The 72,089-nt window shown below is 33.0% G+C and overlaps 1 long non-coding RNA gene across 3 annotated transcripts; it reads right to left on the reverse strand.

Moving 5' to 3' along the window:
- Nucleotides 1–10,586: 10,586 nt before the first annotated feature.
- Nucleotides 10,587–47,203, reverse strand: LOC140694153 (uncharacterized). 3 transcript variants are annotated; one of them, XR_012069905.1, is made up of 4 exons: nucleotides 47,094–47,203; nucleotides 45,361–45,617; nucleotides 36,745–36,815; nucleotides 10,587–10,863 (listed from the first exon to the last, which is right to left on the reverse strand). It is a non-coding gene; the product is annotated as an uncharacterized lncRNA (long non-coding RNA). The 3 variants fall into 3 exon arrangements; XR_012069906.1 differs by lacking the exon at nucleotides 47,094–47,203 and adding an exon at nucleotides 46,807–47,079; XR_012069907.1 differs by lacking the exon at nucleotides 47,094–47,203 and adding an exon at nucleotides 46,556–46,814.
- Nucleotides 47,204–72,089: the final 24,886 nt, after the last annotated feature.

The raw sequence follows: 72,089 nt of genomic DNA on the forward strand, positions 1-72,089 counted from the left end.
GATCAGGGAATTATACACAATAACTTAGAATAATTTAATGTTAAAAATATTGTCATAATTTATAATGCAATATTATCCACAAAGAGGTTGGTATCCCTTAACTGTACATCTGAAACTGCACAATATACTACATCAACTGTACTTCAATTAAAAATAAAACATCTCATGTATAATTTAGCCCTTTTTCCGCTGATAGCAGCTTCCTTTAATATTGATTTATTTTTACTCTTTAACTTTTAATATTACTGTCTCAAATTAGTTCATTTATTCTTGTGAAGGTGTTACCAGATTGATGTATATATATTTATTGCCCCTGATTTCCTATTTTTCTTTCTTGAATACATATAGTAGAGAAGCTTTTAAAAACATACCCAAAGAAACAGTAGCAAATATCTCATGTTGTCTACTTAGCATTTTGTTCAATGTTTTGCATATTTTTGCTCTCTTATTTTTCTTAGTAGAGCTCTTTTCTGCACCCCGTATAAGGTGTCTCAGTTTTGTTTTTTCATCTCATTCAGGTTTTTTTTGTCTGGTAAAGACTTTATTTTCACTTTATACCTAAGTGATAACTGTGCAAGGTAGGGTATTCTTGGGTGAGAGGTTTATTATTTCAGGAGTTTGAAAATGTCATTTTATTTACCCTTGGCCAATGTTTTCTGCTGAGAAATCTGCTGAAAACCTAATGAGGTTCCTTTGTAGATTATTATAATATTTTTTGGCTGCGTTTAAAATTTTCCTCTGTCATTGAGTTGTCAATTTGCATCTGACGTATCTTGAAGGTCTCTTTGCCTTAAAGTTATTGGTGTTTTGTTGGCTCACGGACTTGTATATCAGTTCCTTACACAGGTTTGGGAAGTTATCAACTATTACTTCTTTAAATAAACCATCAGCTACATTCTAACTTTCTTCTCCCTCCAGGATTTCACACTAAAGTGCATTTCCTGAAGAAGTCTGATGGCTATTGTAGAATTTCCTCACTTTTTAATATCTTGTATCTCTGCCCTCTTCTATCATTTCTAGTTTTGTATTGGTCAGCTTGGTAAATTCTCTTCCACATAGGCAGTCTGCTTCCAGTGCTTTCTGTTGCATTCTTCGTCTCAGTTTTTGAGTTCATCTCGTCCTCCAATTATGTTTGGTTATTTTATAGTTTCAGTCTCTTTGGTAATGTATTGCTTATCAGCATTTAATTTATTCCTAAGCTCACTAAACTGCTATCTGAGTTTTGTTTTATGTATTGAGATTCTGTATGACACCTATTTGGAGTCTCTATTAATTATATGGCAATATACCATGACTTTAAGTTTGCTGCAGGGTTGACATTGTGTGTGTGTGCGTGTGTGTGCTCATGTGTGACTGTGTCTGTTTTGGTGTCTGTGTCTGTGTATCTGTATGTTACCATGCCGTATAATTTTACTGTGGTTGGTCATGGTCTTGGTAATTTACTGCTCTGATGACACTAAATAACAGATTGGGAGTTGAAGACCTTGCTTTTGTTTTCTGGTAGTTTGCAATATTGCACAATTTTTGGTTTTACTTACCTGAGCTACCTCTGATAATATTTCAAAATGGCACTTTCCAGTCGCTACTGTCTGGATAAAAGATGTGCTTTCATTGTCACTTCTTAGAATTCTCCAGTAGTTAATGCCACTCTTGTCACTGGTATGGTGAACACTTCCTTTTATCTGATATGCCTTAAGACTCAGTGTACACATTGAGGAAACATGCAAAGACAGGTGGGTAATTGGAATCAGGCAAGTGCCTTTCCCATGACCAGTTTTGCAAGGTAACTTGTCTCCACCAATATGAATTGGGAGTTAGGACAATGTCATGAATGTCTGAGTGTCTGAAGGATGGAATTTCTGTCTCCATTGTGGCTCCCTCCTAGTTACCTGTGACCATGAGTACTGGTGCAGTTTGAGGCTGAAGCTGTGTGAACCTCTGAGACCCTGTTTCTACTGGGTTCTCTGAACCTGTAGGCTCAGATACCCTAGTCAGTGGTCCTTGGTTGCTGGCACCAAATCTTCTCTTCCCTCAGTAGAGCCTCCTTTATGTGTTTTAGCCCACCAAACGTCAGCTGTACATATGCGTTCTGGAGTATTGTTTTGTGTTGTAGTTATTTTTGTTGAGATGTGAACGTTTTACTGACTGTAGATTTAAGGGGAGAGACAGAAATAATTTAAACTTATGTCACTTTTTTCAAAGCATATACTTTTTCATTTAAATGCTTAAATTATAATAAGGACATTATAAGAAGAATAAAGAAATTGAACAAATCACCCCCCTTAATGTCATAGTACTACAAAATATTTTATTTTCCTGGGTTCTTTTCTTCAATATTTTTCCCACATACATGCACATTTTACTAAAATATATGCCTATAATTTCTTTAAAATCATTTAAATTATTAAAATATTTCTGTGCTGTAAATATAGCACTGTTGCTCCTCTAATTTATAACTAGTAGCTTGCATATTTTTGTCTTCCCCATCCTTCTTGTCTGTCCCCAAAGGAAACCACTACTTGGAACAGTACACATATATATGTGATTATGTTACTGTTTCTTTATGATTATTACACTTATATCTTTAATTTTCTCATGTAAGTTATAACTTAAAGTGTTTTTGTCTGTATGATTTATTTTCATATATACAACACTCTCTGGGTCCAGTCACATTGTTCCAATTTGAAGAATTTTATTTTTTGATATGGCAATGACTATTTATTATGTTATCTATATCTCACATCTACTTCAGCCAATCATCTCTTGATGGGCAGTTGATTTGTGCATCTATCCTTGGCTTTTATAAATGATGATGTAAAGAACATTGGGGTAAAATATCCTTTAAAGTTAATGTTTTCATGTTTTTACAGATCTATACCAAAAACTGGAATTGCTGCAACATATAATGCTTCTATTTCTAGTTATTTGTGCACTGTTTATACTTTTATACAAGTGGATGCATCAATTTTTATTTCCACCAACAGTGTACCTGGGTTCCATTTTATCCTTTGATGGTTGTCATTTGAAGACTTTTCTAATAGCCATTTTGGTTGCTGTGAGATTATATTTCATTCTGGTTTTGATTTATGATTCCCTTATGAATAGCAAAATTATGTTTCTTTTTATGTGCATGAAAATCATCCACATGTCTGTTTTTGAAAAGTTTACATGAAGACCCTTAAACTGTTTTTAAGATGGGGCATGTGTTTTAAAATATTGGGTCTAATATGCTACATATATATTATGGCTATTAACACCATCTTGGTCTCATTGTCTGAAGTTTTTCCTTCTATTCTATGTGTTGTCATATTTCTTGTAGAAGGTTTCCTTTGCTCTGAAAACGGTTTTGCACTTCACACTTATACAAGAATTAGAATCCCTGTATCACGTAGAAAATCTAATTTTTCCTTAGTAAACTTAAAACTATTATTAATTTTCCTTTTTTTAATTAGGAGACATATCAAAAATAAATATTGCTATGATTTATCTCAAAGTCAGTTCTCCTCATGTTCTTGGTCAGAAATTGTATAGTTTCAGGTTTTACATTAAGGAAATTAATCCATTTTTTTTGTATTCTATGGAAGGAAATGCTCATACATCTTCTTTTTACATGTACTGTCCTGTTTTCCCAGAACTACTTGTTGAAGGGATTGCCAATTTTCCATTGTATACTCTTGCCTCCTTCATTGTGGACTAATTGACCATATGTGTGTGGGTTTATTTCTGGACTTTTTATATTGTTCCATTGATCTATGTGTGTCTTTTAGTGTTAAATTTTGATGTTTTGAATACTGTAGCTTTGTAATATGTTCTAAAGTCAGGGAGGGTAATACCCACAGCTTTGTTCATTTTTCAAAAATAATTTTAGGAAATTTGTGTCTTCTGATTTTGAATATTATTATTTTTCTCCTTGTTTTGTGAAGAAACATATGGATTCTGGGAGAATAGAAATTTTCTAAAGGAAAAAACAAAAGAAAAATACTAAAATTTAGATTATAAATCATACAATATTAAACAACCAATGGATTGCTGTATAAATCAAAGGAAATATATATAAAGAAAATGACAACAAAAACAAAGTCCATGGGGTATAGCAAAAGCAGTATTAATAGGGATGAATATAGCAAAATAATCCCACTTATTCAAATAAGAAATATCTCTCTCTTATAACATAATCGTACAAACAGATGATGTAGCAAAATATGAAACAAACTTGTTAGTAGAAGGAAAGACAGCTGAAAGATCATAAGATACACGAATAAAAAGATTAAAAATAGAAACATTCAATCATACTAAATAATGGCTATTGAAAGATAGATAAAATTGATAAAATTTAACCAGACTCATGAGTAAAACCAGAATACAGATAAATAAGCTCATAAATAAATGGAAGTTACAGTTTATATCAAAGAAATACAAAACATTATAAGAAGATACAACAAATTATATGTCAATAAAATGGAAACCCAAGAAGAAATGGACAATTTCTTAAAAAGACATAATCTCCAGGATGAAATGAGAAAGAGAAAATATGAACAGATTATCACTAATGAATTTGAATAAGTAATTAAACAAAATCTTCCAAGAAACAAAATTCCAGGCCTAGACAGCTTCACAGGTGAATTCTGACAAACAATTAGAGAAGAGCTATCACCTATACTTCTCAGAGAATTCCAAAAATTTGCAGAGGAAGGAAGGCTTCCTACCCCAACTTTCTGTATCACACTACTATTAAAACTGGAACAAATACCTCAAAAAATTACAGGTTAAATACTACTGATAAGCATAGGTGTAAAAATCATCACTAAAATGTTAGCAATGAAAAAAATACAGTAAAAGGATTATACAGTATGATTAGTCCATTTTATTCAAGGGATGCAAAAGCGATTCATTACCCACAAATTAATTAATATGATACACCACACTAACAAATTGAAGAAAAAAATAATATGCTCACTTCAAAAGAGTCATAAAATGTTTTGAAATATTCAGTATCTATTTATGAGTAAGTTTCTCCTCAAATTGGGCATGAGGAAACATACCTCAACACAGATAAGATCATATATTACAAGAACTCAGCTAACATGACACTCACTGATTAAAAGCTGAAATCATCTCCTTTATGGACAGGAAAAAGACAAGAATGCACACTCTTTCAACTTTTATTCTGAATAGTATTGGAAATTCTAGCCATAGTTATCCAAAATAAATGTAAATAAAATATGGCTAATTTAGAATAGGAATAAAAGTATCTGATTGCAGATGACATACTTTAAACAGAAATCCTTAAGATGGCACCTCAAAACTACTAGGGCTTATCAATGCATTTGATAAAATTTCATATTGTAAAATTAACATACAGAAATCTTGCATTTCTGCACACTAACAACAAGCTAACAGATAGAGAAAGTGAGGGAACTGTCTCACTTAGAGTTGCATTACAAAAGAAATAAACCTGGAAATATATCCAATCAAGGAGGTAAAAGAACTGTACACAGAAAACTATGAAATATTTATAAAAGAAATTGAAGATAATGCAAACAGATGAAAGTATATATTGTGTTCATTGATGAGGTAATAATATTGTTTCAATGACAGTATTAGCAAAGAAAATACACTAATTAAATTCAGTGCCTATCAAAATACCAAGGGCATTTTCATAATTTACAATAAATAATTCTAAAATTTACATGTAAACACAAAATTGTTGAAATCACTAAAACAAATAACAAAAGAAAAAAACAAACCATAAATACAAATTTATTTTATAAACAACAAAGAGGATGTATCACTTTCCCTGATTTAAAACTATAATACAAAGCTACAGTAATAAAAAGAATTTGGTAGTGGCACAGAACAAAGGGAATAATGGCACACAAAGAATGCCTAAAAATGAAATCAGACAGTTATGGTCATTTAGACCATTACAAAAAATGAATATACAGTGGGGAAAAGGTAACCAACAGGCATATGAAACCGGTCAACATCACTAATCATCAGAAGAATGCAAGTCCAAAACACAATGAGAGTTTATGTCAGCCCTGTCAGAAAGAATATAATCAAAAAGATAACAAATATAAGTGTTGGTGAGTATGTAAGAAAAACAAACCTGATGCACTGCTGGAGTGAATGTAAATTTGTGCTGCCACTGTGGAAAACAGTATGCATTTTTCTCGAAAAATTAAAAATGAAATATAATCCAACATTTCCATATCTGGATACTTATTCCAAGAAAATAAAAACACTAACCAGAAAAGATAAATTCAAACATATATTCCCTGCAGCATTATATACAATAGACAGGATATAGAAGCAAATTAATTGCTCATCAATAGATGATGGATAAAGATAATGTGTGTTTATAATATATATATCTACACAGCTATATTTTTATCTTTGATTTTATTGATTAATCTATATTTACATGTATATATAAATATATATGTATATATATATGCACACACACAGATAAAATTCCAATGGGTTATTACTCATCTATAAAAAGAATAATTTTTTCATTTGCAACAAATTTGTAGACCAAAAGGGTAATATGTTAAGTGAAATAATTCAGAAATAGAATGACATATGATATATGATTTTACTCATATTTGTAATTTAAAACAAATGAAAATAACACAGCAGAAAAGGAGATATAGATATACAAAGAAACAGGTTGTTCACAAGAATGGGGGAAATGGGGTGAGGAAAAAGAAATATTTCATGAAAATTAAGAGAGAAAATTTTCCAGTTGCAAATTAAATGAGTCAGGGTCAAGAAATGTGCTGTATGGGGAATAGTAAATAACTACTAAATATCTTTAAATAGCAACATATCATATCTAGATATATTCTGGTTATCAGTTTGAAGTGTACTAAAAGTTGCAAAGAGTTTGATGTTTAAGAGATACTAACACAGTTTATAAATTAATGTTCACTTCGTAAAGAAACATACTTTTAGAAAGAAATTAGATTTGTAGTTAACAGGGGCAGGGGTTGGGAAAGGAGAATTTGATTAATGCACTCAAATGCTATAATCCTCCAGCCATAAAATAAACGTGTTCAAGGGATGCCCCGTAGTAATATGAAAATTACAATAAATACTGCTTTATGTTATATATGAATGTTGTTAAGGAAGTAGACAATAAGGTTTTATATCACAACCAAAAGGCAAATCGTATTTCTTTAATATTGAATCTAAATGAGATAATGAATTCTCCCTAATGTTGCTATGATATTTGTTTCAAGATACTTGTTAATCAAACCAATATCCTGGACACCTAAACTTACACAATGTTCTATGCCATTTATATCTCAATAGATGCAGAAGGAAAAATGGAAAGACAATATTCATTTTTCCCATGATATTTCTCATGATTGTTTCTGCAGCAAGTAAAGTTGAGTTATGATATACTTATCCTAGGTAAAGATACTAATAAATATGTGATTCTAATAAATAATACATAAAGATACTAATATAATTAGTTTTACCATGCCTTAAACATTGTTCATGTTAACAGCCCACTGCTTCTGTAGGCATCAAAATTTCACTCTGTGTATTCATCTGAGATTAGGAAATGGATGCTCTTCTGCTGAGTGATAAAGTTCACTGTCTCTGACCGATGGTCTCATCTCCATGACAGCATCAGTAAGAAAGGAACATGCTAGGTTGCTAAAAATCTCAGCATGGGAAAATCTCAGAACCCCTACAATTCTTAACTGTTTTGCAATGGGAAGTCAATACTGACAAAGACTTGATTTTGGATAACAATGTGGTGTTTTCTCATGGTTGCATTAGAGAATGTGAGGATAATCATTGAGACCCACAACAAATATTCTCGCTCAAGAGCTGGGCAAAGAACTGTAAATGTTCTGCATTATTAGGACTGAGGACTGCTTTCAAAATGATGACAATGCAAACTCTACTCCATGTAGTCCAAGGAAAGAAAGATTATTGCAATTTCTAGGTGAACAGGAATAAGTCAGTGGTTCAGTCTCTATAAATTAGTCAACGGGTGTTCAAAGCCAAAATAAGTTGTGACAACAATGAGAATTAAAAGAAAAATAACTTAGATGTAAGCTTAAATTAAAAAGGAGACACAATCCTGTTCTGGGCTCTGTGGACTGAAGAATGTACCTGCCTCAGTCCAATTCAAGGGTTCAGAGGCTTGGCCCTAGCTTCAGCTCGGGATTCAATGAACAGTTAACAATTAGTATACTGGAAGAAATATAATCTACCTCTCCCTGATCGGTAGAAAATCTGGTGGCTCAATGAAACTCTTAATACACAGATATTCTGCCAAATGCAGAGGAATATTTCACTGATGACTCAGCTAAGACAAACTTAACAATCCATCTTCACACACACACAGTGGTAGACGGATTTGTAGTATTTACTGGGAAGAATTCAGTGGGCAGTGCACAGAGAATAGTTTTCAAAGCACCAGCCAACTTTTGTACTTTTGCCAATGGTCTAGATTTTACCAGGGAGAAAACTACAGATGGACAAACAAACAATATTCTTCTTTAGGATTTTAATTTTGAAAGTAAACTGTAGCTTTTGGCTTATAAGTATAGAACCTTGTTAAGATGATTACGGTAAGACCCACTGTCTGATAAGAGAGCTGGAAACTAGCTGCTGAACCAGCCCATCTGAACCCCAGACTGCTAATGTAAGCAAAAACATAGCCACCATCAGATTTGAGCTGACAAACTTAAAAGCGTGATGTTTCTGTTGTAGGAAAAACCACTGCTGTCAATACACAGATCTCCTACTGCAAGTGGTCTCTTTCTTCTCTTGATAAAGGTCATATTGGTGGGATGTTCCAAGAGCTTACCCTGGACCATTTGCCCATTCTCCAGATAATCAAATACTTTCTTCACAACTGGTGACACATTTTCAGGACTCAATTTTACCATTCCAGTCTTATCAGCTGACACTGGCTGCATGATTATGACCAGAAGCCTTAGACACCCTGACCTTGCCTACAATTTTTCCAGCCTTTCAGGGCATTTCACATTCTGAAAATGCTTCACCTTTTATTTTAAATAAATGGGAAATACTCAAAGTCTTCCGGGAATATATTATATTTCCTAATATCTGCAGAAATTTGGTAATCTTGCAGTTGGACAAATTTTAATTCCACCACCCTCACCTCCTACTATTCCACACATATTAGATTGCAATTTCGTTACTGAATACGACCACCACAACCAAGGGTCTAGTACCTCTTAGATACTTCCTGTGTTAAGGTTAGAAGGGGCACAAATTATGTGGGGTGTATAAATCTACATTAAAAGTTTGAAATGGCACTGTCTCTTCTGGACAAAGCTCTGATTCTAAGAAGTAAATTAATTAGAAGGCAGTATAGTTATTGGTATGGGGAAGAGAATCAGCTATTTTGGGTGGGTGTGTGATGAAGAGATAGGAAGAAATCCAGCAAATGAGAATGGAATACTTTATGCCTCTCGAGGCATGAATTAAGAAGAAAATAATACTTTGTCTACTTTACCTACTTCCACTTACTGTTTTGAGTGACTAGTCCTTGGGCTATGAAAAGAGCTAGTTTGTGGGGAAGAGTAAACACCATAACGAAATAGTTTGAAAAGCATGAGAGATTTGTTGTTTCAGGAAAGTAGATTTTCCTTAAAGTCAACATGTATCTTTCATTCACTAATTATTAAATTGCATCCTGTGGCATGTGCTGTGCTTACAGTGCTGGTATCCAAGTTAGACAATGAAAGGGGGATAGACAGAAAACATCTGGAGGAGGTGGTTTCATGCTGAGACTGGGAAAGTCTAAGAAGGTAAAAGGAGGATACCTAAAGTCCATGGATGAGCTGGAACAAAAGTGGTAAGGTTGGAGCTTACATTGTTGACAAGCATTTGCCTGGATATATCTCCAGATACTGTGAAACATAAAGATATTCCAAGGAAGTCAGATACCAGATTTATTAAGGAATGACTAAACTAAGTTGAGTTTCTGGGCTTAGAGATGGATAGGCATTAAGTGCCAACCTGAGGACATAAGCTTGTCTTTAGCTGGAACGTAAAAGCAACATAAATTATTGACTTGTTAATATACTGTAGACTCTTTAGTTCAGGAAATGAAACCACCAATTGGAATGTTTTGAGAACAGCACAAAGAAGACCATAGATAAAATTGCTTCTTAAATTCTACCACATGCTTAATATGCCATCTGAGACTACATTATGTGAACTTTATGGTTCCAGGAGTGACACAATAGAGACCATGATCCCTGGGCTTGTCCTACATTTACCTTCTGTTCCAACCTATCCTAACTTAACACTATTAATACTTTCAAGGATGAACCAGAAACCATTTAGTACATTTGTCTCTCTCCATGTGTTAGTTTTTTTCCAAATTCTTCCATTTTCTCTTCTTCCTTACAAGAAATTATTTAAATTTACTTACATATTGTTCCATCAAATGATCAAATCAATCAAATATTTTTTTTCTTAAATGGTTACTTAGTCTCACATTTAAATTTTAACTCCATTTAAAACAAATAAGGAAAATACAGGTACAAATCTATGTTTATTGTTCAAAAAAGAAATTTGCAGATATTTGTGGACATTTGACAACATCAATTTTAATCTTTGTTATCTTGCATAATCTGGTAGTCCTCTGGTAGATCAGTTTTAATTAGGATGACGTTGATAAACTGAAGATGGTTGATGAGTTGGCTTTGAAAGAGAGGTAGTTGATGTATCAGCTATCCCTGGCACTGGAAACCGTGGGTTGCTCCCTGGTTGAAGTTTAGAAAAACGACCTTCACTGGCAGATTTGTTGTGATATCTATTTGGAAAAGTAGAAGGCTCCAACATCAGTCCATAACAATTGCTCTGTATGGGAGACAAGATGCTGTATTGAGAATTAGAAGTTGTAGTTGTAATGAAGTTCACAACAGTGTCATTTGCTTCATTGAAGCTGCTTTGAGAGTGCCCGTGGACAGTGGTAAACTGACTTAAAATAGCACGTTGATCCACTGCAATTTGCACTCGTGGTCTAACTGATATTGATGATGGAGGAGAAAAATCACCTCTGATCGGGGTATTTGTATCACCAATAATGTGGCTAGTAGGGGGCTTACTTATTAGATTCATATTTAAATTTGCAGGAGATAAAAATGGACTTTCTCCACTAGTGTCAGCCACAAAACCAGAATTAAGATTATCCACATTACCACCTGATTTAAAGTGCTTCTTTTTGAAATCTTCATCCAATGAAGATACCAGAGAGGCATTTTTAATCCCAACTCTTCTTTTTATTCTCACTAAAAGCTGGGGACAGACTCGTTTAAAATTTGGATAATGATAGAATTGCAGCTACAACCAAAGGAGAAAAATTTTAGTAATATTTTAAACCAAAATACAAGACTACAATAAGCCTAACTAATAAAACCTCAGATTTCACGTTTACTGTGCATAGAAAATATCATCAAAATATGAACAATGCTGATGATATTTTGAAGTTCCTTATTTGGAAAATAGAAATTTAAATTTTATAGTCATCAAATTTAAGAAGTTAACATTTGCAGCAACGGTGAATTCCAATTTTTAAAGCAACTTTAATACCTTTATTTAGATTTCTGGTGTGATTCATAGTTGCAAGCAAAGTTTCTCATAATCTTGACTACTTAAGGCACTGTCCTCATTTTTTTGAAAAAATAAAGGATTTTAGTCTTAGTAGTTCTATACAATTTTCAAAATCTAGCTTTACATTTATATTACCATAGATTGATGTACAAAATAAACTTTTATATATAAGTTACCAAGTCGTAACTAATATTTCTGAATATCTTGCTTAAAACAGAGACTAATTTTTCTTCTGCCAGAATGTCAGCTAGACAAGCAGATCTTTGAAAATTCTGCCACTCTTTACTAAACCCATAAAGCTTAAGCTCTCTAACTAAACTTTTCATACTTCCAGTTTCAAATATAGTGAAAGGGGACTTTCTTTCCAAAACTTCCTTCTTAAAGACATCTTCATCAATCACTACAGAGGTTCCATTATCATCCCAACAGATGGATTTAAATTGGTCACTCCCAGTCATTTTCCAGAGTATTCTGGGAAATGTCAGAGAATGAAAATTATTATCTTCATCTGGTTCAGAGACACAATGTGTGTAACATGGTCTTTTTATCATGGATTCTTCAGAGAAAGTCTGGAAAATATTTTCCTCAATCATAGACCTCAAGTCCAAGTCCCCAGAGAATGTTTGATCACACAATAGAGATCTACCGGGGTTTCCTGAACCAGTTTGTTCATCTTTACGAGACACATCTTGAATTTCTGAAGAAACATGTACCATCTCAAATAAATTTTTCCACAGCTACTTTTCTAATCAGCATGATTTTGAGCACTGCAGCTACAAATGCAGCTTTGGCAGTCTTGCACAGATAAACTGCTAGGCCATCACAATGGTTCTCAATCTGAGTAGCTGTCACATCACAAAGCGACTGATCTCCTACCAACCCAAGAGTAACATTCAGCCACTGTTTACTTCTCATTCATCCAGTTAAAATGAAACATATAGGATGCTTATGTTTATAGTGTTATCTGCAAATCTTATTCCCACAAAATCTTTTTAAATAATTTAATTTTGGGGTCTATGAAATAAAACCTATCTCCATCCTTTTGTACACAAATTTATACCAGATTGGTGAACAGAGTATAAATAATGCACAAAATATCTATAGTAATTTTAAAGTTTTGGAATTTAAAGTGAAATTTGTGTAAAAACTGTAAAGAAATGGTATAATGATTTCATCATCATTTGTAATTAAAGTGAAACTTAGTTTGATTTGGAAATGGAAGTAGTTATTTATCTGTGTACTTTACAATATGTATCTCTATATTCAAAACGTGAAGAATAAATATGTTTATTTTTTATGTTTATAAATAAATGATAAATATTTATGAAATAAAATTAGATTAAAATAATCATTAAAATTTAAGAAATCCCAAAGGGTGGCATTTTTGTTTTAAATTGTAATTCAGTGCTATAAGTAAAACAAATGTAATTTAATATACTACTTTAAAATTACAAGAGAGACAATCTTATTGTATATTTACAAATGTTTGTTTTTGCCATTCTTTCACTCAGAGGTTTCTCAGTGCATAGAACTAATAAATTTTCTTGTCATCTATATAATACATACCCTTGGGGCTTCTGTTATGTGTTCCAAAATGATGTTGATTAATACTCTTATGCACAATATCCTGGGTTCAATAAATGTGCCTCCATTAAGGGGGAAACAAACAATCAAAAAACAAAGAAATAACAGTGTATGTGGGTTGGGTTGGAAAAGACCAGGTAATGCATTTTAGGAAGCAACATATTTCTCAGTCCTGAAACATTTGTCATTGTAAGTATAATACGGCATTTTAAGGCAAGTGTCTTGTGCACTAATTGTAACAATAGCTATGTTCTGTATCAGTAAACTGTAGTAAATCCAGTTCTACCAATACTTATATACTTATTTAGAAATAAATTCCGTTAAACATAAGCCAAATTCAAAATGGGAGATAAAATTTTTAAATAAATAAATGTACCCTCAAGCTACAATGTAAAATTTTCCTTCAGTATCTGTAAATTCCATTCTAAATAAATAATAGCAACCTGAATTTATTGCACGTTATAAGTATTAGAAATTATAGTTAAGTTGGGTTTAGTCCTCATTCATAAATATTACTTAACATATGTAAATGAATATATGTGATACCGTCCATTAGAAAACAAAGAATTCAAAAATAACAATCTGAAAATATGTAGGAAAATTATTCACAGATTGGATATTACCTTTTTTTATAAAAATATTCTTAACAAATTTGCTCTAGATTGAATGTAACTAAACATAATAAAAGCCATATATGGGAAACCCATGACTAACATCAAGTTCAATATTAACATACAGTAATGTTTTCATCTGGCCCAGTAATAAGAAGAAGTAGCTCATTTTCAGAAGTCCTAAATTACAGTACTAGATGTCCTAGCCAGAACAAGTAGTCAAGAAAAATTATAAAAGGCATCCAACTTGTAAAAATGCAGTAAAATTTTTACAGATGACATAATTATGCATAGATAGAAAACTCCATATACTCCTCCAGTGACTGTTAGAAATAATGAACAAACTTAGTAAACTTGCAGAATACAAAATCAATATACAAATATCCGTTGCATTTATGTATACTAAAAACACATTATCAGAAAGAGAAATTAGGGAAACAATTGTGTGTAAATTAATACCAAAAATATTAAAATACGAATAAATTTGATAAGTGAAATAAAAGATCTAAGCATAGATGTATAAATTACAGGTGCAAGAAATAAAAGCAAACAAAATAAATACAAAGATATTCTGTGCTCATGGATTGTATACATTGTGAGGAAATATTCTAATCTATCTTTTACATGTTCAATCTCCCAGCACTAATTATTGAGGAGAATGTCTTTTCTTCATTTTATACTCTTGCTTCCTTTATCATGGGTTAAAAGATCATAGGTGTGAGGGATTATATTTGGTTGCTCTATTCTCTTCAATTCATTGGTGTCTGTTTTTGAGCCAGTATCATGTTGTTTTAAATACTAAAGCTTTGTAGGACTATTTAACGTCAGAGAACTTTACACCATTATATTTAATACACTTTTTGAAGATTATTTTGGCAACTCATGTTCTTTGTGGTTACATATAAATTTTGAAATTATTTGTTCTATTAAATGGAAAAATATCATGGGTATTTTGACATGAATCACACTAAATGTAGATTGCTTTGGGTAGTAGGGTTGTTGCAACCACATTGTTTCACATTATTAACACAAGAGATTTTTTTCATTTCTTTGGACCAGTTTTAATTTCATTCATCAATATTTTCTGTTTTTTAATGTATAGGTTTTCTCCTTATTTGTTAACTTATTTGTAGGTTTTCTTTACATATATATAATTAAATACATTGTATTTGTAAATACATTTCCTGCACAAATACAACAGGCAGAAGGCAGTGGCAAGTCATATTCAAAGTCCTGAATGAAAATAGCTGTAATCTAAGATACTTTATCAAGCAAGGCTACCTTTTAGTGTAGAAGGCGAGATAAATAGCTTCCACACAAGCAAATACTAAAAGAATTAAGCAAGAGAAAAAGAAATAATGAAAGATATACTCTAAATAAAAAACAAGCAGGAAGCTATAGAAAAGAGAAAGGTATAATTAGAAAGGAAATAGCTACAATGACTTACAACAGAATAAATATGATGTTGTAAAACAGGACGTCAAAATTTTATGCGTCACCGACTGAAACATGAAAATACAGAGTGTTTTCTTCTTGTTTCTCTTCTCTGCAGGATGGGTTTGAGTTATATTCTTATCAGTTAAAATAAACAGAAATATCATAGGTCAATATAAATATAAAACAACGTAATAATAAGTCAAAAGCTTACAATGAATTCACAAAGCAAAAAAGAAACCAAGATTATAAAAGAATACTTATCAAGCCACAAAAAGAAAAAGAAATGAACAAAAAGGAAATACCAATCAACTGGAAAATGAAGTTAAAAATGGAAATAAACACTAGTCTATTAATAATTATCACAAATGTTAATGGATTTAGTACTTCAATCAAAAGATATATATTGTCAGATGGGATAATATAACAAGACCCTACATTATGACGAATACAAGAGAACCACTTTTGCGAGAGGAACACACATCAAATTTATGTCAGAAGATGGAAAAATATATTCCATTCAAATGTACATATGAAGAATGCAGGACTAGCAGTACTGACTTCACACAATAGAGACTTTACAAGAAAGGCCATAGAGAAAGATAAACAAGGACATGATATAATGATTAAAGGAACAATGCAAAATGGGGGTATTATACTCATTAATGTATATGCACTCAATATAGTAGCCCCTAAATATATAAAGCAAATACAAATAGATAAAAAGACAGAAATCCCTGGGAACACAATCAGAGTTGGAGACTATAACTCCCCATTACATCACTGGACTGGTCTTTCACACAGAAAATTAATAAGGGAACAAAGATACTAAAAGACATTATAAAATAATTGGAGATGGTTGATATTTTTAAAACAGTAATTCTCCCCAAAACAGAATATGCACTCTTTTCTGTGCACATGGAACATCTTCTAGGAAAGATTATGAACTCAGGCTCTGAAAAAGCCTCAACAAATTTAAGAAGATAAAAAATATTTCAAGCATCTTTTCTGAGTATAATACCATGAAACAGAAAAACAGGGAGAAAAAATGACACCATCCAGAATAAAAAACATGGTACTAAAACAAGGGGGAGAGTTGATGAAGTAAAAGAAGAAATTACAAAATATCTTGAGAAATATGACAAAACACAGCACAAATTCTATGGAAAACTTAAAGCAGTCTTAAGAGGGAAGTTCATAGTGAAACGGCCTTCGTCAAAGAAGAAGAACAATTTCAAATAAATAATCTAACATTCTATGTAAACTAATCAAGAAAAGAAGAGCAAACAAAACCAAAAGTCAACAGAATGATGTAAAAAATAAAGACCATGGAAGGAAGATTTGGAATAGAGATTAAAAAATAGAAAAAAATTAATCTAATTATTTTTTAAAATAGTAAACAAAATTGACAAATCTCTGTACAGGCTCACCAACAAGAAAAGAGAGAGAACACAAATAATATAAGAAATGAAAATGGAGAAAATACAAAGAGTACAACAAATTTGCAAAATATCATAAGGGATTACCATGAGCAACTGTATGTAAACAAACTGGGCAACCAGGAAGAAATGGAGAAGTTTTTGGAAACATTCAGCCCACCAATATTGCATCAAGAAGAAATTAACCATTTGAACAGACAGATCACCAGAAATCGAATAGAAATATCAATAAAATAAAATTCTCTGCAAACAAAATCCAGACCCAATTACCTTCACTGGGGAATTTGATCAAACATACAAAGAAAAATCCATACCAGTCCTCCTCAAACTCTTCCAAAAGATTGATATGGAGAGAGTACTCCCAAACTGACACCATAGGCCAATATCAAACTGATACCAAAAGCAGAAAAAGACACTACCCCAAAAAGAAAACTATAGGCCAATATCATTGATAAACATAGATGTAAATGTCCTTAAGAAATTATTAATAAACAGAATCCAACAGCATGTAAAAAAAGATCATGCACCATTTACACTTTAGGTTCATCCCAGGAACACAAGGATGGTTTACCATTTGCAAATCAATCAAACAATTGTGATACACCATATCAACAAAAGAGAAGACAAAAATGATATGATCATCTCAGTAGATGCAGAAAAAGCATTTGATAAAATTTAACACCTATTTGTGATAAAAGTTCTTATCACAGTGGGCATAGAAGGACCATATCTCAACATAATGAAAGCTATTTATGACAAATATTTAGCCAGCAAATACTCAATGGTGAAAAACTGGAACCCTTTCCACAAAAACCTGAGACAATACAAGGATGCACATTCTCACAATTTCAATATAGTCTTGGAATTCCTAGCCACAACTATCAAGCAAGAAAAATAAATAAAATGATTCAGACTGTAAAAGAAGAGTTAAAACTGTCATGATATGCAGATATGACACTATATATAGAAAACTGTAAAAGCTTCACAAAAAATACTTAGGGTAAAAAAGGAATTGGGCAAGGTAGCCAGTGTAATGTACAAAAACCAATTAGATTTCATTACACTACCATTGAATCAACAGGAAAAAAAAAGTATAGAAACAACCCCTTTTATAACTGCACCCAAAACTATAAAATGCTTAAAAAAACTCTGACCAAGTAGGTGAATGACTTATACATGGAGAACAGGAAATCATTGTTTCAGGAAATCAAAAAGGATTTTAAGAATTGAAAAGATAACCAATGGTCTTGTAATGGAAGAAATAATATTGTTAAAATGGCCATACTGCCCAAGGCAATCCCCAGGCTTAATGTGATTTCCTATCAAATTATTCAAAACATTTCTTTTTAGGACTGAAACAAATGATCATAAGAATTATATAGATACACTAAAGATCTATAATTTTCCAAACAATATTGAAGACAAAGAAAGAGGCTGGAGGAATAACCCTCCTGGTCTCCATACACTATTGCAGACCTACAATAATGAAAACGACATGATATTGGTACAGAAATAGACATATGGCCAATGCAACAGAATTGAGAGACTAGGAATAAATCTACAGGCCTATGTTCAATTAATCTTTGACAGAGTAGCCAAGAATATGACTGAGAAAAGACCATCTCTTCACCAACTGGTGTTGGGAAAACAGGATAGCAGCAAGCAGGGCAATGGAGTTAGAACACTCCTTCGCTCCATACACAAGAATAAACTCAAAATGGCTTGAATACTTAAATGTAAGGCAAGACAGAGTAAATCTCCAAGAAGAAAACATAGGCAAAACACTCTGAGATAAATCTCAGCAATGATCTCCTAGTACAGTCTACCCAAGTAATGGATGTAAGAGCAAAATTATTAAAATTGGACCTAATTAAACTTATAAGCTTTTGCACAGCAAAGGGAACCATAAACAAAGCAAAATGACTAACTACAGGATTAAGGAAAATATTTAGAAATGATGCAACTGACAAAGGCTAAATTTCCAAAATATAGAGTTCATACAACCTAATAATAATACAAAAAAAACGAAACCCAATCTGAAAATGCACAGAAGCCCTAAACAATACATTATCCATTAGAGACATACAAATGCCACATAGAAATATGAAAAAAAAATTGCTAACTCTCATTATCAGAGAAGGGCAATTCAAAACTATAATGAATTATCACCTCACATTAGTCACAATGGCCGTCAATAAAAAGTCCAAAAACAATAAATGCTGGGGAAGCTATGATGAAATGGAACCCTCTTACACTGTTGGTAGGAATGTAGTTTGTTGAAGTCATTGTGGAAACCAGGATGGGTATTCCTCAAAAGAATAAAAATATATTTAACTTATCCAGCAATCCAACTCCTGGGTATATATAAAAGAGGACCCTAATTCAAAATGTCACCTGCACACAAATGTTCTTAGCAGTGCTATATACAAAAGCCATGACATGGAAGCACCCTAAATGTCCATCAACAGATGACAGTATACAGAATTTATGCCTTATTTACAAAATGGAATAATATTCTGCCATAAAAATTGATAAAACAATGACATTTGCAGCAAAATATATCTCCCAAAATGTGTCATTCTAATTGAAGTAAGCCAGAAAGAGAAAGAAAAATTATACATGGCATGACACATGGAGAAACCTAAAAAAAAAAATTTGGATGAGAACACTATGATTTCATCTACAACTATGAAACACACTTGCAGATCTACATAATAATCTTATGGTAACTGCCGAAATGGTCAAGGATAGGATATATTTGGGAGCTGTAGATTTATAAATGTTATCCACTATATATAAAAATAAATATTTTCAAAATGTCTATTGTATGACACAGGGCAGTATGTTAAATATATTGAAGTTAAATTTAATAGGCATGCAAACATATGCATGAAGTGGGTCACTGTGTTATGCACCACAGATTGACACGTTGTAAATGGAAGTAGTTCAATGATAAATAAATGAATATATAAGTAAATAAGAAAATAAATAAGTAAATAAATAGACAAATTAAATAAATAAATAAATAAATAAATAATATTTAATAATGAATGTAATACAAAGATTCACGCTACTTAACTTTACACATCAAGAACCTAGGAGAAAACAGAAAGAATGAAGAAGAAAATTGAATGAATGAGAGTAAGGCAAATAACAAGAGAAACAATTGAAAAGATAACAAAAAATATACCTAAGTGTGATTCTTTTAAACATAAACTGGACAAAAGTTTAGGTTGGCTAAGAAAATAAAGACAAATAAAATTTGAAATAGAAGAGAAGATATTAACACTGATGTTGTAGAGATGCATAGCATCATAAAAAATGACCACTAGATAACAATTTGAATGACCTAGAACAAAAGACAAATTCCCAGAAATATGTCTTCCAATACTGAATCAAGAAGTAATTAGAAAGTTAAATATAGCAAAACTGTGTATGAGCAAATCAGTAATCCAAACCTCTGAAACCAGAAAATATTTACAAAAAGTGTTTACTGGTATATTCTGTCATATATTTGAAGACAATTTTTCACCAATTCTACCCCAAATCTTCCAAGAATTTGATGGGGTGAAAGTTTCCAAACTAGATTTATGATGCCAGCTATATTTGCATAAAATGCTAGAAAGGACATTATATGCAATATATATAATATAACCCTCATGAACATATAAGCCAAAATTCTCAAGAAAACACAAGCAAAATGGATTCAATAAAACTTTTAATGTATCATACACATACATGAGTAAAGGGATTTATCCCTGGGTTTAAGGAAACTTCAAAATATTCAAATCAATAAAGATGACATGCCACACTAATAGAATGAGAAATAAAACTCACATAATCATCTCAATAGGTGCAGAAAGAGTATTGTATATAATGCAACATCTTTTTAAGTTACTCCCAACAAATTAAATTAAACCTGTCAGAGGCACGATATAATATACACACAAACACTGTGTGGAGATAAGCGAAGCAGTTCTCTGTTTATTGATTCTTAGGAAAAGGGTTTATATACATCATGCACAATGCCTCACATATCATCTAAGTTATAACAATGTTAATAATCGTAAGCTATTTATGTCCCCATGCTCCTGCAGTAAGCATTGGATGTTAAATGATCAAGGATTGTTTAAAAGTTCATCACAGAACTTCATTAAGTAGGCCATCTCTTATCCAGCCGGCTCTGCCTGTCTTACGTTGTCCTCCTATGAGTATCTTATCCAGCATAGGCTATCCAGCCAACCATACAGGATACATTGAATAGGCCATTTCTTTTCCAGCCTGGATATGTAACACTCCTCACAGCTTGTTTATTAGTTCAGCCCATGGGCTTATTCTCTAGAGCCTTCAGACAGGGGCCTACGAACCAAACATCCCTTGACAGAAAACTGGATGAAGAAAATTTGATGTTTATATGTTATGGAATCAATACTTTGCATTCCTATCAACAGTTTCCATGGTGTTCCCTTTTCTCCACAATCTCACCAATATCTATTTCTTTTCCTTTTGTTGAGAGCCTTCTGACAAGTGTGAGGTGTTGTCTCATTTTTGGTTTATGACTTTCCTAATAATTTATAACTCTGAACATATTTTCATGTGTCATTTAGCAAACTGTATGTTTTCTACAGAAAATTGATTCAGATCTATCTATTCAGTACCAATGGACTTTTTTTAATTGAATTGTTTGGTCTTTATTTTGTTGTGGTGTATGAGTTTGCCATATATTTTGGATATTAACACTTGATAGGAAAATATCACTTGCATATATTTTCTCCCATTGTCTTGGTTGACTGTTCATTTTATTGATCATTTCTTCTGCAGTGTAAATCTGTTTAGACTGATACAATCATCTTTTGTTAATTTTGCTTCTGCTTCCCCTGCCAGAGGAGACATATGAAAAATCAAATTAAGTCAAGTGTACTTCTTTTGTTTTACCCTAGGATTCGTTGTTTTCAGGTTTTATGTTTTATATGCCCAGGAGTGGGATTACTGTGTCATAAGATAGGTCTATTTTTATTATTAAAAGGAACTTCCGTACTGTTTCCAAAGTGGTTGCACTAATTTTCATTCCCACCAACAGCGTTGGAGAGTCCCTTATTCTCTACAACCTCCACAGTCTTTATTATTTGTAGACATTTTGATGACAGCCCTTCTCACTAGTGTGAGGTAAAACATTATTATATTTTTGTCTTTCCTTTGTATAATGATTAGCAATATGAGCATGTTTTTATGTTCCTGTTGGTCATCTGTGTGTCTTCTTTGGAGAATTGTCTTCTGCTCATTTTCTGGCTGGGTTGTTTGTAGATTTTTGAAATGGAGTTTTATAAACGATGTGTGTATTTTAGAAATTAGCCTCTTGTTGATTGCATTTTTTCCAAATGTTTTCTCCCATTTGGAATTTCATGTTTTCATTCTGTTTATTTTGCTGTGTATAAGCTTTTAATTTTAATTCAGACTAATTTGATTATTTTGCTTTTATTGTTTTCAGCTTGGGAGAGTGAGATAAGAAAATCTCAGTACAATTTATCTATTGTTTTCCTTATGTTAGTTTCCAGGAGATTTATTGTGTCATGTGTTAGATTCAGATAATTAAATCATTTTGAGTTTATTTTTGTACTGTATGAGGGAGTGTTCAAATTTCATTGATTTACATGTAGCTGTCTAATTGCCTCAACATCACTTGCTGAAGACTGTCTTTTAGGCATTGTATATTTTTGTTTCCTTTGTCATTGTTTAGTTGACCATGGGTGTGATGTTTTATTTCTACCTCTGTGTTCCGTTCCAGTGATATAGATGTTTGTTTTCCAGTATTGTGCTGTTTTGATTACTGTATTTTTGTAATATTGTCTGAGATCTGGGAGGGTTATGGGTTATGCTTCCAACTTTGTTCTTTTCCCACATTGTTCCTTTTGCAGTTCTGGTTCTCTTGCAGTTCCTTACAAATCTTAGGACTGTTTTTATTTCTATGGAAAATATCATGTATTTCGATCTGAATCACTTTATATCTGTAGACATTTTTGTAGTATGTATATTATAGCAATATTATTTCCTCTAAGCTAGGACCTTGAGATTTCTTTCCATTTCTTGCATCATCTTCAATTTTCTTTATCAGTGTCCTAATGATTTTTTATCTTGATTTTTAATAGGTTTTTCATTTTTCATCTGATTTCATATGGTTTTTTAAATTATGGAATATTTCATTGTTAAAGAAATGTGACAGTATTTTATATTAATCATGAATCATGCAACATTGGTAAATGTCTTTATTAGTTTTAGTTGTTCTGATGTGGAGAATCTTTAGAGTTCTCTATATAGATTATTATGTCATCTAAAATAATGACTGTTGTACTACATTCAATCCAATTTGAATACATTTTTTTCTATTCCAATTGTTGTTGCTAGGGCATCCCATACTGTGTTTAATAGAAATCTTGAGAGTGGGCATCCTTGTCTTATTTCTTATTTTGGCTTTCAGTTTTTCACTTTTACATATTATATTTTCTGTGGGTCTGTAATTAATGACTTTAGTTATGTTGAGATTTATTTCCTGAATCCTACTTTTGTAAGAGGTTTCTGTTGTTGTTGTTGCTGTTGTTGTTGTTGTTGTTGCTGTTGTTGTTGTTGCTGTTGTTGTTGTTTTAATGAATAAATGTTGAATTTTTTGAAATGCTTTTTATGGATTTATTGGGGTGACCACATCATTTTCACTTTTTCTTTTGTTAATTTGGTGTATCAAACTGATTTGTGTATGTTGAACCTCTCTTGTGACCCTGCAATAAATCCAAGTTGATCATAGTGCATGATTCATTTTAGCTATTGTTGCATGCAGTTTGCTAATGATATTTGGTAGAACTTTTGCAACTAAATCAATCAAATATATTGGCTTGAAATTCTCTTTGCCTGTACTTTGTTGGCTTTGCTATCACATTGATGAAGTCTTCATTGAATTAATTTGGGAGTTTCCCACATCTTCACTATGTTTGAATAGTTTGAACAGTATAAGTCCTGTTTTGTATGTTTGTACAGTACTCCAAGACAGCTGTTTATATCTGCACTAATGTTTAACGATTTTTTTAAATGAAGATTCTAACTTTCTTCTAGTAATTAGTTTGTTCAAATTATTTGTTTTTCCTTATCTCTGTCTCTTTCTAGACATTTGCCTATTTCTTCTAAGTTGTCCAGGTTATTGGCATGTATGTGTTGACAAAATGATCCTTTTTTTGTATATCTGAGGTAACAATTATTATTTCTCTTTTTATTTCTTATTTTATTTCTTTGGAGCATCTCTCTTTTCTTCTTGGTGCACCTGGCTAGAGGATTTTTGATTTTGCTTACCTTAAAAAGAAAACATAAAACAAAATCTGGTGTTTTACTACTCTTTTGCATAGTGTTTTTGCTCTCTAATTTATATTTACACCTGTAATATTTAGGATCATGTTTTCTTCTATTATTAACTTTTTTTATTCGTTTATATTCATTTTACAAAGTTGACTCAAATTCCAGCGAAGAGCACAATCTTTCAGTTACAATGAACATAACACATTTGTTTTCCCATTTTTTCCTCAGTGAGCTGCCGTAAGATGTTTTCTATATTTCCCTGTGCTATATAGTACAATCCTGTTTATCAATTCTACAATTTTGAATTCCCAGTCTATCTCTCCCTGCCCCGTGCCCCCTTGGCAACCAAAACATTGTATTCTATATTTATGAGTCTATTTCTGTTTTGAATTTCTGTTTTTTTTTGTTTTTTGTTTTGTTTTGTTTTTAGTTTCCACTGATGAGCCATCTCATATGGTATTTCTCTTTCTATATATGGGTTACTTCACTTAGACTGGTTTTCTCCAGGAGCATCCATGTTGCTGATAATGGCATTATGCTGTCAGTTTATAAGCCTGAATAGCATTCCATTGTATAAATATACCACCTCGTCTTTATTCAATAAACTGTTGATGGACATTTTGGACTTTTCCACATCATGGCTATTGTAAATAATGCTGGCTATGAACATTGGGGTGCAGGTGTCATCCTACAATAGGGTTTTTTCTGGATTTATGCCCAGGAGCGGGATTCCTGTGTCATATGATAAGTCTATTCCTTGGCTTTTGAAGAATCTCCATCCTGTTTTCCACAGTGGCTTCACCATACTGCATTGCCACCAGCAGTGAAGGACTGTTCCCTTTTATCCACAGCTCCTCCAGCATTTGTCATTTGTGGATTTTTGAATGATGGCCATTCTGAGTAGTGTGAGGTGATACCTCACTGTAGTTTTGATTTGCATTTCTCTGATAATCAGAGATATTGAGCATTTTCTGATGTGTCTTTTGGTCATTTGTATGTCTTCCTTGGAGAATCGCTTGTTTAGGTTTTCTGCCCATTTTTGTATTATGTTGTTTATTTTTTCTTATTCAGTTGGATGAACTGCTTATATACTTTGGAGATCAAGCCTTTATAGATTTCATATGCAAATTATTTTCCCATTCCGTAGGTGGTCTTTTTGTTTCACTTCCGATTTCTAACTGTGCCGAAACTTGTAAGTTTCATTACGTCTCACATGTTTATTCTTGTTTTTATTTCACCTGCAAGAAAATTTTGGAGACGTAAGTTAGATAACGTTTTGCCTATATTTTCCTCTAGGAGGTTTCTTGTATCTTGTCTTATGTTTAAGTCTTTGACCCATTCTGAGTTTATTTTTGTGTATGGTATTCTAGCTTCATTGGGAGTGTTCTAGCTTCATTGATATTCCTGCTGCTGTCCAGTTTTCCCAACACCATTTCCTGAAGGGACTGTCTCAATTCCATTGTATTTTCTTGCCTCCTTTGTCAAAGATTAATTGACTAAAAGTTTGTGGGTTCATTTCTAGGCTCTCTATAATGTTCCACTGGCCTATATGTCTGTTTTCCTACCAATACAGTGCTGTCATTTTTACTGTAGCTCTTTAGCATTATCTGAATCGTTAGCGTAAAGAAATGCCACTGATTTTTGAACCTTAATCTTGTAAACTGCTACCTTGCTTAATTCTCCGTTCAGCTGTAGTAGTTTTTGGTTGGATCTTGCAGGGTTTTCTCTATATAGTAACATATTATTTGCATATAGTGAGAATTTTACCTCTTCCTTTCCAATTTGCATCCCTTTTACTTCTCTCTCTTGTTTGACTGCTGTGGCTAGGAATTCCATGATTATATTGAGTTGGAGTGGTGATAGTGTGCATCCTTGTCTTGTCTCAGATTTTGGTGGGAAGGTTTAATTTTCTCACCATTCAGTACTATGCTGGCTGTAGGTTTATCTTTAGCTTTCATGATGCTGAGATATGTTGGTGAGATTTTTTATCAAACTTGAGTGTTGAATTTTATCAAATAATTTTCCTGCATCTATTGAGAAGATCATGTGGTTTTGTTCCTTTCTCTTGTTGATGTGCTGTATTACACTGATTGATTTGCATATGTTGAACCACCCCTGTGTCCCTGGCATAATCCCCAATTGGTCATGATGTATAACCTTTCATCTGTGTTGTTGGATTCTATTTGCTACAATTTTTGTGAGGAGTTTTGCATCTGTGTTCATCAGTGATATTGATCTAGAATCCTCTTTTTTGGTAGTGTCTTTGCCTGGTTGTGGTATCAGGGTGATTGTGGCTTCATAGAATGACTTTGGGAGTATTCCTTACTTTTCAATCTTCTGGAAGAGTTTGAGAAGGACTGGTATGAGTTCTTCTTTGTATGTTTGGTAGAATTCTGCACTGAATCCGTCCTGTCCTGGAGTTTTATTTGTAGGGAGCTTTCATATTGCTATTTTGATTTCATTTCTAGTGCTCTCCTTGTTCAAGGGGTCAGTTTCTTCTTGATTCAGTCTTGGTGGACAGTATGTTTCCAGAAAATTGTCCATCCCCTCTAGGTTATCCATATACTTTTAATAATACTTTCGTATGATATTCTGTATTTTTTATTTGTTGTTATTTCTCTATTCTCCTTCCTAATTTTGCTAATTTGTGGTCTCTCTCTTTCCTTCTTTTCGAGTTTGGACAGAGATTTGTTGAATTTACTTACTTTTTCGAAAAACCAGCTTTTGGATTTGTCGATATTTTTCTATGGTGTTTTTAATCTCTATTTTATTTATTTCCTCCCCAATATTTATGATTTCCTTCTTTCTGCTGCCTTTTGTTGTTTTTTGTTCTTCTTTTTCCAGTGCATTCTGCTGGTGGTTTAAATTTTTTTTGAAATTGTTCTTCTTTTTGTGGAAGGCCTGTATTGCTGTAAACACCCCTCTGAGCACTGCTTCTGATGTGACCCATAAATTATGTGTGGTATTGCTTTCATTTTCTTCTGTCTCAAAGTATTTTTCATTTCAGCTATGATTTCTTCATTGACCCATTGGTTTTTATTAACATATTTTTTAATCTCCGTGTTTTCCTTTTGTTCCCCTTTGTTTCTCTGTTGTTGATTTCTAGCTTCATGGGTTTGTGGTCTGTAAAGATGCTTGAGATAATTTCTATCTTCTTAAAATTGCTGAGGTTTCTTTTGTGCCCAAGTATATCATGAATCCTGGAAAATGCCCCATGTGCACTTTATTCTATTTTTTGTGGTTGCAATGCTCTGAAAATATCCACCAAGTGTAATATTTCTACTGTATTATTTACCTTCTCTGATGCCTTATTCATTTTCTGTCTCAGTGATCTTTCCAGTGATGTTAATGCAGTGTTGAATTCTCCAACTATGATTAGATTCCCATCACTATCCCCCTTTATATCTGTAAGTAATAATTTTATGTACTTAGGTGCTCCTTTTTTTCATGCATATGTATTAACGAGTGGGCTATTCTCATTTTTTAATCACTCCTTCAATCATTATAAAATGTCCTTTTTTATCTTTCTTTATGGCCTTTGTTTTAAAGAATATTTTGTCTGAAATCAGTACTGTAACACCTGCTTTTTTGGATTTCCTATTTGAATGTAATTCCCTGTTCCATCCTTTCACTCTCAATGTATATGTGTCCTTCTATCTGAAGTGGTTCTCTTGTATGCAGCATATTGAAGGTTCGTGCTTCATTATACAGCATGCCACTCTTTGACTTTCTACTGGAGCATTTATTCCATTAACATTTACAGTAATCAATGATAGGTTTCTGTTTATTGCCATTTTTACCTTATCTTTGCTGTTGATTTGTTATTTCCTCTTTGTTCATATCACCTTCCTTTTATGGTTTGGTCATTTTCCTTTGTATTTTCATGAATTTTATTTTGTTTTAGTGACTCCCTGATATGTTTTAGTCTTGTTGTCACCCTTCATTATAAGTCTTTTAGACCATTATTATAACTGCTTTTATTAAACTGATAGTAACATGATCTCAATCCCATTTAACCAAAAACAAAAGAATTTTTAAAGACTAAAAAAAAAAATGTTCTATTTTCCTGCTTCCCTCTCCGACTCTCAATGATTTGGATATCTTATTTTAAAATTTTGTGCATATTTTATTTGTAATTCATGAGTTATCACGTTTCCAGCTGTGAATTTCACATTTCTGAAGCATCCTGCTTCTTTTCTATTTAGAGTAGACTTTTCAATATTTCTTCTAGCATGGGTCTAGTGTTGCTAAACTCTTGAAGCATTTTCTTGCCTGTGAAATTCTTTATGTCTCCTTCTACCAAAAAGGATAGACTTGCTTATTAAAGTATCTTAGGGTATATCTTTTTTCACTCAGGCCTTTGAATATATCTTTCCACTCCCTTCAGGCCTGTAGTACTTGTGTAGTGAAATTAGCTGGGAGAGTTATGGGTATTCCCTTGTATCTCACTCTTTGCTATTTTCCTGCTGCCTTTAGGATCATTTCTTTATCCTTGGCTCTGGCCATCTTAATTATATGTCTTGGTGTGGGTATATTTGTGTTCTTCCTGTTTTGGACACTCTGAGCTTACTCTACCTGAGTATCTGATTCCTTCTTTATGTTTGGGAAGTTCTCAGTCATGAATTCTTCAAACGGCTTTGCAATCACCTTTGATCTTTCCTCCCCTTCTTGGACTTCTATCATACCAAGATTGGCATGCTTTATAATATCCCATAGATCTCATGCATTTTTCATTTGTTTCTCATTGTTTCTCTTGTAGCTATTCTGATTGTGTGCTTTCTATTGTCCTGTCTTCTAAGTCAATAATTCTTTCCTCTGCATTGTCTAGTCAGCTTTGTGATGCTTTTATATCATTCCTCATCTCAGTCAATGGGTTTACTAATTCTACTCGGCTCTTCTTTATACCTTTCATTTCATTTTAAACATATTTTATATCTCTAAACACTATCTTTAATTTCCTTCAATAATAAGATCACTATTTTTTTGAAATTTTGATCTTGTAGGATATTGATGTCTATTTCACTGATCATTAATTCAGGGGATATCTCTTGTTCTTTTAATTGTGAATGGTTTCTCAGCTTCTTCATCTTGCACCTACCTCTCTGGCACTGTGATTTATGGAGTATCAGTTATCTACTGCGGTCCTAAAAGAGTTTATCTACCTAATACCTATGTAGTAATACAAGTTAGAAAATGGAAAAAAGAGAGAGAGAGATGAAGAATTTTAAAGAAGGGAGAACAAAAGCTTTGAAGACATTGTATAATGAATAATAGAAAAGCAAGTTGAAGCAGAAATCTGATAAATAATAATAATAAAAATATTTTTAAAAATTTCAAAGGGATTTAAATGGGGGTATATATAATTGCATAAGAAGTAAAAATTAGGAGGGTAATGGAAAATGGAATAGGTAAAACAGATTAAAACATGGGGGTGGTCAGTGTCCTCCTGGAGACTGTGAAACTTTTCTGTATTCATCCTGTTTTGGAATCTCAGCCTGCTGTTTCCTGAGACCCTCCATTGGAGCCCTCATCTGTGGTGCTCCCAGGGCATGTCGGCAAGCAGATAGCTCCCAAACCCAACACTGGGTCAGGTTCAGCTCTCTTTACTATGGGCTGGCTTATCACTGCCCTGCCTGATGCTGCAGTCAGATGTTGCAGACTGACAAGGCAGGATTGGGCATCACAACCTTTCCCAACACCATTTTCAGGGGCTGCATTCCAGCCCAAAATGTAGGGGGCCACATGCACCCTCAGGGTGCCGGTCACTTTGCTGCACTGTGACACTGTACTTTCTGCCTCGGGTTTGCACAACAGAAGTGGGCTCAGGGTAGACTGAGTATCTGCCCTGTCCCTGTTCTGGGCCAAAATCCAGCTCCTTGTTTGTCTTGGTGGACAAGATCTCTGAGAAACCAGGACAGTAGTATCCTATCTGCTTCAGGCTGCAGGCAAGTCTCCATCTGGCTCTTGAGGCATCTAGGTTCTTAGGTGTAGATGCAGGTTTTGCCCCCACTGTCACCTGGGTGCAAAACACCAGAGGTTATGGTGGCTGTGTCTTAGCCCCAACTCTCTTCACCTAGAACTCTTTGCAGATTTCCAGAGATGGGGATAGTACCCTTCCCCCCAAAAGGGCACATCTGCCCTGTCGTTTTATGGAAGGCCCAGGTTGTTCTGCCCTTTGCACCCACAGCAATGGCACAAAGCCTTTTCCATTCCACTGGGATGCCTCAGTGCAGCCATCCCCATCTTCCTCCCAGCTCGGGCAGCAAGGCCCTGCCCCCTGCATCTGGGGTGCATTTTTGGCTGTGTTTCAGAGTGATCCTCTGTGCCTGTTAACTTAGAATTGTCAGTCAAATTATACTTTGTAAAGGTCAAACCTTGGAGGCTCCCCTTCCGTCCTGCCAAACTCTAAGTTGTAGAGGGGAGATACAGTGAATGAGCACCAGTCCTTCTTTGCTGCTCCCTCCCCATGGGATCTGTCCCACTATGTTTTGCCTTTTCTTCTTTCTTTCTTCATTTCTCCTACCAGATTTTTCGCACCTTTATCTATTGAAGAGGACAATGTTCTGGCAGAGTTTTGCAGGTCCTCTGGTTAGCTGAGTGGGTCTGTGGATGTGAGTCTTGGTGCATTTGTGTGAAAGGGTGAGCTACGGGCATCCTTCTGCTCTAACATCTTTGCCTCCCCCCCAAAAAAGTCTCACTTTATGGTGGAAGATAAACATAGTCTGGAAATAAATGGAAATGATATTCCCTGGAAATGACAAGAAAGTGCAGATTGCAATGCTCAACTCATAGGAAATATATTTTAAAATAAGGGCCAAAATGAAAGAAACATGAGATTATATAAAGAAAAAGAGATCAATAAAAAATAGGGTATTACACTCATTAAATTATATATGGACCCAACACCATAGATCCTATGTATAAAAAGAAATTTTAGTAGACAACAAAGAATTAATTCATTATAAAACAATAATAGTAGATGAGTTTAAGACCTTATTATAATGAAGGCCAGATCATCCAGAAAGAATATCTGTAAGAAAACAGAGGTCTTAATAGCATATTAGATCATTTGAACCTAACTGAAATGTTAGGCACTGCATCAGAAAAGCAGAACACATAAACTTTTCAAGTGTGCACAGGATGTTGTCTAAGGAATTAACCACACATTATGTCATGAAATGAGCCTCAGGAACTTTAAGCAAATATAGATTACAGCAAGTATTTTTACATACACAAAAGTATGAAACTATGAATCAACTGTTGAAAGAATAGGAAAAGCACAAACATGAGGTCAAACCACATCCTTTAAAAAAATAAAATAAAACATGTTCAATGATGAAATCAAAGAGGTAATAAAATCATACCTGGAGACAAATTACAATGACAACACAGCTTCATAAAATGTATGGGTTGCAGCAAAGACAAATCTAAGAGGGAAGTTGAGAAGAAGCCAGGGCTTCTACAAGGAACAAGAAAAACCTCATAGAAAGGACAAAGCATACCACCAAAAATAACAAGAAATAAAAGAAACAAAACCCAAAGGCAATAGAAAGAGAAATCTTTAATGATTAAGTTGAAAATAAATAAAGTAAAAGTTGAAAAATAAATTACAATTCATATCATCAACATCTTTAATTTTTCTTAAAAATTTAACAAACATGTAAGCATTTAGCCAGGCTTATCAAGAAATACAGAGACTGGACCAAAACAAAATAAGAAATGAAAGAGTAGAAATAACATCTGATATTTCAGAAATACAAAAAAAAAAAGGTTATGAAAGCACTATGAGCTTTTACATGACAACAAACTGGACTACCTAAAAGAAATGCACAATTTTCTAGAAATGTACAGCCTGCCAACAGTGAAGTAAGGGAAAACTGAGAACTTGAAAAGAGCAATCAGTATAAGTTAAATAAAATCTGTAATTTTAAAAACACCCCTTGAACAAAATGCCTGGATGCATTCCCTAAAACCACTTTCCCCCCAACTATTTTAAAAAATGAAGATAGAAGGAAAATTCCCAAAGTTATTCTATGAGGCCACCATTACACTGATAACAAAACCAGTCAAAGAAAATACCAAAAAAAAATGAAAATGAAAATCCAATATCCTAGATGAATATATATTCAAAAATCCTCAAAAAACATCAACAAATTAATCCAGCAATACATAGAAAAGATTATACATTATGATCAGTTGGATTCCTTCCAGAGACACAAGGATGGTTCAACATACACAATTCAATCAGTATGACAATTATCTAATAAAGGAAGGACAATATTCACAAGACCATGTCAATACACAAAGAAAAAGCACATGAAAATTCAACATACATTAACCTTCAGAACTCTCATGAAAGTGAGTAAAATGGGAACATCTCTCAACATACTAAAGGCCATTTATAACAATTTATAATACTCAGGGGAAAGGCTGAAAGCCTTCTGGGTAAATTCGGGAACAAGACAAGGGCTCCTACTGTCACCACTTGTGTTCCACACTAATACAAGAAAGGAAGAGGAAAAGAAAAAAAGTAAAAGAAATGCAAAATGGAAAAAGAGGCCAAATTTTCACCAGTACTGATGGCATAAAAATCTACATAGAGTGTCCTAAGGGCTCCACACTGACTATTATGAACAATAAATAATTTCATTAAGGGAGCAGGGTACAAGATTAACATAAAAAAGTCTCTTGCATTTCTACACATTAATGAAGAGATACCATAAAATGGACATTGAAAGCAATAATGTTTAAAACCCCATTCCCCAGAATATTTTGGATTAAATGTAGCAACATATGTGAAATATCTACACACTGAAAATCACACAACATTGACAAAGAAATTAAAAATGTTTCAAAGAAATGGAAAGATGTCTTGTGCTCTTGGATTGAAATGTTTCAAAGAAATGGAAAGTTGTCTTGTGCTCTTGGATTGAAAGATGTCTTGTTAACATGGCCGTACTACACAAAGAAACCTACAGATCAAGTGCAATTCTTGTTACGAAGCTGTAGTATTTTCTACAGAACCAGAAATTAAATAACTCTAAGTTTTACATGAAACCATTAAAAATTGCCAAAATGATCTTGAGGAAAACAACATATCTGGAGGTATAACCCTCCCGGACACCTTACTATACTACAAACCTACAGTAATAAAAACAGTATGGCATTGGGAAAGAGATATAATCAATTAGAAACAGATAGAGAGCCTAGAAATAATTCCACACACCTATGAGCAATGAATCTATGATAAAAGAGGCAAGAGTACACAATGGAGAAAAGACAGTCTCATCAATGGATGGTGTTGGGATAGCTGGACATCTACATGTAAAACAGTGAAATGAGAGCATTCCCTGACATCATATACAAAAATAAACTCCAAGTATATTAAGGACCTAAATATAAGACCTGATAATATAAAACGTCTAGAAGGGAATGTAGGTGAAACCCTATTGGATATATATCATAGGAATATTTTCTTATATCAATCTCCTAAGGCAAAAGAAATAAAAGCAAAAATAAGCAAGTGGGACCTAAACAAACTTGAAAATTTCTGCACAGCTAAGGACAATATCAATGAAATGAAAACACTGCCTGTGTAATAGGAGAACATATTTGCAAACAATGCAAGTGACCAGGGGTTAATAGATGTATGTTAATAGATGTAAGATGTATTTAGATTACACAACACAAGGTGAAAAACAAAAACCCAATCAATAACAAGAGCAGAGTACCTGAGTTAATATTTTTCCAAAGAAAACTTACAGATGAGTAACAGGCAAGTGATAAAATTGCTCAACATAACTAATTATTAGGTAATTGCAAATCAAAACTGAAATGAGTTATCACTTCACATAGGTCAAATGGCTATTATCAAAAAGTCTACAAATAGTAAGTGTTGGAGATGATGTTGTGGTAACAAATCTCTTGTATACTCTTGGCAGGAATGTAAATTGCTACAACTTCTATGGAAAACAGTATTCAGATTTCTTTAAAACCTAAAAAGTTAACTACCATATGACCCAGTAATGCCTCTCATAGAAAAAATCTGGGGAAACACCATAAATTGAGAGGAACCAATGTTCCCAATAGCAGTGTTTATAATATACAAGACAGGGAAGCAATCCAAGAGTCCACAATAGACTATGGACTTAAGAAGATATGATGTTTCTATAAATATGCCATAGAATATTACTCAGTGATGAAAAAGTATAACACTATGTTATTTCAGCATCATGAATGAACCTAGTAAATACTCTGCTTAGTGAAGTAACTTAGAAAAAGACAAAAGAATATAACATAATTTATATGTGGAATATAAAGAATAACAATTATCAGTTTACATCAATCTATAGCTATCTTTTGATAGATGACAGATAAATAGATGGACAGATACATACATACATGGTAGGTAGATAGATAGATAGATAGATAGATAGATAGATAGATAGATAGATAGATACATGGATAAATAGACAGAGACATGATGGAGAGGTAAAGAGATTAGATAGACAAGACTTAAGCAGGCTCAAAGATATGGGAAAATATTTATGTTTACCAAAGCGGAAGGAAAAGAGAATTTAATGGTAGGACATTGACAGATACAAACTAGTATAAATAAAGGAGAGAAGCAACAAGAATAATCTGCATAGGTCAGGGAATTATACACAATGGCTTAAAATAATTGTATGTTACAATCATTTTAATAATTCATAATGCAATAAAATCTACAAACTGGTAAAAATAACTATGCTTTACTTCTGAAACTACACAATATAATACATCTACTGTACTTCAATTAAAAATAAAACATCTCATGTGTAATTTAGTCCTTTATCAGCTGATAGAAGCTTCCTTAAATATTATTTTATTTTTAATCTTTACCTTTTATGATTACTGTTTCAATTTATTTCTTTTACTGCTATGAACATGTAACCAGTTTGAAGTATCTATATTTATTGCAACTGATTTCCTATTTTTCTCTCTTTAATCCATATATTATAGTAGCATTTAAAAACATACCCAAAGAAACAGTTGCAAATTTCTCGTGGTCTCTCCTTAGCATTTTGGTCAATGTTTTGCATATTTTTGCCATTTTATATTTCTTGGAAAGCTTCTTTTTTACACCTATTATAAGTTATCTCGGTTGTTTATTTTACCTCATTCAGGTATTGTTTGTCTGTTAAAGTCTTTATTTTCACTGTATCTCTAAGTGATAATTGTGTAAGTATTAATGGGTGAGACATTTTGTATTTTAGTATTTGAAAATGTAATTTTATTTACCCTTGGCCTATGTTTTCTTCTCAGAAATCTGCTGATAGCCTAATGGGGGTTCATTTGTAGATTATCATAACTTTTTTGGATGCTTTTAAAATTTTACTCTGTCATTGACTTGCCAATTTGCATATGACGTATCTTGAAGGAGGTCCCTTTTTCTTATAGTTATTGGTGTTGGCTCACGGACATGTATATCAGCTTCTTACACAGGTTCGGAAAGTTATCAACTATTACTTCTTTAAATAAACCATTAGCTGCCTTCTAAATTTCTTCTCCCTCCAGGATTCCAGTCTAATGTGTACTTCCTGAAGAAGTCTGATGGCTATTGTAGAATTCCCTCACTTTTTAATATCTTGAATCTCTGCCCTCTCCTATCATTTCTAGTTTTGTATTGGTGAGTTTGCTAATCTCTCTTCCACAAAGACAGTCTACTTCCAATGCTTTCTGTTGCTTTCTTCATCTCATTTATTAAATTCTCCTGGTCCTCCAATACTATTTGGTTATTTTATAGATTCAGTCTCTTTGATAATGTATTCCTTATCATCATTTCATTTATTCCTGAGCTCACTAAACTGCTTTCTTAGTTTTGTTTTTTGTATTGTGATTCTGTATGACACCTATTTGGATTCTCTATTAGTAATGTGGCAATATACCATGACTTTAAGTTTGTTTGCTGCAGGGTTGACATTGTGTGTGTGTGTGTGTGTGCAGTTGCATGTGCGTGTTTGACTGTGTCTGTGTCGGTGACTTTGTGTGTCTATCTGTGTGTGTGCACGCCCTATAATGTTACTGTGATTTGTCATGGTCTTGATAAGTTATTTCTCTGTTGACACTAAATAACAGATTTTGAGTTGGAGTCCTTGTTTTTGTTTTCTGGTTGTTTGCAATATTGCACAGATTTTGTTTTACTTACCTGAGCTACCTGTGATAATATTTCAAACTGGCACTTTCCAGTCACTATTTTCTGGATAAAGATATGTTTTCATTGTCACTTCTTAGACTTCTCTGGTAGTTAATGCCACTCTTGTCACTGGGACTGTGAACCCTTCCTTTTATTTGATATCCCTTGAAACTCAGTGTACTCAGTGAGGAAACATGTAAAGACAGGTGGGTATTTGGAATCAGGCAAGTGCCTTTGCCATGTCCAGTATTGCAAGGTAACATGTCTCCACCACTGTGAATGGGGAGTAGGGACAGTGTCATGAATGTCTGAGCGTCTGAAGGATGGAAATTCTGTCTCCATTGTGAGTCCCTCCTAATTACATGTGACCATGAGCACTGGTGAAGTTGGAGGTCGAATCTGTGCGAACCACTGTGACTCTGTTTCTACTGGGTTCTCTGAACTTGTGGACTAAGATATCTTAGTCAGTGGGCCTTGGTTGCAGACACCAAATCTGCTCTTCCCTTAGTTCAGCCTCATTTGTGTATTTTAGTCCATCAAACTTTACCTGTTCACATGCCTTCTGGATTATTGCTTTGTGTTGTAGTTATTTTTCTTCAGATGTGAATGCTTTACTGACTGTAGATGTAAGGGGAGAGACAAAAATAATTTAAACTTATGTCACTTTTAAAAGTATATACTTTTTCAAATGAAAGCTTAAATTCTACTAAGGACATTATAAGAACAGTAAAGAAAGTGAACAAATCACATCCCTTAATATCATAGAACTACAAAATATTTTGTTTTTCCTGGGGTTTTTCTTCAATGTTTTTTACACCCACATACACATTTTACTATAATATATCCATATAACATCTTTAAAATCAATTAAATTATTAAAATATTTCTCTGTGCTGTAAATATAGCCCTTTTGGTTTTCTAATTTATTACCAGTATCTTGCACATTTCTGTCTTCTCCATCGTTCTTCCCTGTCCCCACAGGAAACCACTACTTGGTACAATACACATATATACGTGATTCTGTTTCTGTTTTTTTATGATTATTTCTCTTATATCTTTATTTTCCTCATTTAAGTGACAACATAGTGTGTTTTTCTCTGTATGACTTATTTTACTATGTGCAATAATCTCTGGGTCCACTCACATATTTCCAAATTGTAGAGTTTTATTTTTTAATATGACAATGACTTAGTATTTATTATGTTATCTATATCTCACATCTACTTGAGCCAATCATCTGTTGATAGGCAGTTGAGTTGTGCTTCTATCCTTGGCTACTATAAATGATGATGTTAAGAACTCTGTGGGTAATTTATCCTTTAAAGTTAATGTTTTCATTTTTATCAGATTTATAACAAAAACTGGAATTGTGGCTACATATAATGTTTCTATTTCTAGTTTCCTTAGCACTGTCCACACTTTTATAATAGTGGATGCATCAATTTATATTTCCACCAACAGTGCACCTGGGTTCCCTCTTATTGATATTCTTATTAATATTTGTCATTTGTAGAGTTTTTATTAAAAGCCGTTTTGGTTGTTGTGAGATTATGTTTCATTCTGGTTTTGATTTTTAATTTCCTAATGAATAGCAACAATATGTTTCTTTTTATGTGCATGAAAATCATCCACATGTCTGTTTTTGAAAAGTTTCCATGAAGATCCTTCAACTGTTTTTAAGTTGGGGTCTTTGTTTATTAAATATTTTGTCTAATATGCTATATATATATTATGAATATTAACATCTTGTTGGTCTCATTGTCTGAAATTTTTCCTTCTATTCTGTCTGATATCATGTCTTGTTGAAGGTTTCCTTTGCTCTGGAAAAGGTTTTGCACATCACACATATACAAGAATTAGAATCCCTGTGTCGCATAATACATCTATTTTTTCCTCAGTAAACTAAAAACTGTAATTGTTAGTTTTCCTTTATGCTTGAAATTTGAAGACAAATCAAAAATAAACATTGCTATGATTTATCTCAGAGTCACTTCTGCTCCTGTTCTTGGTCAGAAATTGTATAAATTTGTGTTTACATTTGGGAAATTAATCCATTTTTACCTCATTTTTTATACTTTGGAAGGAAGTGCTCTTACATCTTCATTTTACATGTACTGTCTACTTTTCTCAGAACTACTTGTTGAAGAGACTGCCTTTTTTCCATTGTATACTCTTGCCTCCTTCATTGTAGACTAATTGACCTTAGGTGTCTGGGTTTATTTTTGGACTCTTTATTTTGTTCTACTGATCTATGTGTTTCTTTAAGTACCATATTTTGATGTATTGATTGCTGTAGCTTTGTAGTATGTTATAAAGTCAGGGAGGGTAATGCCCACAGTTTTGTTCATTTTTCGAAATACTTTTAGAAAATTTGGGTCTTTCAGATTTATGTATAAATTTTAGTATTATTCTCCTTGTTTTTTGAAGAAACTTATGGATTCTGTGAGAATGAAAATTTGCTAAAAGAAAAAACCTGAGAAAAATACTAAAGTGTGGAGGATAAATCATGCAATATTAACAACAAATGGATTGCTGAATAATTGAAAGAAAAAATATATATAAAACATGACAACCAAAACAAAATCCATGGGGTATAGCACAAGCAGTATTAATAGGGATGCTTATAGCAAAATAATCCCACTTATACAAATAGGAAATATCTCTCTCTTATAAAATATAGTTACCAGCAAATGTTGTAGAAAATAATAAACAAACTTTTTGCTAGAAGGAAAGACAGCTGAAAGGACAGAACATAATTAAATAAAATAAAGATTAAAATAGAAACATATAATCAAACTAAATAATGCCTTTTGAAAGATAAATAAAGTTGATAAACTTTAACCAGACACAAGAGCAAAAAAGATAGTTACAGATTAATAAGCTCAGAGATGAATGAGAAGTTACATCTTATTTCAAAGAAATACAAAGCATCATAAGATGATACAACAAATTATATGCCAATAAAATGGAAAGCCTAGAAGAAATGGACAATTTCTTAGAAAGAACTAATCTCCAGAATGGAATGAGAAAGAAAATATGAACAGATTATCACTAATGAAATTGAATATGTAATTAAACCAAATCTTCCAAGAAACAAAATTTCAGGCCTACACAGATACTCAGGTGATTTCTGCCAAACATTTTGAGAAGAGGTTTCACCTATACTTCACAGAGTATTCCAAAAATTTCGAGAGGAAGGAAGGCTTTCTACCCCACATTTCTGTATCACACCACTAGTAAAACTGGAACAAATACCTCAAAAAATTAGAGATTAAATACTACTGATAAGCATAGATGCAAAATCATCACTAAATTGTTAGCAAATCAAACAATATTTTCAGAGGATTATACAATATGAATAAGTCCATTTTTTTCTAGGGATGCAAAATTGATTAAATACCCACAAATTAATCAGTATGATACACCACACTAACAACCTGAAGAATAAAAATTATATGGTCACATCAATAGAGTCATAAAATGTTTTGACAAATTTGGTATCTTTTTAAGAATATATTTCTCCTCAAAGTGGGTATAAAGAAACATACCTCAACATAGTTAAGGTCATATATGACAAGAACTCAGCTAACATGACACTCACTGATTAAAAGCTGAAAGCATCCCCAATAAGAGAAGGAAGAAGACAAGAATGCTCATTCTTACCACTTTTATTCAGTATAGTACTGGAAATTCTAGCCATAGCTATCCAAAATAAAAGTAAATAAAATATAACTAATTAAGAAAAGGAGTAAAAGTATCTGTTTGCAGATGAAATACTTTAAACAGAAATCCTAAAATTGGTGCCACAAAATTTCTAGGAGTTATCAACGCATTTGGTAAAATTTCCGAATGTAAAATTAACATACAGAAAACTTGCATTTCTACACACTAACAACAAGCTAATAGATAGAGAAAGTGAGAGAAATATCACTTTTACAGCTGGATTACAAAAAACAAAAAAAAATCAAGAAATGTTTCCAACCAAGGAGTTAAAAGACCTGTTCTCAGATAACTGTATAATATTTACAAAAGAAATTGAAGATAATGCAAACAGATGAAAGGATATACTGTGTTGGTAGATGAGAAAATAAATTCTTTAAATGACAGTACTAGCCAAGAAAATAAACAAATTAAATTCAGTGCCTATCAAAATACCAAGGGCATTTTCAGAATTTACAATAAATAAATCTAAAATTTACATGTAAACACAAAATAGTTGAAATCAATTAAAAAAAAGAAAGAAAAGAAAACAAACTAAAAACACAAACGCTTTGACAAAGAACTAAGAGGGTGTATCACTGTCCCTCATTTTAAACTACAATTAAAAGCTACAGAATTAAAAGAATATGGTAGTGGCACAGAACAAACAGAATAATGGAACACAAAGAATGCTTCAAAATGAAATCAGACACTTATGGTCATTTATCCCATTACAAAAATTGAATATACAGTGGGGGAAAGGCAACCAACAGGCATATGAAACCGATCAACATCACTAACCATCAGAAAAATGCAAGTCCAGAACACAATGAGATTTTATGTCACTCCTGTCAGAATGACTATTATCAAAAAGATAACAAACATAAGTGTTCATGAGGATGTAAGAAAAACAACCATGATGCACTGCTGGAGTGAATGTAAATATGTGCTGCCACTGTGGAAAACAACATGGAGATATATCTGAAAATTAAAAATGAAATATGTACCAACATTTCCATATCTGGATAATTATTTCAAGAAAATGATAACACTAATTAGAAAAGATAAATTCAAACCTATATTTACTGCAACATTATTCACATTAGACAGGATATAGAAGCATATTTATTGCTCATCAATAGATGATTGATAAAGAACATGTGTGTTTATAGTATATATATCTACCCAACTTAAATGCAGATTTATCAATATTTATATATACATACACACAATATATATTTATATGCACTATATATATGCACACACACACATAAAAATACAATGAGTTATTACTCAGCTCTAAAAAGAATAATTTCTTGTCATTTGCAACAAATTCGTAGATCAAGAGGGTAATATGCTAAGTGAAATAAGTCAGAAACAGAATGACAAATGCTGAATGATTTTACTCATATGTGGAATTTAAAACAAATGAACATAACAACACAGAAAAGGAGTTATAGTTATAGAAAGCAACAGGTTGTTCACAAGAAGGAGGGAAATGGGGTAAGGAAAAGAAAAAGTTGAGGGAAATTAAGAGAGAAAATTTTTCAATTGCAAATTAAATGAGTCAGGGACAAGAAATATACTGTATGGGTATTAGTAATTAACAATAAAACTTCTTTACATAGCAACAAGTCATAACTAGGTATATTCTGGTGAGCAGCTTGAAATGTATTAAAAACTGCAAACAGTATGTTGTGTAAGAGAAACCAACACAGTGTTTAGATTAAAGTACACTTCAAAAACAAGGAAACATTTTTATAGAAAAAAATTAGACTTGCAGTCAACAGAGGCAGAGGTTGGGAAAGGAGAATTTGATTAATGCACTCAAAATCTACAAACCTCCAGCCATAAAATAAACGTGTTGTAAGGATGTCCCATAGTAAAATGAAAATTACAACTAATATTGCTTTATGTGCTAAATGAATGTTGTTAAGAGAGTAGACCATAATGTTTCTCATCACAACCAAAAGACAAGTTGTATTTCTTTCAAATTGTATCTAAAAGAGATAATGAATTCTCCCTAAAGTTGCTATGATATTTATTTCATGATACTTGTAAATCAAATCACTATCCTGTGCACCTAAACTTACACAATGTTTTATGCCAATTATATCTCAAAAAAAAGTGGAAGAAAAAATGGAAAACCAATGGTCATTTTTTCTCATGTCATTTCTCATGATTGTTTTTGCAGCAAGAAATCTTGAGTCATGATATACTTATCCTAGGTAAAAATACTAATAAATAAGTTATTCTAATAAATTATACATAAAGATACTAATAAAATTAGTGTTTTGTCATGCCTTAAACTTTCTTCATGTTAAAAGCCCACTGCTTCTGTAGGCAACAAAATATCACTCTGTATATTCATCTAAGATTAGAGAATGGAAACAAATGGTAACCCTGGCTGCTTTTGCTGTGAGTGATAAAGTTCACTGTCTCTGACCGAAAGTCTCATCTCCACGACAGCATCTGTAATAAAGGAACCTGCTGGGTTGCTAAAAATCTCAGCATGGTAAAATCTCAGAACTCCTAGATTTCTTAACTGTTTTGCAATGGGAATGCAATACTGACTAAGACTTGATTTTGGATAACAATGTGGTGTTTTCTCATGGTTGCAAAAGGGGATGTGAGGATAATCCCTGTGATCCACAACAAACATTTTCGCTCAAGTGCTGGGCAAAGAACTGTAAAGGTTCTGCATTATTAGGACTGAGGACTGCTTTCAAAATGATGACTACACTCACTCTATTCCAGGTAGTCCAAGGAAAGAAAGGTTATTGCAATTTCTAGTTGAACGGGAATAAGTCAGTGGCTCAGTTGCTATAAATAAGACAACGGCTGTTCAAAGCCATAATAAATTGTGTCAACAATGAGAATAAGACGAAAAAAATTAGACATAAGCTTAAATTAAAAAGGAGACACAGTCCTGTGCTGGGCTCTGGGGACAGGAAAATGTATATACCTCAGTCCAATTCAAGGGTTCATTATAATGGCCCTAATATCAGCTTGGGATTCAATGAACAGGTAACAATTAGTATACTGGGAGAAATAAAAACTACCTATCCCTGATTGGAAGAAAATCTGGTGGCTCAATGAAACTCTAAACTCACAGAGATTCTGCTAGATGCAGAGGAATAATTCGCTGATGACTCAAATAAGACAAACAGTTGCTGCTTAACAATCCATTTTCACACACACACACACAATGGTAGACATATTTGTTGTACTTAGTGGGAAGAATTCAGTGGGCAGGTCTCAGATAATAGTTTTCAAACACCAGACTACTTTTCTACTTTTGCCAATAGTCTAGCTTTTGCAAGGTAGAATACTACAGATGGACAAATAAACAATATTCTTATTTAGGATTTCTAATTTTGAAAGTAAACTGTAGCTTTTCACTTTTCATTATAGAACCTTGTTAATATGATCGTGGTAAGAACCACTGTCTGATAAGAGAGCTGGAAACTAGCTGCTGAACCAGCCCATCTGAACACCAGACTGCTAATGTAAGCAAAAACATAGCCACCATCAGAGTTGAGCTCACAAACTTAAAAGCTTGAAATTTCTGTTGTAGGAAAAAACCACTGCCGTCCAGACAAAGTTCTCCTGCTGCAAGTGGGCTATTTTCTTCTCTTGGTAAATTTCATATTGGTGGGATGTTGCTACAGCTTACCCTGGCCCATTTGCCTTTTCTCCAGATTATCAAAGGCTTTCTTCACAACTGGTGACGCATTTTCAGGACTGAATCTTGCCATTTCAGTCTTATCAGCTGACACTGGCTGCATGATTATGAGCAGAAGCCTTAGGCTCCCTGAACTTGCCTACAATTTTTCCAGCATTTCAGGGCATTTCACATTCTGAAAATGCTTCACCTTTAATTTTAAAATAATGGGAAAAAGTCAGAGTCTTCCATGAATATTTTATATTTCTAATATCTGCAGAAATTTGGTGTTCTTGCAGTTAGATAAATCTTTAATTCCACTACCCTCACTTCCTCCTACTCCACACATTTTAGATTGCAATTGGGTTACTGAATATGACCACTCCAACCAACGGGCTAGTACCTCTAAGATGCTTCCTGTGTGAAAGTTAGAAGGGGCACAATTTATGTGGGGTGTATAAACATACATTAAATATTTGCAATGGCACTGTCTCTTCTGTGTAAATTTCTGATTCTAAGAAGTAAATTAATTAGAAGTCAGTATAGTTATTGGTAAGGGGAAGAGAATCAGCTATTTTGGGGTGGGTGGGTGATGAAGAGACAGGAAAAATTCCAGCAAATGGGAATGGAATGCTTTAGGCCTCTGGAGGCATGAATTAAGAAGAAAATAATACTTTTTCTCCTGTACCTACTTCCACTTACTCTCTTGAGTTATTAGTCCTTGGACTATGAAAAGAACTAGTTTGTGGTGAAGAGTAAAGACCATAACGAAATATTTTGAAAACCATGAGAGTTTTGTTGTTTCAGGAAAGTAGATTTTGCTTAAAGTCAACATGTATTTTTCGTTCACTAAATAGTAAAATTCATCCTTTGGCATGTGCTGTGCTTACTTTGCTGGTATACAAGTTAGACAAGGAAAGTGGGATAGACAGAAAACATCTGGAGGAGGTGGTTTCTGTGCTGAGACTGGAAAAGTGTAAGTAGGTAAAAGGAGGACACACAACTTCCAAGGATGAGCTGGAGCAAAAGTGGTGAGGTTGGAGCTAAAATAGTTGACAAGCATTTGCCTGGATGTATCTCCAGATACAGTGAAACATTAAGATATGCCAAGGTAGTCAGATGCCAATTTATAAAGAACTGACTAAACTAAGTTGAGTTTGTGGGCTTAGAGTTGGAAAAGCATTAAGTGCCACCCTGAGGATGTAAGCTGGCCTTTGGCTGGAACAGAAAAGCAATATAAATTATTGACTAGAAAATATAGTGTAGAATCTTGAGGGCAGGGAATGAAAGCACCCATTCGAATGCTTTGAGAACAGCGCAAAGAAGACCATTGATAAAATTACTTCTTAAATTCTACCACGTGCTGAATGTGCCATCTGAGACTACATCATGTGACCTTTATGATTCCAGGGATGACATAATAGAGACCATGATCCCTGGGCCGATACCTGCATTTATCTCCTGTTCCAACCTATCCTAACTTAACACTTTTAATACTTTCCAGTATGAACCAGAAACCATTTAGTACTTTTCCCACTCTCCATGTTTTAGTCTTATTCCAAATTCTTCCATTTTCTCTTCTTCCTTACAAGAAATTATTTAAATTTACTCCCATATTGTTTCATCAAATGATCATATCAAATATCTCTTTTTTTTTAAATGGTAACTTACTCCCCATTTAACTCTTAATTCTATTAAAAAATAAAAGGAAAATACAGCTACACATCTATGTTTATCGTTCAAACAAGAAATTGGCAGATATTTGTCGACATTTTTCAACATCATTTTAATCTTTGTTACCTGTATAATATGGTAATCCTGTGGTAGATCAGTTGTAATTAGGATGACGTTCATAAACTGAAGATGGCTGATGAGTTGGCCTTGAAAGAGAGGTAGCTGATGTATCAGCTATCACTGGCACTAGAATCCGTGGGTTGCTCCCAGGTTGAAGTTTATAAAAACGACCTTCATTGGCAGATATGTTGTGATATGTATTTGGAAAAGTATAAGGCTCCACCATCAGTCCAAAATAATTGCTCTGTATGGGAGACAATATGCTGTACAGAGAAGTAGAATATTTAGTTGTAATGAAGTTCACAACACGGCCATTTGCTTCAGTTTAGCTGCATTGATAGTGCCAGTGGACAGTGGTCAACTCATTTAAAATAGCACGTTGATCCACTGCAATTTGTTCTGTTGGTCTAACTGACCTTGATGATGGAGGAGAAAAATCACCTCTGATAAGGGTAGTTGTATCACCAATTATCTGGGTGGTAGAGGGCCTTCTTATTAGAGGCATGTTAAAATTTGCAGTAGGTTAAAAAGCACTTTCTCCACTAGCGTTAGCCACAAAACCAGAATTATGATTATCCACATTACCCCCTGCTTTAAAGTGCTTCTTTTTGAAATCTTCAGCCAATGAAGATACCAGAGAATCATTTTTAATCCCAACTCTTCTATTTACTCTAAGTAAAATCTGGGGACAGCCTCATTTAAAATTTGGATTATGATAGAACTGCAGCTACAACCAAAGGTGAAAATTTTTAGTAATATTTTAAATCAAAATACAAGCCAAAAATTAGCCTAACCTGTAAATCCTCAGATTTCACGTTTACAATGCAAAGATAATGTCATCAAAATATGAACATTGCTGACGATATTTTTAAGTTTCTTGTTTGGAAACTACACATTTAAATAGAATAGTCATCAAATTTAAGAAGGTAGTATTTGCAGTAATGGTTTATGCCACGTTTTAAAAGCAGCATTAATACCTTTATTTTGATTTCTGTTAAGATTCAGAGTTTCAAGCAAAGTTTCTCATAATTTTGACTTCTTAAGGTACTGTCCTCATTTTTTAGAAAAAATAAAGTATTTTAGCCTTAGTAGTTTAATACAATTTTCAAAATCTATCTTAACATTTATATTACCATAGGATGATGTACAGAATAAAATTTTATATATAAGTTACCAAGTGGTATCTAAAATTTCTGTATACCTTTCTTAAAACAGAGACTTCTTTTTCTTTTGCCAGAAAGTCAACTAGACAAGCAGATCTTTGAAAATTCTGCTGCACTTTACCAAACCCATAAAGGTTAAGCTGTCTAACTAAACTTTTCATACTTCCAATTTGAAATATTCTGAAAGGGGGCTTTCTTTCCAAAACTTCCTTCTTAAAGACATCTTCATCAATCACTATGGAAGGTCCATTATCACCCCACCAGATGGATTTAAGTTTGTCACTCGCACCTTTTTTCCAGAGTTTTCTTGGAAATGACAGAGAACGAAAATCATTATCTTCATCTGGTTCAGAGACACAATGTATGTAACATGGTCTTTTAATCAAGGATCTTTCAGACAAATACTGAACAGCATTTTCTTCAATCATAGTCTTCAAGTCCAAGTCCACAAGGAATGTTTGATTACACAATAGAGATCTACCGGGGTTTCCTGAACCAATTGGTCCATCTTTATGAGACACAACTTGAATTTCTGAAGAAAAATATGCCATCTAAAGTAACTTTATCTACAGCTACCTTTTTATTCTGCATGATTTTGAGCACTGCATCTTCAAATGCTGCTTTGGTAGGCCTGCACAGATAAACTGCTAGGCCATCACAATGGTTCTCAACCTGAGTAGCTGTGACATCACAAAACGACTGGTCTCCTAGCAACTCAAGTGTAATGTTCAGTCAGTGTTTACTTCTCATTTATCCAGTTAAAATGAAACATGTAGGATGTTTATTTTTATAGTGTGATCTGCAAATATTATCCACACAAAATCTTTTTAATAATTTAATTTTGGGGTCTATGAAATAAAACCAATATCGATCCTTTTGTACATAAATTTACACCAGATTGGGGAACAGAGTATAAATAATGCAGAAAATATATAAAATAATTTTAAATTTTGGAATTTACAGTGAAAACTGTTTAAAACCTCTACATAAAATTTATAACACTTTCATGATCAGTTGTAATTAAGGTGAAAAATAATTTGATTTGGAAATGGAAGTATGTATTTATCTGTGTACTTTACAATAAATAACTCTATATTCAAAATATTAGCAGAATAAATATCTGTTTATTTGGTATGTTTATAAATAAATGGTAAATATTTATGAAATAAAATTAGGTTAAAATAAGCAATCAAATTTAAGAAATCCCAAAGGGGGGAATTTTTGTTTTAAATTTCATTTCATTGCTATAAGTAAAACAAATGTAATTTAATATTCTACTTTAAAATTACAAAAGAGAACATATTATTGTATATTTACAAATGTTTATGTTTGCCATTCTTTCACTCAGAGGTTTTTCAGTCGCTAGAAGAAATAAATGTTTTGTCATGTTTATTATCCATACTCTTGTGGGTTCTGTTATGTGTTCCAAAATGATGTTGATAAATACATTTATGCACAAGATCCTTGGTTCAATAAGCAGTGCCTCCATTAAGGGGCAAAGAAATAAACAATCAAAAACAAAGAAACAACAGTATATGTGGTTTGGGGTGAAAAAGACCAGGCAATTCATTTTAGGTAGCAGTACATTTCTCAGTTCTGAAACAGTTGGCATTGTTAGTATAATACGGCATTTTAAGGCAAGTGTTTTGTTCACTAATTGTAAATAATAGCTATGTTCTGTATCAGTAAACTGAAGTAAATGCTGTTCTACAAAACTTTATATTTTTATTTAGTAATAAATTCCGTTAAACTGAAGCCAAATTCAAAATGAGTGATAAAATTTTTAAATAAATAAATGTACACTCAAGCTACAAAGAAAATTTTTCCTTCAGTATCTATAAATTCCATTCTAAATAAATATTAGCAACCTGAATTCATGGCATATTACAAGTATTATAAACTATAGTTAAGTTGTGTTTAGTCCTGTTACATAAATATTATTTAACATACACAAATCAATATATGTGATATCATCCCTTAAAAAACAAAGAACTCAAAAATAACAATCTCAAAAAATGTAGGAAAATTATTGACAGATCTGATCATAACTATTTTATAAAAATATTCTTTACAAATTTGCTCTACAAAGAATGTAACTAAACATAGTAAAAGCCATATATGAAAAAACCATGACTAACATCAATTTCAATATTAGCATACAGGAATGTTTTACTCTGGTCCAGTAATAAGAAAAACTAGCTCACTTACACAAGTCCTAAATTACATTACTAGAAGTCCTAGCCAGAACAATCAGTCAAGAAAAATATAAAAGTCATCCTACTTGTAAAAAAGCAGTGAATTTTTACAGATGACATAATTATGCATAGATAGAAAACTCCATAGACACCTCCAGTGACTGTTAGAAATAACCAACAAACTCAGTAAACTTGCAGAATACAAAATCAATATACAAATATTCATTGCATTTTTGTATAGTAACAACACATTATCAGAAAGAGAAATTAGGAAAACAATTGTGTGTTAACTTATATCAAATAGAATAATATAGGAATACATTTGGTATGTGAAATAAAAGATCTTAACATAGATCTATAAATTTCAGGTGCAAGAAATAAAAGAAAACAAAATAAATAGAATGATATTCTTTGCTCATGGATTGTATACAATGTGAGGAAATATTGTAATCAATCTTTTACATGTTCAATCTCTCCAGCACTAATTATTGAGGAGAATGTCTTCATTTTGTACTCTTGCTTACTTTACCATGGGTTAACTGATCATAGGTGTGAGGAATTATATCTGGTTGATCTATTCTCTTCTTTTGATTGGTGTCTGTTTTTGAGCCAGTAACATGTTGTTTTAATTACTAAAGCTTTGTAGGAGTGTTTAACATCAGAGAACTTTACACCATTAAATTTAATACTCTTATTCAAAATTATTTTGTCAACTTATGGTCTTTGTGATTATATATAAATTTTGAAATTATTTGATCTATTTAATGGAAAATTCTCATGGGTATTTTGATATGAATCACACTAAATGTAGATTCCTTTGGGTAGTATGGTTGTTTCAACCACATTGTTTCACATCGTGAACATAAGAGATCTTTTCATTTCTTTGGATAAATTTTAATTTCTTCATCAATGTTTTCTGTTTTTTTATGTTTAGGTTTTCACCTTATATATTAACTTCATTTCTAGGTGCTCTTTACATAAATATATATAATTATATATATAAAATTTGTAAACTAGTTTCCTACACAAATACAGCAGGCAGAAGGCAGTGACAAGACATATTCAAAGTCATCAATAAAATAAAACTGGGTTCTAAGATACTTTATGAAGCAAGGCTATCTTTGAGAATTGAAGGAGAGATAAATAACTTGCACACAAGCAAATACTAAAAGAATTTAGCAAGAGAAAAAGAAATAATGAAAGATCTACTCTAAATAAAATAGAAGCAGGACACTATAAAGAAGAGAAAGGCATAATTAGAAAGGCAATAGATTCAATGACTTACAACAGAATAAATATTATGTTGTAAAACAGGACATTAAAATTTTTAAGTGTCACAGAGTGAAACAGGACAATACAGGGAGTTTTCTTCTTGTTTCTGTTCTCTGTAGGATGGATTTGAGTTTGTGTTCTTTTCAGCTAAAATAAACAGATATAGTACGGGTCAATATAAATACAAAACAATGTAACCATAAATCAAATACTAACAATGAAGTCACAAAGAAAAAAGAAACCAAAATAGTAAAAGAAAACTTATCAAGCCACAAGGAGAAAAAAAATTAACAAAAAGGAAATACCAAATCACCTGGGAAATGAAGTTCATAATGGAAATAAACACCAGTCTATCAATAATTATCACAAATGTTAATGGACTTAGTGCTTCAATAAAAAGATATATATTGTCAGATGGGATAATATAACAAGACCCTACATTATGAAGCATACAAGAGACCCACATTAGTAAGAGGAACACACATCAATTGAAAATCAGAAGATGGAAAATTATATTCCATGCAAATGCACTTGACAGGAAAGCAGGACTAGCAGTACTGACTTCACACAAAATAGAATTTACAAGAAAGGCCATAGAGAAAGATAAACAAGGACATGACATAATGATTAAAGAAGTAATACAACGTGAGGATATTATACTCATTATGATATATGCACTCAATATAGGAGCACCTAAAAGAAAAGCAAATACTAATAGATAAAAAGAGAGAAATCCCTGGGAACACAATCACAGTAGGAGACTACAGCTTCCCATTACCACCACTGGACTGGTCTTTCACACAGAAAATTAATAAGGGAACAAAGATACTAAAAGTCATTATAAAATAATTAGAGATGGTTGACATTTTCAAAACAGTACTTCTCCCCAAAAGAGAATATACGTTCTTTTCCTGTGCACATGGAACATTTTCTAGGAAAGATTATGAACTCAGGCACTGAAGAAGCCTCAACAAATTTAAGAAGATAATAATAATTTCAAGCAGCTTTTCTGAGTATAATAGCATGAAACTAGAAATCAATCACGGAAAACCAGGGAGGAAAATAACAGCATCCAGATTAAAAACATGGTACTAAAACAAGGGGGGTAGGTGATGAAATAAAAGAATAAATTAAAAAATATCTTGAGAAATATGACAAAACACTACACAAAGTCTATGGAATACAGTAACAGCACTCTTAAGAGGGAAGTTCAGAGTGACAAGACCCTCCTAAAAGTAGAAGAACATTTTGTAATAAATAATCTAATTTTCTATGTAAACTAATCAAGAAAAGAAGAGCAAACAAAACCAAAAGTCAGCAGAAAGAAGGAAAAAATAAAGATGAAGGGAGGAAGAATAAAATAAAGTTAAAAAATAGAAAAAAAATCAATCAAACTCTTTTTTGAAGTAGTAAACAAAATAGACAAATCTCTGGACAGGCTCACCAGCAAGAAAAGAGAGAGAACAAAAATAATATAAGAAATGAAAATGGAGAAACTACAAAGTGTACAACAAATTTACAATACATCATAAGGGAATACCATAAGCAACTGTATGGAAACAAACTGGATAACCAGGAAGAAATGGAGAAGTTTTTGGAAACATTCATCCCAGCAATATTGCATCAAGAAGAGATTAACCATTTGAATAGACAGATCACCAAAACTGGAATAGAATTATCAATTAAATAAAAAAATCTCTGCAAACGAAATTCAGACCCAAATAGCTTCACTGAGGAAATTGACCAAACATAGAAGGAAAAATCCATACAATTCCAACTCAAATTCTTCCAAAAGATTGATATGGAGGAGTACTCCCAATCTCACACCATAAGGTCAAAATCAAACCGATAAGAAAACCAAAGACACTACCCCAAGAAGAATACTATAGGCCAATATCATTGATAAACATAGATGTAAATGTCCTTAAGAAATTATTAACAAACAGAATCCAACAGCATTTAAAAAAAAGATCATTCACCATGAACAAGTTGGGTTCATCCCAGGAACACAAGGATGGTTTAACATATGCAAATCAATTAATAAATTATGAAACACCATATCAAAAAAAGAGAAGACAAAAACGATATGATCATCTCAGTAGATGCAGAAAAAGCATTTGATATAATTTAACACCTATTTGCAATAAAAGTTCTTATCACAGTGGGCATAGAGGGACCATATTTCAACATAATGAAAACTATTTACCACAAACTTATAGCCAGCAAAATACTCAATGGTGAAAAACTGGAAAACTTCCCACAAAAACCTGAGACAAGACAAGGATGCCCATTCTCACACTTTCAATTCAATATAGTCTTGGAATTCTTACCCACAACGATCAGGCAAGAAAAAGAAATAAAAATTCAGACTGGGAAAGAAGAGGTAAAATTGCCACGATATTCAGACATGACACTATATATAGAAAATTGTAAAAGCTTCACAAAATATAACTTAGGCAATAAAAGGAAATGGGAAAGGTAGACATAGTAATGTACAAACCATTTAGATTTCTTTACACTACCATTGAATCAACAGGAAAACAAAGTATAGAAACATCCCCTTTTATAACTTCACCCAAAACTATAAAATGTTTAATCAAAACTCTGACCAAGGAAGCAAATGACTTATACATAGAAAACAAGAAAACATTGATTAAGGTAATCAAGAAAGATTTGAAGAATTGAAAAGATACCCAATGGTCTAATAATTGAAGAAATACTATTGTTTAAATGGCCATACTGCCCAAGGCAATCCACAGACTTAATCGGAGTTCCTATCAAATTATGCAAAACATTTCTTTTTAGGAATGAAACAAATGATTATATGACTTATATATAATCAAAAAAAAATCCATAATTTCCAAAACAATATTGAAGACAAAGAAATAGGCTGGAGGAATAACCCGCCTGGACTCCATACACTTTTGCAGAGCTACAATAATCAAAACGACATGATATTGGTACAGAAACAGACATATGGACAAATGCAACAGAATAGAGAGCCTAGGAGTAAATCTACAGGCCTATGTTCAATTAATATTTGACAGAGTAGCCAAGAATATGACAGAGAAAATTCCATCTCTTCACCAACTGGTGTTGGGAAAACTGGATAGCAGCATCAGAGCAATGGAGTTGGAACACTCCTTCACTCCATACACAAGTATAAACTCAAAATGACTTGAAGACTTAAACATAAGCCAAGACACAGTAAATCTCCTAGAAGAAAACATACGCAAAACACTCTGAGATGAATCTCAGCAATTATCTTATAGAACAGCCTACCCAGGTAATGGATGTAAGAGCAAATTTAATAAATGGGACCTAATTAAACTTATGAGCTTTTGCACAGTAAAGTGAACCATAAACAAGTCAAAATGACAACCTACAGGATTAAAGAAAATATTTAGAAGTGATGCAACTGAAAAAGGCTAAATTTCTAAAATATAAAGGGTTCATACAACCTAATAATAATAAAAAAAAAACAAGAAACCCAATATGAAAATTTTCAAAAGCCCTAAGCAAGCAAATCTCCATTAGAGACATACAAATACCACATAGAAATATGAAAAAAAAATTGCTCACTATCTTTATCAGAGAAGGGAAATTCAAAACTTTAATGAAGTATCAACTCACAATAGTCACAATGGCCATCATTCAAAACTCCACAAACAATAAATGCTGGGGAAGCTGTAGAGAAAGTGACCACTCCTACACTGTTGGTAGGAATAGAGTTTGTTGCAGTCTTTGTGGAAAACAGGACGGTGATTCCTCAAAAGAATAAAACTAGACTTAACATATGATCCAGCAATCCCACATCTGGGTATATATCAAAGAGAACCCTAATTCAAAAAGACACCTGCACCCCAATATTCTTAGCAGTGCTATAGACAAGAGCCACGACATGGAAGCACACTAATTGTCCATCAAGAGATGACAATATGCAGAATTTATGCCATATTTACACAATGGAATTATATTCTGCCATAAAAAATGATAAAACAATGACAAATGCAGCAAAATGGATGTCCCAAATAGTGTCATTCTAATTGAAGTGAGCCAGAAAGAGAAAGAAAAATAATACATGACATCACATATGTAGAACATTAAAAAAATTTTGGATGAGAACACTATGATTCCATTTACAAAAGTGAAACAAACTTGCAGACCTACTTAATAATCTCATGGTTACTGAAGAAAGGGGCTAAGAGACGATGTATTTGGGAGCTGTAGAGTTATATATGTTATCAACTATATATAACAATAGATTTTTTCAAAATGCCTTTTGTATGACACAGGGCTGTATGTAAATATCATGAAGTTTATTTTAATAGGCACAAAAACATATGCATGAATTTGGACATTCTGCTATAAACCATAGATTGACACATTGTAAATGGTAGTACTTCATTGATAAATAAATGAATAAATAAGTAAATAAGTAAATGATTATGTAAGTAAATGAATAAATAATAACTATATAAATAATATTTAATAATAAAAGAAATACAAATATTCACACTACTTATCTTTACACATCAAGAATCTAGGAGAAAACAGAAAGAATAATGAGAAAATTGAATGAATCAGAGTAAGGGAAATAACAAGAGAAATAATTGAAAAGATATAAAATATACATAAGTCTGTTTCTTTTAAACATAAATTGGACAAACATTTAGGTTGGCTAAGAAAATAAAGATTGAAATTAAATTAGAAATAAAAGAGAAGATATTGTAGATGTGTAGAGATACAGAGCATCATAAGAAATTACCACTAGCCAACAATTTGAATGACCTAGAACAAAAGACAAATTCCCAGAATCATATGTCTTCCAATACTGAATCAAGAAAAAATTAGAAATTTAAATAGAGCAAAAGTGTGTATGAGTAAATCAGAAATCCAAACCTCCCAAACAAGAAAATATATAGTAGATGACTTTACTGGTGAATTCTGTCATAAATTTGAAGACAATTTTTCACCAAGTCTTCCCCAAATCTTCCAAGAATTTGAAGGGGGTGAAAGTTTCCAAACTTATTTTATGGTGCCAGCTTTATTTGCAATACAATGCTAGAAAAGACATTATATGCAAAATATAGAATATTATCCCTGATGAAAATATGTGCCAAAATTCTCAACAAAACACAAGCAAAATGAATTCAACAACACATTTAATGTATCATACACATACATGAGTAAAGGGATTTATCCCTGGGTTTAAGGAGACTTCAAAATATTCAAATCAATAAAGGTGACATGCCACACTAATAGAATGAAAAGCAAAACTCACATAATCATCTCAATAGGTGCAGAAAGAGCATTGTATATAATGCAACATCCTTTTAAGACACTCCCAACAAATTAAATTAACCCTGTCAGTGGCACGATAACATATATACAAAAACACTGTGTGGAGAGAAGCGAAGCAGTTCTCTGATCATTGATTATTAGAAGAAGGGTTTATATAGGACATGCACAATACCTCATATATCATCTAAGTTATAACAATGTTAATAATCTTAAGCTATTTATGTCCTGATGCTCCTGCAGAAAGCACAGGATGTTAAATGATCAAGGATTGTTTTCAAGTTCATCACGGAACTTCATTAAGCAGGCCATCTCTTATCCAGCCGGCGGCTGTGCCTGCCGTAGTTTGTCCTCCTCTGAGGAACTTACCCATCATTGGGTATCCAGCCATCTATACTGGATACATTGAGTAGGCCATTTCTTATCCAGCCTGAATATGTGACATTCCTCACAGCTTGTTTATCAGTTCAGCCGATGGGCTTAATCTCTACAGCCTTCAGACAGGGGCCTACAAACCCAACATCCCTTGAAAAAAACTAGATGAAGAAAATTTGATGTTTATATGCAATGGAATTAATACTTTGCATTCTTTGCATACACAGTGTCCTCGGTTATTCTTTTTCTCCACAATCTCTCCAACATCTATTTCTTTACTTTTTGATGAGAGCCTTCTGAGAAGTGTGAGGTCTTGTCTCATTTTTGGTTTATGACTTTCCTAAAAATTTATAACTCTGAACATATTTTCATGTGTCATTTTACCAACTGTATGTTTTCTTCAGAAAATTGATTCAGATCTATCTATTCAGTTCCTATGGACATTTTTTTAAATTGGATTGTTTGGTCTTTTTTGTTGTTGTGGTGTATGTGTTTGCCATATATTTTGAATATTAACAGTTGATTGGAAAATATCACTTGAAAATATATTCTCCCATTGTTTTGGTTGAATTTTCGTTTTATTGATCATTTCCTCTTCAGTGTAAATCTGTTTAGAATGATCTAATCATATTTTGTTACTTTTGCTTCTGCTTCCCTTGCCAGAGGAGACATATAAAGTATCAAATTAAGTCAAGTGTACTTCTTATGTTTTACCCTAGGATTCTTTGTTTTCAGGTTTTATGTTTTATATGCCCAGGACTGGGATTTCTGGGTCATATGATAGGTCTAATTTTATTATTTAAAGGAGCTTCCATACTGTTACCAAAGTTATTGCACCAATTTTCATACCCACCAAGAGCGTTGGAGAGTCCCTTTTTCTCTACAACCTCCACAGTCTTTGTTATTTGTAGACATTTGAATGACAGCCCTTCTCACTAGTGTGAGGTAAAACATTATTTTATTTTTGTCTTGCCTTTGTATAATGATTAGCAATGTGAACATTTTTTTTATGTTCCTATTTGTCATCTGTGTGTCTTCTTTAGAGAATTGTCTTCTGCTCATTTTCTGTCTGAGTTGTTTGTAGATTTTTGAAATGTAGTTGAATGAACGATGTGTGTATCTTAGAAATTAGCCTCTTGTTGATTGCGTAGTTTCCTAATGTGTTCTTAGATTTAAGTTCATCTTTTCATTCTGTTTATTTTGCTGTGTAGAAGCTTTTAAGTTTATTTTTTTTGCTTTTATTTATTTTGCTTTTATTGTTTTCAGCTTGGAAGAATGACGTAAGAAAATTTTACTACAATTTCTCTCTTGTTTTGCATATGTTAGTTTCCAGGAGTTTTATTGTGTCATGTATTAGATTCAGATAATTAAAACATCTTGAGTTTATTTGTGTACAGTGTGAGGGAGTGTTCTAATTTCATTGATTTACATGTAGCTGTCTAGTTTTATCAATATCACTTGCTGAAGATGGTCTTTTAGGCATTGTATATTTTTGTTTCCTTTGTCATAGTTTAGTTGACCATAGATGTGATGATTCATTTCTGCCTATGTGTTCTGTTCCAGTGATATAGTTGCTTGTATGTTTTCCAGTATTGTGCTGTTTTGATTACTGTATATTTGCAATATATTCTGCGATCTGGGAGGGTTTAGGGTTATACCTCCAAATTTTTCTTTTTCCTCATTGTTACTTTTGCAGTTCTTGTTCTTTTTCAGTGCCATACAAATCTTAGGAGTATTTTTAGTTATGAGGAAAATATCATGTAGTTCGAGCTGAATCACTTTATATCTGTAGACATCTTTTGTAGTATGCATATTTTAACAATATTAATTAATCTCAACTAGACCTTGAGATTTCATTCCATTTCTTTGCATCATCTTCAAATTTATTTATCAGTATCCTATTGATTTTTTTATCTTGGTTTTTCTTAGGTTTTTCATTTTTTGACCTGATTTCATATGAATTTTTTAAAATTATGGAATATTTCACTGTTAGGGTAAAGAAATGTGACAGTTTTTATATATTAATCATGAATCATGCTACTTGGCGAATTGTCTTTATTAGCTTTAGTAGTTTTGTTCTGGAAAATCTTTAGGGTTCTCTATATAGATGATCAGGTCATCTAAGTTAATATAATAACAGTTTTACTTCATTCTATCCAACTTGAATAACTTTATTTCTTGTCCGAATTCTGTTGCTAGGACTTCCCATACTGTGTTTAATAGAAATGGTGAGAGTGGGCATCATTGACTTGTCCCAGTTTTTAGTGGGAAGATTTTGACTTTCTCACCGTTGAGTACTATGCTGTCTGTAGATTTGTTATCTATAGCTTTCATGATGCAGAAATATGTTGCCTCTATGTCCACTTTGGTTAAAATTTTTATCATACTTGTGTGTTGAATTATAGCAAATGTTTTATCTGCATCTATTGAGATGATCATGCGGTTTTGTTCCTTTCTCTTTTTGATGTGCTGTATTACATTGATTGATTTGCATATGGTGAACCACACCTGTGTCCCTGGCATGATCCCCACTTGGTCAAGATGTATAATCTTTTTTCTGTGTTTTTGGATTCTATTTGCTACTATTTTGGTGAGGATTTTGGCATCTGTGTTCATCAGTGATATTGGCTTTTAATTCTCTTGTTTGGTAGTGTCTTTGCCTGGTTGTGGTATCAGGGTGAATGTGGATTCATAGAATGACTTTGGGAGTATTCCTTCCTTTTCAATCTTCTGGTAGAGTTTGAGTAAAACTGATATGGGTCCTTCTTTGTATGTTTGGTAGAATTCCTTAGTGAAGCCATCCTGTCCTGGGCTGTTATTCATAGGGAGGTTTTATATTGCTATTTTGATTTCATTTCTAGTGCTCTGCTTGTTCAAGGGGTTAATTTCTTCTAGATTCAGTCTTGGTGAACAGTATGTTTCCAGAAAATTGTCCATCTCGTCTAGGTCATACAGTTTGATTCCATATAGTCTTCAGAATATTCTCATATGATATTCTGTATTTCTATTTTATTTGTTGTAATTTCTCCATTCTCCTATCTTATTTTGCAAATTTGTGCTCTCTCTCTTTTCTTCATTTTGAGTTTTGCCAGAGGTTTGTCGATTTTACTTACTTTTTTAAAAAACCACCTTTTGGATTGGTTTAATTTTTTCCTATGCTCTTTTTAATCTCTATTTTATTTCCTCCCCAGTATTTATGATTTCCTTCTTTTTGCTGTCTTTGGCGATTTTTTGTTCTTATTTTTCTAGTTCATTCAGCTGGTGAGTTAAATTATTTTTTTGTGATTGTCCTTCTTTTTTGAGGAAGGCCTGTATCGCTTTAAACTCCCCTATCAGCACTGCTTTTGCTGTGTCCCATAAATTTTGTGCCGTTTTGCTTTCATTTTCTTTTGTCTCAAGGTACTTTTTCATTTCAGCTTTGATTTCTTTATTTTCCCATTGGTTTTTTAATAATATATTTTTTAATCTCCATGTTTTCCTTTTGTTATCATTTGTTTCTCTGTTGTTGATTTATAGCTTCATGGCATTGTGTTCAGTAAACATGCTTGAGGTAATTTCTGTCTTCTTAAAATTGCTGAGGTTTCTTTTGTGCCCAAGTATATCATGAATCCTGGAAAATGTCCCATGTGCACTTGAAAAGAATGTATATACTATTTTGTGGGGGGTGCAATGCTCTGAAAATATCCACCAAGTGTAATATTTCTATTGTATTATTTAACTTCTCTGCTGCCTAATTTATTTTTTATCTCAGTGATCTGTCCTGTGATGTTAATTCAGTGTTGAAATCTCCAAATATGTTTAGATTCCCATTAGTATCCCCATTTATATCTGTTAGTAATTATTTTATGTATTTAGGAGCTCCTCTATTTGGTGCATATATATTAACGTGTGTGCTATCCTCATCTTGTATAACTCCTTCAATCAGAATAAAATGTCCTTCTTTACCTTCCTTTATGGCCTTAGTTTTAAAGACTACTTTATCTGAAATGACTACTGTAACACCTGCTTTTTTGGCTTTTCCATTTGAATGGAATACTCTTTTCCATCCTTTCACTCTCAATCTCTATGTGTCCTTCTCTCTCAATTGGGTCTCTTGTATGTAGCATTTTGAAAGTTCTTGCTTTATTATCCAGCATATCACTCTATGACATTCGACTGGAGCATTTAGTCCATTAACATTTAAAATAATCGATTATAGGTTTGTGTTTATTGCTATTTTGACATTATTTTTGCAGTTGATTTGGTATTTCCTCTTTGTTCCTTTTATCTTCCTTTTATGGTTTGGTCATTTTCCTTTGTATTATCATGTATTTTATTTAGTTTTATTGACACCCTGATAAGTTTTTGTCTTGTTGTTACCCTTTTTTATAAGTCTTTTAGACCATTATTATAAGTGATTTTATTAAACTTATAGTAACATGATCTCAAACCCATCCTACAGAGAACAAAATATTTTAAAAAGAAAGAACAAAAAAAAAAATTCTCTCTTTTCCTGCCTCCCTCTCCCATTCTCAATGATTTGTATCACTTGTTTTAAAATTTTGAGTGTATTTTATTTGTAATTCATGAGTTAGCACTTTTCCTGCTGTGAGTTTCACATATTTGTTGTATCCTGCTGCTTTTCTATTTAGAGTAGACTTTTAAATATTTCTTCTAGCATGGGTCTAGAGTTGCTAAACTCTTGTAGCATTTTCTTGTCTGTGAATTTCTTTATGTATCCTTCTACCATGAAGGATAAACATGCTGATTAAAGTATCCTAGGATACAACTTTTTTACATTCAGGACATTGAATATATCTTTCCACTCCCTTCAGGCCTTTAGTATTGATGTAGTGAAATCAGCTGGGAGCCTTATGGGGATTCCCTTATAACTCACTCTTTGCTATTCTCTTGCTGCCTTTAGGATCATTTCTTTATTCTTGACTCTGGACATCTTAATTTTATGTCTTGGTGTTGGTATTTGCATTCTTCCTGTTTGGGACACTCTGAGGTTAGTGTACTTGGATATCTGATTCCTTGTATCTGTTTGGGAAGTTTTCAGTCATTATTTCTTCAAACACCTTTGCAATCCCCTTTGATCATTCCTCCCCTTCTGGGATTTCTATCATGCCATGATTGGCATGCTTTTTATTATCCCTTAGGTCTCATGCTTTATTCAATTGTTTCTCTTGTAGACAATCTGATTGGATGCTTTCTATTGCCCTGTCTTCTAAGTCAATAATTCATTCCTCTGCAATGTCTAGTCAGCTTTGTGACCACTTTAGATCATTTCTCATCTCAGTAAATAGGTTTACCTATTCTACTCAGCTTTTCTTTATATCTTCCATTTCATTTTTTACATATTTTATATCTCTAAACTCTATCTTTTATTTCCTTCAATAATTTGATCACTCTTGTTTGAAATCTTGATCTAGTAGGCTATCAATATCTATTTCACTGATCGTTCTTTCAGGGGATTTCTCTTGTTTTTTAATTGAGAATGTTTGCTTCTTCATCTTGCTCCTACCTCTCTGGCACTGTGGTTTATGGAGTATCAATTATCTACTGTGCTCTTAAAGGTGTTTATCTACACAATGCCTATGTAGAAATACAACTAAGAAAAGAGAAAAAAGAGAGAGAGAGACATAAAGAATTTTAAAGAAGGGAGAAATAAAAGTTTGAAGACATTGTATAATGAATAATAGAAAAGCAAGTTGGTGCAGAGTTTTGAAAAATAATAATATTAAAAATATTTTTAAAAATTTCAAAGGGATTAATATGGGGGTATATATAATTGACTTAGTAGTAAAAATTAAGAGGGTAATAGAAAATGGAACAGGTAAAAACAGATTAAGACAAGGGGATGGTCAGTGTCCTCCTGGAGACTGTGTACATTTAATGTGAACTCTTTCTGTATTCATCCTGTTTTTGAAGCTGAGCTTGCTTTTTCCAGAGGCCCTCCAATGGAGCCCTCATCTGTGCTGCTCCCAGAGCCTATCAGCAAGTAGATTGCTCCTACACTGAAAACTGGTTCTGGAGCAGCTATCTTTACTGTGAGCTGGCTTCTCACTGCCCTGTCTGAGGCTGCAGTCAAATGTTTCTGACTGAGCAGGCAGGAGTGGGTGTCATGCCCTCTCCCAGCACCATGGCCAGAGGCTGCATTCAACCCCAAAATTTGGTGGGCTGCCAGCCACCTCAGGGTGCCAGTCTCTCCACTGCTCTGTGCCACTGAATGCTCCGCCTCAGGCTTGCACACCGGAATTGGGCTCAGTGTAGACTTAGGAACAGACCTGTCCCTGTTTGGGCCAAAACACATCTCCATGTTTGTCTAGGCAGAGCAAGTATTCTGAGGAAAAATGACAGAAGTATCCTATCTGCCTCGGACTGTAGACAAGCCCCATTTGGCTTTTGAGGCTGCTAAGTCCTTAGGAGAGGATACAGGTTTTGCCCCCACTGCCACCTGGGTGCAAAGCACCAGAGGGTATGGTGGCTGTGGCTGAGCCCCAGCTCTCTTCTCCAAGAAAATTTGTGGAATTTCAGAGATGGGGAATGCACCTTTCCCCTGCCAGGGAACATCTGCCCTGTTGTTTTATGGAGGGCCCAGGTTTTTCTGCCCTGTCCACCCACAGCAATGGCACACAGCCCCATCCATTCCCCTGGTCTGCCTCAGTGCACCCATCCCCATCTTCCAACCAGGTCTTGCAGCATGGCCCTGCCCTCAGCTGCCTGGATGCATCACAGGCTGGCTGTCACAGGGATCCTCTGCCTGTTTAACTTAGTACTGTCAGTCAACTTATAGACTTCAGAGATCCAATCCTTGGAGGCTCCCCGTCCGTTCTGCCAACATTTCAGTGGGAGTGGGGAGACCTAGTGAAAGAGCGCCAGTCCTTTTTAGCTGATCCCTCCCTGTGAGACCTGTCACAATCTGCTTTACCTTTTCTTCTTTCTTTCCTCCTTTTCTCCTGCCAGATTTTTTGCATCTTTATCTTTTGAAGAGGACAATGCTCTATCAGAGTTCTGCAGGTTCTCTGGTTAGCTGAGTGGGTCTGTGGATGAGTCTTGGTGCATTTGTGGAAAAGGGTGCGATGCCAGCATCCTTCTCCTCCAACATCTTGGCCTCCACCCAAAAAAATCTTACTCTATGGTGGAAGACATACACAGCCAGGAAATAGATGGAAATTATATTTCATGGAAATGACAAGAATGTGCAGATTGCAAAGCTCAAATCATACAAAATACATTTTAAAATAAGGTTTACAATGAAAGATAAATATGAGATTACATAAAGAAAAAGAGATCAAAATAAAAATAGAGTATTACACTCATTAAATTATATATGTACCCAACAATGTAGATCATAAGTATAAAAAGAAATATTAGTAGACATGAAGTAATTAATTCATTATAAAACAATAATAGATGAGTTTAACACCTCACTTTTCTGATGGCCATATCATCCAGAAAGAGTATCTGTAAGGAAACAGAGGTCTTAATGTCAAATTAGATCATTTGAATCTAAATGAGTTATTGGAAACTGCATCAGAAAAGGAGAACACATAAGATTCTCATGGGTGCACAGGATGATTTCTAAAGAATTCGCCACATATTATGTCATAAAAAGAGCCTCAGGAACATTAAGCTAATATAGTTTACAGCAAGTAATTTTCCATACACAAAATTATGAAACTATGCATCAAATCTGTAGAGAAGAACAGGAAAACCACAAACATGAGATTAAACTACATCCTTTAAAAAAATAAAATAAAACAAGGTCAATGATGAAATCAAAGAGGTAATGAAAACATACGTAGAATCAAATTACAATGAAAAAAGCTTCATAAAATTTATGGGATGCAGCAAAGGCAAATCTAAGGGGGAAGTTTAGAGCAATTCAGGCCTTCTACAAGGAAAAAGGAAACCTCACACAAAGGACCAAGCTTGCCACCCAAAATAAAGTGAAATAAGAGCAAACAAAACCTAAAGGCAGTAGAATGAGAAATCTTTAATGATTAGGTTGAAAATAAATACAATAAAATTAAAAAATAATTTAAAAATCATAAAAAAACCAGCTTTTATTTTCTTAAAAATTTTAACAAATTGATAAAATTTAGCCAAGCTTATCAAGAAATACAGGGAGTGGGCCCCCAAAAAATAATAAATGAAACAGTAGAAATAACATCTGATATTACAGAAATACAAACAAAGATTATGAAAGCACTCTGAGCAGTTACATGACAACCAACTGGACGATCTTAAAGAAATGGATAAATTTCTCAGCCTGCCAACACTGAATAAAGAGAAAACTGAAAACTTGAAAAGAACAATCTGTGCAAGTTAAATAAAATGTATAATTTTAAAAACACCCCTTGAACAAAATGCCTGGATGCCTTCACTAAAACCACTTTCCTCCCAAGTATTTCAAAAAATGAAGGAGGAAAGAAAATTCCCAAAGTTATTCTATTAGGCCACCAATACCATGATAACATAACCAGTCAAAGATACTAACAAAAAAAAAAAAGAAAATGTAAAGCCAATATTCTTGATGAATATACATTCAAAAATCCTCGAACAACATCAACAAACTAATCCAGCAGTAGATAGGAAGGATAATAAACGATGATCAGTTTGATTCCATCCAGATTCACAAGGATAGTTCAACATACACGAGTCAATCAGCATGACACTTATATAAAAAAGGAAGGACAAAATTCACAGGACCATGTGAATACACACAGAAAAATCATTAGACAAAATTCAACATACATCATGATCCGAAATCTCATTAAAGGGAGTGCATTGGGAACATCTCTCAACATACTAAAGGCCACTTATAACAATTTATAATGCTCAGAGGAAAGGCTGAAAGCCTTCTGAGTAAATTCGGGAACAACACAAGGATTTCTATTCTCAGCACTTCTGTTCCATAGTAAAAGAAGAAAGAAAAAGGAAAGAAAAAGAAGTAAAAGAAATGCAAAATGGAAAGAAAGAGGCAAAATTGTCACCAGTACTGATGACATAACAATCTACATAGAGTCCTAAGGGCTCCACACAGACTATTATGAACAATAAAAATTTCCTCAAGGGAGCAGGGTACAAGATTAATGTAAAGAAGTCTCTTGCATTCCTACATATTAATCATGAGATACCTTAACATGGATGTTGAAAGCAATACTATTTAAAATCACATCACCCCGAATATCTTGGAATAAATGAAAACACATATATGAAAGATCTACACACTGAAAATTAAAAAACATTGACAAAGAAATTAAAAATTATTCAAAGAAATGGAAAGATGTCCTGTGCTCTTTGATTGAAAGAGTTAATATTGTTAACATGGCCGAACAAAGAAACCTACAGATTTAGTGCAATTCCTGTTACGAAGCCGTGGTATTTCCCACAGTACCAGAAAATAAATAACTCTAAGTTTTACATGAAACCATTAAAATTTGCCAAAATGATCTTGAGAAAAAAACAACAAATCTGGAGGTATAATCCTCCCGGATACCTTACTACACTACAACCCTACAGTTATAAAAACAGCATAGGATTGACACAGAAATGTAATCAATAAAAACAGATAGAGAGCCTAGAAATAATTCCACACACCTATGAGTAATGAATCTATGATAAAGGAGGCAAGAGTACACAATGGAGAAAAGACAGTCTCGTCAATGGATGGTGTTGGGAAAGCTGGATATCTACATGTAAAAGTGTGAAATTAGAGCATTCCCTGACATCATATACAAAAATAAACTCCAAGTGTATTAAGGACCTAAATGTAAAACCTGATACTAAAAAACTGCTAGAAGCGGATATAGGAGATACACTATTGTATAGATATCATAGGAATATTTTCTTATATCAGTCTCCTAAGGCAAAAGAAATAAAAGCAAAAATAAGCAAATGGGACCTAAACAAACTTGAAAACTTCTGCACAGCTAAGGACACTATGAATGAAATGAAAACACTGCCTGTGTAATTGGAGAATATATTTGCAAACAATGCAAGTGACCAGGGGTTAATAGATGTAGGTTAATAGATGTAACATGGATTTAGGTTACCCAACTCAATGTTAAAAACAAAAACCCAATCAAAAAATAGAACAGAGTTCCTGAGTTAATATTTTTCCAAAATAACAAAAAGATGAGTAACAGGCAAGTGATAAAAATGCTCAACATTACTAATTATTAGGTAATTGCAAATCAAAACCACAATGAGATATCATTTCACACTGCTCAAATGGATAATATCAAAAAGTCTACAAATAGAAAGTGTTGAAGATGATGTGGAGGAAACAAATCTGTTGTATCCTTTGGTAGGAATGTAAAATGTACAACTTCTATGGAAAACAGAATTCAGATATTTTAAAAGTAAAAAGAGAACTACCATATGACCCAGTAATATCTCTCCTAGGAAAAATCTGGGGAAAAACACTAAATTGAGAAAAACCAATGTTCACAACCGCACTGTTTATAATATGCAAGACAGGGAAGCAATCCAAGAGTCCACATTAGACTATGGATTTAAGAAGGTATGATGTTACAATAAATATGCAATGGAATATTACTCAGCCATGAAAAAGTACAACACATTTCTCTTTCAGCATCATGAATGGACCTAGTAAATATTGTGCTTAGTGAAGTAACTTAAACAAAGACAATAGTATATAATATAATTTATTTGTGGAATCTAAAGAATAATAAGTATCTGAGTACATCTATCTATAGCTATTTATTGATAGATTACAGATAAATAGATAGAAGTATAGATACATAGATACATGATAGATAGATAGATAGATAGATAGATAGATAGATAGATAGATAGATAGATAGAGATATGGTAGAGAGATGGAGAGATTAGATAGACAAGACTGAAGCAGACTGAATCATATGGGAAAATATTTATGTTTACCAAAGGGGAAGGGAAAGACAATTTAATGGTAGGATATTGACAGATAAAAATTAGTATATATAAAGGAGAGAAGCAACAAGGATAATCTGTATAGATCAGGGAATTATGCACAATAACATATAATAATTGTATGTTACAATTATTATAATAATTTATAATGCAATATAACCTACAAAGTGGTTGGAATCACTATGCTATACATCTGAAACTACACAAAAGAGTACATCTACTCTATTTCAATTAAAAATAAAATATCTCATGTATAATTTAGTCCTTTTTCTGCTGATAGCATCTTCCTTTAATATTGTATTATTTTTACAAGTTACCTTTTATGAATACTGACTCAAATTATTTCTATTACTGTTGAGAACATCTTACCAGATTGATGTATCTTTATTTATTGCAACTAATTTCCTATTTTACACTATTTTATCCATATAGAATAGCAGCCTTTAAAAACATACCCAAAGAATCAGTTGCAACTTTCTCGTGGTCTCTGCTTAGTATTTTGTTCAATGTTTTGCATAGTTCTGCCATTTTATTTTTCTTAGAATAGCAGTTTTCCTCATATCTTTTAAGGTGTCTTGGTTTTTTTTTTTATCTCATTCAGGATTTGTTTTTCTGGTAAAGGCTTTATTTTAATTTTATACTGAAGTGACAACTGTGCGAGGTAGAATAATCTTAGGTGAGGAATTTCTAAATACAGTAGTTTGAAAATGTCATTTTATTTAACCTTGGCACATATTTTCCACTCAGAAATCTGCTGAGAGCCTAATTGGGGTTCTTTGTACATTATCAAAACTTTCTTTGGCTGCCTTTAAAATTTTACTCTGTCATTGACTTGCCAACTTGCATATGATGTATCTTGAAACAGGTCTCTTTGTCTTAAAGTTATTGGTGTTTTGTTGGCTCACAGAGTTGTATATCAGTTCCTCAAATAGGTTCGGGAAATTATCAACTATTTCTTCTTTAAATAAACCATCAGCTGCCGTCTAACTTTCATCTCCCTCCAGGAGTTCACTCTTATGTTCACTTCCTGAGGAAGTCTGAAGGCTACTGTAAAATTTCCTCACTTTTTAATATCTTGAATCTCTGCCATCTCCTATCATTTCTAGCTTTGTATTGGTGAGTTTGCTAATCTCTCTTCCACAAAGACAGTCTTCTTCCAATGCTTTCTGTTGCATTCTTCATCTTATTTTCAAAGTTCATCTGGTCCTCATAATGTTGGGTTATTTTATAATTTCAGTCTCTTAGGTAATGTATTCCTTATCAACATTTATTTTAATACTGAGCTCATTAAACTGCTTTCTGAGTTTTGTTTTTTGTATTGAGTTTCTGTATCACAACTGTCTGGATTCTCTATTAGTTATATGGCAATATTCCATGACTTATGTTTCTTTGCTGCAGGGTTGACATTGTGTGTGTGTGTGGGTGCGAGTGTGGGTTTGTGAGTGTGTTCTTGTGTGTCTGCATCTGTGTTGATGTCTGTGTGTGAGTATCTCTGTGTGTGCGTGCCCTACACTGTTACTGTGATTGGTCATGATCATGGTGAATTATTGCCCTGATGACACTAAATAACAGATTGGGAGTTGGAGTCCTTGCTTTTGTTCTCTGGTATTTTGCAATATTGCACAATTTTTGGTTTAACTTACCTGAGCTACCTCTGATAATAATTCAAAATGGCACTTTCCAGTTGCTACTGTCTGGATAAAAGATTGCTTACATTGTCACTTTTTAGACATCTCTGGTAGTTAATGCCACTGTTGTCACTGGGCCAGTGAACCTTTCCTTTTATCTGATATCCCTTGAGACTCAGTGTACACATTGAGGAAAGGTGTAAAGACAGGTGGGCATTTGGAATCACACAAGTGCCTTTGCCATGTCCTATGTTGCAAGGTACCTTGTCTCCACCACTGTGAATGGGGAGTAGGGACTGTGTCATGAATATCTGAGTGTCTGAAGGATGGAATTTCTGTCTTCACTGTGCCAACCTCCTGGTTACCTGTGACCATGAGTAATGGTGCAGTTGGTGGCTGAAGCTGTGTGAACCAATGAGACACTGTTTCTGCTGTGTACTCTGAAGTTCTGGGCTCAGATACCCTTGTCAGTGGGCCTTGGATGCAGGCACCACCTCTGCTCTTCCTTCATTTTAGCCTCCTTTATGTGTTTTAGCCCACCAAACTTCAGCTGTACACATGCGCTCTTGAGTATTGTTTTGTGTTGTAGTTATTTTTGTTGAGATGTGATCCTTTCACTGACTGTAGATTTAAAGGGAGAGACAGGAATAGTTTAAATTTATGTCACTTTTTTAAAAGCATATGCTTTTTCATTTAAAAGGTTAAATTCTACTAAGGACATTATTAGAACAGTAAAGAAAGTGAACAAATCACCTCCCTTAATATCAGAGTACCACAAACTATTTTGTATTTCCTGGGTTCTTTTCTTCAATGTTTTTCCCACCTACATGCAAATTTTACTATAATATATGCCTATAATTTCTTTAAAATCATTTAAATTATTAAAATATTTTTCTGTGCTGCAAATATGACAGTGTTGCTTCTCTAAATTATATCTAGTTCCTTGCACATTTCTGTCTTCTCCATCCTTCTTACCTGTCGTCACAGGAAACAACTACTTGGTACACTACACATATAAATGTGATTCTGTTTCTCTTTTTTATGATTATTTCTCTTATATCTTTAGTTTCCTTATATAAGTGATAACGTAGATTGTTTCTCTCTGTATGACTTTTTTTTTATGTACAACACTCTCTGGGTCCAGTCACATTGCTCCGAATGGCAGAATTTTATTTTTTGATATGACAATGACTAAGTATTTTTTATGTTATCTATATCTCACATCAACTTCAGCCAATCATCTGTTGATGGGGGGGTTGAGTTGTGCATCTCTCCTTGACTATTATATATGAAGATGTTAAGAACATTGGGGGTAATATTTTCTTTAAAGATAATGTTTTCATTTTTTTAAGATTTATATCAAAAACTGGATTTGCTGCAACATATAGTGCTTCTATATCTAGTTTTCTGGGCACTGTCCACTCTTTTATCATAGTGAATGCATCAATTTATATTTCCACCAACAGTGTATCTGGGTTCACTTTTATCGACATTCTTATTAATGTTTGACATTTGAAGACTTTTTTAATAGCCATTTTGGTTGCTGTGAGATTATTTTTCACTGTGGTTTTGTTTTACAATTTCCTAATTAATAGCAACATTATGTTTCTTTTTATGTGCATGAAAATCATCCACGTGTCTGTATTTGAAAAGTTTCTTTGAAGATCCTTCAAATGTTTTTAAGTTGGAGTCTTTGGTCTTTAAATATTGAGTCTAGTATGCTATAAATATATTATGGATATTAACAAAATGTTGGTTTCATTGTCTGAAATTCTTTCTTCTATTCTGTGTGTTGCCATATATCTTGCTGAAGGTTTCCTTTGCTCTGCAAAATGTTTTGCACTTCACATTTATACAAGAAGTAGAATCCCTGTATCACATATTACATTTATTTTCTCCTCAGTAAAATTAAAAACTGTTATTGTAAATTTTCCTTTTCTTTTTACTTAGGAGATAGATCAAAAATAAATATTGCTATGATTTATCTCAAAGACAGATCTGCTCCTGTTCTTGGTCAGAAAGTGTTAATTATCAGGTATTACTTTTAGAAAATTATTCCATTTTTATCTTATTTTGTATACTATGGAAGGAAGTGCTCTTACATCTTCCTTTTACATGAACTGTCTAGTTTTCCCAGAACTACTTGTTGAAGAGATTGCCTTTTTTCCATTTTATACTCTTGCCCCCTTCATTGTAGACTTATTGACCATATGTGTGTGGGTTTATTTTAGGACTCTTTATTTTGTGCCATTGTTCTATGTGTCTCTTTTAGTGCCATATTTAGGTGTTTTCATTACTGTAGCTTTGTTGTATGTTCCAAAGTCAGGGAGGATATTACCCACAGCTTTGTTCATTTTTCAAAGATAATTTTAGAAAATTTGGGTCTTTCATATTTTTTATAAATTTTATTATTTTTCTCCTTGTTTTGTGAAGAGACTTACGGATTCTGTAGAACAGAAATTTACTAAAAGAAAAAACCTGGGAAAATTGTAAAGTGTGGAGGATAAATCATACAATATTAAACAAAAAATGGATTTCTGTATAAATCAAAGGAAATATATATAAAGAAATATTACTACAGAAACAAAGTCCATGGGGTAAAGCAGACGCAGTATTAATAGGGAAGCTTATAGCAAAATAATCCCACTTATACAAATAATAATTATCTCTCAATTATAACATAATCTTACAAACAAAATATGTAGCAAAACAATTAAAAAAAACTTGTTAGTAGAAGGAAAGACAGCTGAAAGTTCAGAATATAAATTAATAAAATAGATTAAAAATAGAAACATCTAATCAAACTAAATATTATCTTTTGAAAGAATAATGAAATTCATAAAATTTAACCCGACTCATGAGCAAAATAGAGAGTACAGATTTATAAACTCCAAAATAAATGAGAAGTTACAGCTTATATCAAAGTTACACAAAGCATCATAAGAAGATACAACAAATTATAAGACAATTAAAATGGAAACCGTAGAAGAAATGGACAATTTCTTAGAAAGACTTAATCTCCAGGATGGAATGATAATTAGAAAATATGAACAGATTATCACTAATGAAATTGAATAAGTAATTAAACAAAATCTCCCAAGAAACAAAATTCCAGGCCTAGGCAGCTTCACAGGTGAATTCTGCCAAACACTTAGAGAAGAGTTATCACCTATACTTCTCAGAGAATTCCATAAATTTGCAGAGGAAGGAAGGCTTCCTACCCCACATTTCTGTATCAGACTGCTACAAAAACAGGAACAAATACCTCATAAAATTACATGTTAAATACTACTAAAAAGCATAGTTGCAAAAATCATCATTAAAATGCTAGCAAACAATACATTAAAAGGGTTATACATTATGATTAAGTCCATTTTATTCCAGGGATGCAAAAGTGATTCATTACCCACAAATTAATTAATATGATACACCACACTAACAAATTGAAAAAAATTATATGGTCACCTCAAAAGAGTCATAAAATGTTTTGACAAATTCAGTATCTATTTATGATTATATTTCTCCTCAAAGTGGGCATAAGTAAACACATCTCAACACATTTAAGGCCATAAATGACACGAAATCAGCAAACATGACACTCACTGATTCAAACCAGAAAACATCACCTTTAAGAGCAGGAAAAAGGCAAGAATGCTTACTCTTACCACTTTTATTCAGTACAGTATTGGAAATTCTTGCCATAGCTATCCAAAATAAATGTAAATATAATATAGCTAATTAAGAAAAGGGGTAAAAGTATCTGTTTTCAGATGACATATTTCAAATTGAAATCCTAAAGAAGATGGCATAAATCCTCTAGGGCTTATCAATGCATTTTGTAAAATTTCAGAATATAAAATTAACATAAAGAAATCTTGCATTTCTACACACTGACA

The sequence above is a fragment of the Vicugna pacos genome, unplaced genomic scaffold, assembly GCF_048564905.1.
Source record: "Vicugna pacos unplaced genomic scaffold, VicPac4 scaffold_20, whole genome shotgun sequence".
Taxonomy (NCBI): domain Eukaryota; kingdom Metazoa; phylum Chordata; class Mammalia; order Artiodactyla; family Camelidae; genus Vicugna; species Vicugna pacos.